This window comes from Humulus lupulus, chromosome 6 (assembly GCF_963169125.1).
Source record: "Humulus lupulus chromosome 6, drHumLupu1.1, whole genome shotgun sequence".
In the NCBI taxonomy this organism is placed as follows: domain Eukaryota; kingdom Viridiplantae; phylum Streptophyta; class Magnoliopsida; order Rosales; family Cannabaceae; genus Humulus; species Humulus lupulus.
In genome coordinates, this window is record NC_084798.1 from 3,759,975 (window position 1) to 3,832,063 (window position 72,089).

Genomic DNA, 72,089 nt, shown 5'->3' on the forward strand with positions numbered 1-72,089 from the left:
AGACTAAACAAGCTTATGCCCATGAGATTAGTGGGGTCCTACCAGCTAAATAGGCATATGCCCACAATCTTTTTGGGGTCTTGTTAGTCAAATAGGGCATAAGCCCAAGCCTACAACAAACACATGCACAACATATTCATAACATACTCATATCATATCACAACATAACACATAAGATAACATAAACATAAACATATAGATTCTAGCCTATTTTCCTTACCAAAGTTACCGAGATTATGGACTGAGTTGGGACTGTTGGAACACTCCTAAAACCATAAGAAAGAGTAAGTCTAAAGAAAGGAGATGAAATGAAAGAGATGGAAAGACTAAACCATAGAAAACATACTTACCGACTTATATGCTTAAAATCTTGGATTCCCTAACCAAAATAAGAATAAGGTTAGGGGACTGAGTAGAAGGTTTTGAGAAAGGAAATAACATAAAATACAGAAAGGAACTAGAGTTTTGGGTTTACCTCAAAGATTACAAGATCACTCTAACCTCCATCGAAATACTATAGAACTCACTTCCCAAAGTGTTTGATAAGCTTATGATGTTTAAGCTTATAGTTTTTCCCCAAACCAAGTGTTTACACTCTCACACTCACTTAACACTAGCAGCTTCTGAACTTAGAGCAAATGGTGAATAATGGCTGGGTACTAGGTCCTATTTATAGAGTTTGGGAATGAAAATATCTTGATTTCATTTGAATAAAAATAATGGCTTTTTAGGTGAAAATCATTTGAATAATCGTTCAGCAGAGGCTGAAGACTCGTTCAAAAGATGCTGGACTGTTGAAGGAGTTTGAATGGCTGAAAGGAAATGAATTCAAAAGAGTTTGAATCCATGCTGAAGGAGGCGATATATTGCCCCCTGTAGGCGATATATCGCCTGGGCCAGTATGCCCGAGGCGACCGTGCATCGTCTCGTGTTTTCCGTATCTACGTGCTGCGATATATCGCCCCCTATAGCTGCGATATATCGGCACACGCTGAATATTTAAACACGAAATTACACATTTTTAGCTAAGTTTGAATGGAGTAAACAGCCTTGACTAAGCCCTCAACGTACTAAAAGCTGCTGACTGACCCTATAACATTCAAACTTTACTCCTTATTATATTTAATCCTAAAAAATCTTTAATCCTTAATCACCATTCATAACATGTGCTTAAAATCCTATTGGTTGATATCTAAACCTTATAGTATAAAATATATAATCCTTAATATCAGTCACATTAATCAAACCTTAGGTTAACTTAATATTCTTAAACTATAGATTAAACTTAGAAAATCTATAAGTACTACTATGAGTGTCCAAATAATTCCCGGTCTGAACCAAAAATCCATAGTAACAAAGATAATGCTATAAATACTATCATACTACTATCTATCTTAGCTAAGTAAAGTTCTTGGACTCTACACCCAGCCAGTCTTCAGGACCCATAAACCTAGGACGCTCTGATACCAAGTTGTAACGCCCTGGATAGCCAAGACCGTTACACTGTGTGTTTATAAAGTGCCAGACTTGCTAACCAAGTCGTTAAAGTAAAACGTGTTACTGAAACAGTAGAGGAACTAGGGTTAAAAGTGTTTTGGTCTCAAAAGTTACATTTTCATTACTAAACATTGTTTCATTACATGGGATCCCGAAAATGACAGTTTCAAAGGTCATTTACAAAATTTACAAGGTTTAAATACATTAGCGGCCGTACTAAGGCAAAATGAGCAGTTAGGTAGTCTCTGTCCTGACACACTACTCGACCATGGTGATCGAACGGCTGGCTATGTACATTACACCTCGGAGCTCTCCACCTCAGGCTTGGTCCAGCTTGCCCTTGCCCTTACCTGCACCACGAAGCACCCGTGAGCCAAGGCCCAGCAAGAAAACACAGCAATGACAGAGCATTAACAATTAGCAATCAAGTCATTTACTCATATAGCATCTCATAAATTCCAAGTATATCATCATTCAAGCATACCACATACTAAGGATTTCATCTCATAAAACATAATGCACAGACGATAACCAGGGCTAGCGCCCACAGGCTGCTCCCTCTGTTATCCTAATGTTTCTGGCTCCCAGTGGCCAATTCGCGCCCCGTGCGCTAAAATTATGAACGGTACTCTTAGACCGCTTATACGTGTCCCTTGGCATAATACCAACGATGACACAATACAACTCTCGGGAGCACTTAGTCCCATTCACAACCATATATTCGGGTGCGGTTTTCTTACCTTTAGCTTTCAAATGAGTTAGTTACGGGCGATACTCCTTGAGCGCGATCCGATCCTCAAGCCCTAGCTCAGTACCTAGTCACAACCATGAAGGAAGACACCATTAACAACCTTAAATGAGTTCCCAAGCCAAGTTCTAGTACTCGGAACATTGAACTTCACCAAATATAGTAAAAGACTCAACCCCGAGCACCTTAGGTTAAATTTCCAAGCCTAAAATCTCAAAATCCCAAAATCCCTTAAGCGCCCCGGCATAGGCCACCCATGCCGCGGCATGGCCCCCAAACAGAGCCATCCCAGGCACGAAAACAGGTAAGGGCCGCGGCATTGCTTGGACCATGCCGCGGCCCGCCCTTCTTTCTCAGCATGCAACACCCCTTGAAGGGCCGCGGCTCACCAAGAACCATGCCGCGGCCCGACCCTTCGAACCCAGAAAAAATCACCATTTTCAATCTCCAAACCTCACCTAAAGCTATCCCAAAGCCCCCAAACCAAAACCAATTAATAATAACAACATAAGAATGATTTAGACAACACAATCCAACCAAAAATCCAGCCTAAGACTCACCAAAACCCCAATTCCAACTTCTGAAATTTCAACCCATAGAACTCAAAACCAGCCATGATAACTCTCAAATTCAACCATCAAACTGTAATTTAAACCTTACCTCAGTTGTAGAATCGATTTTCCAAGAATCCCCTGACCTATCTTCAAAGTCCCTAGCCTCAATTTCCACCTTGAATGTCAAAACCATAACCATTTAAAACTCAGTCATTTCTTTAAGTTCCTAACCCCAAAAACGAAAATTCAGAACTTACCTTAGCTCTATCTCAGACCTTGATCAGTTCCTGAGCTAATCCTCCAGATTACTTCCTTCAATTCCCAAAGACACAGCTCAATCCCAGCAGTTCCCTCTCAAACTCAGTAGTTTTTCCTTTGTTTTTCTGTGTTTTTCCTTCCTTTGGTTTCCTTTGAGCGTGTAAGTGAGCTGAGAGAAGTATACTTAGTCGGTTTGTGTTTTCTTCTAAAGACTTCCTTAAGTCTAACTTATCCTTTAAGTTAACCCCAAGGCTCGGGGTGCCGGAAACGTCCCCGAGGCCAAAACGGTAAAATCCCCCAATAATCCCGCCTAGACATCCTAACCTCAGATATATCTCCAATTATTTATTTTTATCACCCGATAGTCTAAATCACTACCCGATACCCAACATACCCCTGACTTGTCCAAAGTCAATTATAATGCCCCGTTGTGACTTTTCCTGCTACCTAACCCTAGGATCGCCTCGAGTCGCCGGCTGCAGAATTATCCACATCATAATGTGGTTCTCACGTATATCTCAAACATATATATATATCATATCATCATATAATATAATCAATTATCATACAAGCATCATTAAACATATAATTACTCATTAAATCACAATTACTCCAGTAATGCCCTCCTGGCACACTAATCAAGGCCCTTAAGCCTTATTAGTGAATTTGGGTCGTTACATTTTATGTGCTAATTGTTGCTTAATTCTTGAATTTTTAATTGATTTATTAAGTTTTTAAGTAATTTTTAATTTATTAGGTTTATTTTAAATTTATAGATTTTTGTGTATTTTTATAGTTATTTTTTTGTAAAATATTGTAGTTAATTGTTTGAATTATTGTTATTTAATTTGAGGTAAAAAAATGTTGTATTATTGAACTTAAATGTGAAATATAAATTAAGTTATAATTAATATTTTCAAAGAATTAAATTGATTTATTTTATAGTTGAAAATATTTTATTATGATTTATTTTATATTTATTTTGTAGGGAATTTATGGCACTTTTGCTCTTGAAAAGAAGAGAAAAGAAAAGAAATGTGGTAGTTTTGAAAGAAAATAACAAGAGAAAATGACATTTTTCTTAGGCCCAAGGAGGCCTGCCCAAATCCGGCCCATTTGCCTCCAGCTGAAGCAACTTCCTCGGCCCAGCCGAACTAACTCCCACGTGCACCAGCCGGCCCACCAGAAGCCCCTGTCAGGCCCATGCCTTCAATCCCCTTCCCAGCCTCACCCAGGCCCAATTTCTCCTCCTTCCCAGCAAGCACCCTCCAACGCCTCACTTCAGCTCAACCATACCACACGTTTCCCTCCAGCTGCCAACACAAAGCAGCCCAAAGACCCCAGCAGCTCCACGTGCCAACGCCAGCCGACTTCAGCTTCCTCTCCACAGGCCCGACCAACCCATTCTCCTCCCCATGCCCAATTCGACCCAAAGCTCCAGCAAGCCCAAGCCGTGCCCCCACCTGCCTCCATCCATGTCACCAGCTGCCAACACCAACCAAAGCCACCAATTTTTGAGCCCAACAAATACACTTTTGTACCCTTGTCCCCTTTGCCAAAAATACCACTTTTTACCCAAACTTTTCTACACATTTTACCCCAAAACATCATCATTACACTCTATAATTTATCCTTATTTGCCATATTATTATTAATTTAATCAATTTAATTAATTTAAATTGATTATTTTAATACTCATTTTTTGGCTATAAATAAGGGATTTGAGTGCTTATTTTAGGAGGAGTTTTACACTACACATTCTACACTTTCAAGACCTCTCCATTTTCTTCTTCTTCTTTGTTGTAAATTTTCTATGTGTTTTTAGAAGAAAAATTTGGGGGTTCATCCTCCAAATTTTCCTATTTATGTTTGTAATTTTTAGTTTGTATTTGCTATTCTAGTTATGAGTTTCTAATCTTTTTAAGATTATTAAGGTGATGACGAAACAATATGTAACTAGATAATGTTTATTTTGTATGTTGATTTCCCATTTTGTGCAATAAAGTTTATGGATTTTCTTCTTCAAATATTTTCTTTCATCTTAAATATCTTGTATTTTAGATTGTTAGAACATATTTACATTTTGTTCTTCATTAGTGCAAAAACATAATATTCTTTGTGTAAGATGTGTCATTAAATTGTACACATCCAATGCTTAGAACAAAAATATTATGTTTTACCTTATAAATAATGTTCATTGATTTATTTATTATTTCATTAGATTGATTTACACTAAATGCTTTGAAATTATAATTTTTAAAAGTGAAGATAGATCCTATATTTTTATAAAAACTTGTGCTTAAATAGAATATCTAATTTGAATAAGTGATGGTTTGATTAATTTCTACTACTACTAAAACTTGGGAATCAATGTACTTTTAAATATTATTGAACTTATATTTTGTGGATTTTATTATCTTAATAATCTTTCTTTTACTATCTTGTTTACAATTATTAATTTAGTTATTTATATTGTCTTTCTTTATTATTATCTTTTATTTTATTGTTACAAATTCTCATCAATCTTTGGAGCTAGGTTATAATTTATTAATTTTGGTTTAAAATAGTTTTCTTTTCGATTTTAGACAATTCATTTTGGTTCGACATCCTTGCTTACACGATCACTATTCTATATGAACGATTTGTGCGCTTACGATTTATAAATAGTTAAAACATACCCGTTTTGGGTCCATCAAGTTTTTGGTAGTTCTAATCCTTAATAATCTTATTTTACCATCTTGTTTACAATTATTAATTTAGTAATATATATTGTCTTTAATTTCTATATTATTGTCTTTTATTTTATTTTTATTATTCAAAAATATCTTCAATCTTTGGAGCTAAGTTAGAATTTGTTAATTTTGGTTTAAAATAGTTTTCTTTTCGATTTTAGACAACTCTTTTGGGTTCGATCTCGTGCTTACACGAACACTATATTCCATATACGATTCGTGCACTTGCGAGTATAAATTTTTAAAACATACCCGTTTTGGGTCCATCACCTACTGCTTGATTTTAGCCTCCAAAAAGCTAGGGCCGTACTTCCAAGCTCACCCAATCCCAGTTCTAACCGACCAGCCCCTACGCCAGGTTCTACAGAAGCCAGAAGCCGCTAGTCGATTGTTGAAATGGGCAGTTGAACTTGGACAGTTTGAAATTTCTTACTTGCCACAAACAGCGATAAAAGGACAAGCTCTAGCCAATTTTGTCGCAGAGCTCACTGGGCTTCCGGATGGTGAACAGGCAGAAGAGCGTGAGCCTCACAACCAAACTTCCGCTTGGAAGTTGTTTACAGACGGTTCTTCTAATGAACATCACGCTGGAGCCGGAGTGATTTTGATAACGCCTGAAGGGCATCGATTCCACTGCGCGATTAGATTCGACTTCACTGCGTCCAACAACGAAGCAAAGTATGAAGCACTGCTCGCTGGGTTACGATTAGCCAGAAACATGAACATAAAATCGCTTGAAATATATAGTGACTCCCAGTTGGTGGTTAATCAAATTACTGGAGAATATCAAGCTCGAGGTTTGAAGATGGTTGCTTACTTGAATAAAGCAAAGGATTTGTTGGCACAGTTTGAAAGATATACTCTCCAGCAAGTACCTCGCGACCAGAATTCGAACACTGATACTTTGATCAAGTGATAACTCTACAAAATACAGTCATTTTACCACTTTTTATGTGCTAATTGTTGCTTAATTCTTGAGTTTTTAATTGATTTATTGAGTTTTAAAGTAATTTTGAATTTATTGGGTTTATTTTGATTTTATATATTTTTGTGTATTTTTATAGTTATATTATTGTAAAATGTTATAGTTTAATTATTTAAAATTAATATTGTTAAGTTAGGAGTAAAAAGATGCAATTTTGAGTTTAAATGTTTAAGTAAATTAAATTTTAATTAAAATTTTCATGGAAATTATATGGTATATTTTATTAGTGAAAATATTTAATTTTAATTTAGTTTATAATTTATTTTGTAGGGAATTTATTGTATTTTTGTGGTTGAAAAGTAAGGAAAAGAAAGAAATAAAAAATGGCAAAATTGAAAGAGAAGAGTAAAAGTGTCAAAACTGCACCACCAAAGCTGCCCATGGGCCCAGGCCCAATCTCTCCTCCAGCTTCAATTTTCCTGCCCAACCGGGTGCCAACTTGAAGCTCCAACCATCAGCCACGTCTCCTTCAGCTTGCCTTCACATGCCCCAGCCGAAGCACCAAGTCTGCAGCTGCCACCTCACGCCCCAGATGCATGCTTCCTTCAGCACCACCATTTTCTCTCCAATGCACTGCCTCACCAAAGCCCACAGTGGGCCTGCCAATCCAGCCGGCCCAATCCCACCACTTTTCCCAGCCGCCTGGTTCCCTGCCACAACCCACCTAGCCACTTTTCTTTGTTCCCTTGTCCCATAATACCCAAAAATGCCAACTTTTTACCCATTTTTCTACACATTTTTCATCACAATATCATCATTACACCCTATAATTTACCTCTACATACCATATTTATTTTATTTAATTAATCTAATCAATTTAATTAATTTAAATTGATTATTTTAATAATCTCATTTTGGCTATAAATATGGACTTTCAAGACCATTTTAGGGGGCTTAATTTTTTGTTACAATCTTGTTTTCCCCCATTTTCTCTCTACCATTCTCTCTTCCATTTTGGGTTTTTCAAGAGCATTTTGCAAGTATGTATGTCATTTATTTTGTAATTTCTACTCTAGTTATGTGCTTCTAATCTTTTTCATAAGATTATTAAGATCATGATAAAGCAACTTGTAACTAGGTAATATTTATGTTGTATATTGATTTCCCTTGTATTGCAACAAAGTTTATGGATTTTTCTTCTTCATATATGTCTTTCATCTTTAATATCTCATATTTTGGATTGTTAGATAATATGCACTTTGTTCTTCATTTTGCAAAAACATAATATTCTTTGTGTAAGATGTGTCATTAAATTGTACACATCCATGCTTAGAACAAAAATATTATGTTTTGCCTTATAAATAATGTTCATTGATTTATTTGTTATTTCATTAGATTGATTTACACTAAATGCTTTGAAATTATAATTTTGAAAAGTGAAGAAAAATCCTATCTTTTTAGAAGTAATTTGTGCTTAAAATTATAAATATATTTGGAAAATGATAGTTTGAATTATTTTAACTATCACTAAAACTTGGGAATCAATATACTAATAAATATTATTAAACTTACATTTTGTGGATTCTAGTATCTCAATAATCTTTTCTTTTAACACTTATTGTCAAATCATTATTGGTTTATTTTTATTCTCTTAAATAGCTTTATTTTTCAATCTTTTATTTTATGTTCATAATATTAAAACTCATCAATCTTTGGAGCTAGGTTAGAATTTATTACTTTTGATTTAAAATAGTTTTCTTTTTTATTTTAGACAACTCTTTTGGGTTCGATCTCGTGCTTACACGAACACTATATTCCATATACGATTCGTGTACTTGCGAGTATAAATTTTTAAAACATACCCGTTTTGGGTCCATCACCAAGTTAGCGAGTGCCAAGGATGCTAACACCTTGAATATAGTACCTGTTGAACGGCTATCCACACCAAGCATCAAAGCAGAAGAAACCTCTCTAGTGATTCAGATGGTGGATACATGGATGGCACCTTTCATTGAGTACTTGACGCATGGTGTGTTGCCGACAGACGGAAACAAAGCCAGGACTCTTCATCGGCAGGCTGCTAGGTTTATCCTGGTCGACGGAATTCTATACCGAAGAGGATACTCTATGCCACTCCTCAAGTGTATTTCAAAAGAAAAGGCCAAAGAATTAATGAGAGAGGTCCATGAAGGTTTTTGTGGGGACCATGCTAGGGGGCAAAGTTTATCGAAAAAGATCCTAAGACATGGATACTTCTGGCCAACAATGAATGAAGACTCGATGGAATTTGTTCGAAAATGCGTCAAATGTTAGAGATTCTCCAAGATTCCGCGAGCAGCCCCTAATGAGCTAAAGCAGATGCAAAGTCCATGGCCATTCGTAGTATGAGGTATAGACCTAATTGGATCTTTGCCCACAGGGAAAGGCGGCGTCAAATACGTCATGGTGGTTGTTGATTACTTCACGAAGTGGGCCGAAGCTGAGCCACTTGCAACCATAACGACCAAGAAAGTACTGGACTTTGTGGTCAAAAACATAGTGTGTCGCTATGGATTACCAAGAAAAATTGTCTCAGACAACAACACGCAGTTTGATAGTGATATGTTCACGGATTTTTGCCAGTGGCATGGAATTATCAAAAGCTTTTCTTTAGTTGCTTACCCGCAGGCAAAAGGGCAAGTCGGTGCTGTCAATAAAACACTAAAGGATACTTTAAAGAAAAGGCTTGAGGAACCAAAGAGGGCATTGCCAGAGCAGTTGCCTGAAGTCCTCTGGTCATACAGAACATCCCATCGAATAGCAACGGGCCATACTCCATTTTCCCTAGCTTATGGATATGAGGCTATGTTGCCTGTTGAATTGGATCTGCCATCACATCGACGAATAGCATACAATCAAGACGCTAACAGTCAGCTATTGATGGAATCTCTAGACTCGATCGATGAGAAGCGTGAACAAGCCCAAGGAGGAGTAGCAGCATACCAGCAAAAGGTCGCCCGATATTTCAACTCTAAAGTACGTGAAAGGAAATTTAATGTAGGAGATCTGGTACTTAGAAGAGTCTTCCTTAACACCCACGACCAAGCTGTTGGAGTACTCAAACCTAACTAGGAATGAGCCTACCAAATCGAAGAAGTCCTCAATCCAGGCACTTATAAACTTGCTCGCTTAAATGGAGATCTCGTTCCTCATTATTGGAATGGAGAACATCTACGCAAGTATTATCAATGAATAGTTCTTCTTAAAGAATTGGCTTGTATTAAATTTACTTTTTATAAGTTTATGAACAAGGGTTAGTCATTCTTGTGACTGGTCGCTTATAAGTGTAAGATCATATTCTTGATCACTCGTACAAACATGATTGTAAATTTATTACGAGAAATAAAAGGGACTGTGCACAGCCAGTCAATCTTGCCAAACTATTGTATTTATTACAAGTATTTGCTCATTACGTGTGTTGTTTTGCTGTATTATCATTCTAAAATCTCTATTACGAGCAGAAATGTTCGAACATGTTTTTCTTCAAGGCAAGTGACCGAGGACCTAAAGCTCCTCAATCACTTAGGGGCATATAAGGTATCTAGTAAGCAAAACATATCAACATGTATGTAAACACACGAGCAAAATAAGTGAAAGCATGCTATGGTACTTAGAGTATTTTTCAAAAAAAATTTATTTTGTGAAATCAAACCAAAGTACTATGCTAAGTTTGGTTATGTGAGCATATGTTATAATATAATGCAAATATTATAATATAAAAAATGAAATCCTTTACACCGCGAGCAGTTACTGCTCGGATGTAATTGTCTATTAAAAGGAAAAAGCTGCCTGTGTAGCAATAAAAATAAAAATTGTCTTGACCACAGGATAAAATTAAACAAAAATAAGAAAAATTAGGAAGCAACAGGAGGGTCCTGAGGTGTTGGCTGATCGAAAGAGGCCCCAACTTCCACTTCCGCGCCTTCAATGCCCGTAGCCAAGGAGATTTCGGGGGAGGCTGGGATTTTCACTCTCTCATCTTCCTCTAAGTGAGCAAGGCATTGGGCTATTTGAGATCGCCTCAGGTGCTCAGAAAGATAGTTGAAATCAGCCTCGCGATTGTGCTTCCAAAACTCGTAAAAGCAGTTGAAGGTGGCACCCTTGTACCTCTCCAATTACTGGCATTAGTCTCCTCGAGCTCTTTGATTCTCCCCTCCAGCTCTTCAGTGTCCTTTCTGCTAGCAACCAGCTCAGCCTCAAGCTGTTTGGCTTCATGGAAGTTAAGTTTGGAAGACTCCTTAAACTTCTCTTTTTCGTCAATGGCTTTGGTCAGGGCAGCCTGGAATTGCTTCAGCTCTTCTGCTAGCTTGTTCTTCTGATCGAGCAGCTCAGCATTAGTCTTCTCGACTGCTTTCAGCTGCTCAGTATGTCTGTCCTTGGTTGCTTCAAGTTGCTCGGTATGTTTGGCTTCGTCCGCCTTGAGCTCCTCAGCATGTTTAGCCTCAGACGTTTGGAGTTGAGTGATCAAAGCCCCCGAACGGCGCCATCTGGCAGTCATAGTTAGCATTCCCTGCAACCAAAGAAGAAGATTAACTGATAATTGAAATTGACAAGATAAACGATCAAAGCTCAGCAAAAGATGATATCTTACACTGGCTATTTCATTCAGCGTGCGATTGATGATATGGTCAACTTCCATGGAGTCGGTACCAGTGATAGCCTCTTGGCTGCGGCGATGCCTCGGTAGTTTAGTCAACCTTTCCTTGGCTGAACTAAGCACGATACTCGTCAATGTTTGGGCAGGAGGCATTTGGCTGGTCGGTGCCTGAGGAGGTGTCTGATCGGGTGCTGGAGGAGAAGTCTGATCGGTTGGAGCTAGAGGAGATGTCTGGTCAAGGGGGGCCGGAGGTGGTGTGGTTTCCCGAGATGGAACCGCTGCTGGAGGATCCCTAGTCCGAGCATTTTTCGTTGGAGGAGCCTTGCTGCTCTCTCCACAGTGTCGCCTGCTCTCCTTCTTCTTGCTCGAAGGTACAGTAGGTACGTTGTAAAGCTTGAACAGATCTTCAGATGACATGGCTGCAAAAAAGAAATGAACAGTCAGATAATGTGGATGGAGGTATCTACTAAATCAAGAATATAATTTCAAAGAAATTATGAGTAAAATACCCGAGCTACAATTACTGGTCGCTATACTATTTACTGTACTACTGCTACACTCACTCTCTAGCTTGATGAAGTCTGAATTTAAAACAAGAGTATATTTAAAGTTGTCGTCCCCATCAAATAAATGATAGGGAATTGGCAAATTATCTAAGAGCGAAAGGTCAGTACCATTTTCATCTGAAGATTCATCAATGAGCGCAGGGTGTTCGGAAACCTTCTTTTTACCCTTTCCCGAAGGAGCAAGGGAAGCGGTTGCTCGCAGGGTGCTGGAGGGTTCCCTGATTGTCACCCCAGTTGTCCTCCTTCTCGGAGGTTGTGACACATCTTGGTGCTGCTCAAGAATTTCTCCACCAGTGGAATTCCCCGCAGTTGTCTCCCTCACGTCTTGGTGAGGGGCCAAAAGGCCAACTAGCCTTAGATTGGCCTCCGTGACCAGCTCTTTAGCACTTTTTTCTATGTCCTTCATGCTGGCCAGGGAAGCTACTCGTATCTCCATTTCTGGAGTAGGAGCTGGTCGGCGCCATGGACCTGAAGGGCACTGAAATCCTAAGGAATGCGTAGAAAAACTAAAAGAAAGTAAGCGATCAGAGAAACAAGAAATTACCTCCTTAGGTGAAAGCCAGATTATTAGCGACCAGGTCGGTTGTTAAAAAGTACTCCTGGAAGTACTTTCCTACGTTGGACTTGTAGGTAGTCTCACTCAGGAAAGTGCGAGTCGATTCCTGGTGATAGAAATGGAAGAACCCCGTGTTGTTGTGACCAGGGTTGGACTTGAGATCGAATAAGTAATTGTCCTCATGAGGAGTAGGTACATGCCACTTCTTGTGGCTGTACAAGATATAGAGAGCAGAAAGCACTCTATATCCATTTGGGGTGATTTGGAAAGGAGTGACCTCAAAATAGTTGGGCACCCCCTGGAAGAATGGATGAAGAGGCAAGGTTGCCCCTACCTCAATATGATATCTCGACCAGGCGATGTAGGCCCACCCAGAAAGGTTTACCCTCTAGTCGATGGAAGGTTTGTTTAGGGTAATCCCAGAAAGTCCATACTTTTTGAGATAATTCCCTATCATCCTAACTGTAATGTTGCTAGGAGGAGCAACGTACCATTCGACATCTGGTCGAAGGACGTCTCGGGGTTGGGCCTTTGTTTGGATTTATGGGTGAGTGTTTTCGGCTCGACCGCTGGTCGAAGGAATTTCAGCCCGAGGAGCAGGCTGATTTGCAGAAGGGTTGGTTGATTTCTTTTCTGGGCCGTGGATTTTACTCGACCCATGTTTTGCGGTCTGGTCGAAGGATTATCTGAAGGGTTGCGAGAGAAAGGAATTTCTCGGATTAGCAACAACGACTGTTCTTCGTCTTCAAGCAGTTGAGCCAGTAGGTCATCGTCAATTGGCCTCTCACCTCCCCACGGATTATGCATGAAAATCTGCGAACAGAGGAGGGGAGATGAGAATCTACGGCCCAAAAGACCAAGAAATGTATAAAGTTGGAATAACATTGCTCGCGTATAAAAGTTAAGCTTTTATACGACCAGCAGCATTCTAACAAAAATGCTACATTCTATGCGAATAGTTTGGAAGATGGATTAAAAAGCAGAAGTGAAAAGTTTTCCAGGAAAAACTTTTCGACTCTGAAGGGGCGGGAAAAACCCAGTTTTTCTACAAGCTTAAAAATTGAATTTTTACTTCGATTTTACGCCCTAAATCAATAATCCTAACTACCAAACTGATTCCTAACCCATGCAAAGTGTTATTTTCCTACCATATTAAACTCGGATCAACATACCCATTTACCCCGAAACAAATTTTTCAAGAACAGTCAAAAAACATCCAAGAACTCAGAATCTAAAATGAAGGAAAGACAGATATTGCATGGCACCCCAACGACTGAAAGGATTGAGAAACTTTCTTGGATAGAGGTTGGAGTAAATTTCTGAGACGCTAAGTCGATTTGGCTGGGCAGGAACTTTGTGGGTAGTCAAAGATTGTCTGAGCTTCTGAGTTTTTACACCTTGTTCTTCGGTGTTCTTGAGGATAAGGTAAAACGTAAAAAGTGAAAAATGATTCTAAGGGGTTATTTATATTAATCGAGGAGCAGTTACCAAGGTAATCATGAAGGGTAACTTTTCTATGCATGGGTAAGTGCAATAGCCGTCATACCACTTTTGGGAAACCGAAAAGATATGATTAGTTGCCTTTTTCGAGAAGGCATGGATGACTCTGACAGATTTGGTGGGGCATACGTAGGGTCGGTCACTTAAGTTTACTTTATGCTGGTCGCAGTAAAATAAACTTGGGGGGCAAATGTTTACCCTAAAAAATGGCTCATGATGACGCGACAGAAATGACCTACACGTGGAGACTTTAAATGAATGAGTATTGTTCGACTATCGACCAGATAATTATTGGTTCGTCAAGTCTCGCGATTAGGTGCGACCAGTCTGGTCGCATACTTTTATTTATTTCCTTTTGGATACGCAAATCTTGTAATAATTGCACTAATTATATTTTCCTGTATTACCTTGATGCGTGAATCCAATTGTAATTATGGCTCATAGGCCCATGTAACCCCCTTGAGCCTATAAATAAGAAGAAGAGGGCTCAAGGGAGGGACTTTTGACTTTGGAACTTTTGATCTGGGTATTCAGATAAAAGAGTATAGTGTGATTATCCACCGAGATTGTAATCCTCTCAAGACTTGTGAAACTCGTGAACCCTAGTTCATTGATCACAATATTGGGATTCAATATCAATAAGAACACTAAGTGGACGTAGGTCATTACCATCCAATTGGAGCCGAACCACTATAAATCGTTTGTGTTATTTGTTTTCCATTTGATTCTCTTCTTGTTTTCATTTCATTTCCTGTCGTTATTTTGACTCCGTGTCGTTGGCCAAATCAAGGGTCAACAAAAATATATAAAAATTTAAACGGGGCCCCGTCGAGGCGGGGAGTGCTATCCCCGCCCCGCCCCATTTAACATTCAGGGATTGAAAATCATCCCCGCCCCGTTCCCCATTTAGACAGGGATTCCCCGCCCCATTAGGGGCGGGTCTCCGCGGGGCCCCGTCTCCATGGGAAAAATGTGCATCACTAAATATATGTATTATATGTGTTTTTTGTTCGCATTTTTACAATACATATATAAAGTATAATATATTGGAAATTTTATTACACTTAAATATAAAAGTATTATGTTGATTTCTAAGACTTTAAGTGTGTCAAAAGGTACACGTAATAACACCTCATTAGACAAGTTTCTCAAATTTGTGACATAAATACTTATGTAGTACGTTTTGTTACACTTTGATGCCTAAGTAACAATTTTGGCGGAAAAAATTCCTATCATTACTTTTTTTGTTCAAACGTTAGTTCCTAGGACGTTAAGTATATGTAATAACCAAAGTTATTATTTTCTCCTTAATTTTGACTATATGTTAGTTTTTATAGTTTATAGTTTAGTTTAGGTGGTGAAAATTAAAAAGATTGCTTTAAGATTAAATTATTTATTTTAAGGATATGATCTTATGATTTAAAAAATAATTATAATTTGGATAGTTATAATTATTTTAGTTAGTACTTATAAGAATTTAGCATATGATTTAAATTAGTGTATAGTTTTAAGCTTTTAATTAAATTAGAATATAGTTTTAATGCACATATTATTTGGTGGTCTAAGGATTATACATGTGGTATTAAATTAAGTCTCAATTATTTAAAATGTTGTGTAGGACCGACTTTCCCTATGGTATTATTAGGTGGATTTTTTTTATGAATTAATTAAATTAAATGTTAAAACTAAATTGAAGACCTAGCTTAGTCACAGGCGTGTGAAGCATATTTAGGCTAGGATTTAGACTAAATTTTGAATTTACATAAGTGTCACACTAAGCTTAAATCAAGTTACCAAGTTGAAAATTTGTTGAACCATTTGGAAGATGTAAGATCGGTTATGGGCATGTAGGCTATTAAGGTGGGTAAGTTGAGATTTTGACTCATTTTTTAATCAATTAAGGCTATGTGGCATGTTGAGAGAGTTTGAAGCACTTTGAATGAGCAATTTCGGGGACGAAACAACCTAAGAGAGAAAATAGTTTGAATTTTGAAAAGTAGTTGAACTAGTTGGAGACAATCAAGGAAAAAGGTTAAGGTGTAGAGCCTATAACAAGAGCCATTATTATTTCACTTTTTCACACTCAAAAAACTCTCAAGCTTCTTTTATTTTTTCGAAATCCTATAGTCTCCAAAAGCTCTCTTCTTTTTGCCCACAAAACACCTTATAGCTGAAATCTTATAGCTTTTATAAGTGTTCAGAAAATTTATTTTTTCTATTTTCTTATGAAACCTCAAACACTTGAGCCAATATAAACCCTACATAGCCCACACATTAAGCCCCTTTAAATAACTTATAGCTTAAATATTCCAAGTATTAAATATATTTTTTATATATAAATTATAATATATATATATTGGCTAACAAATTATTTGTATAAATAAGTATACATATTAAAAATTTATTTTATAAAATAGAATTCTGTTGTGGATGGTCAATGACATCCTATTATTCAAGAAAGATGGCATTTCATAGGAGAAATTTTCAAATCTTAAATTTAGCATGCAATTCAATTTTATATTTTAGTCCTATTATATAAAAAAAAAATTACTACCATGCATTCTGTCAATAAAAATTTTATATAGTTTTTCTTTAGTATTTTAACCATCGTATATATATATATATAAATATATATTTAAAGCACAAAAGCTTTATATGATTTTTTTTTACAGATAAATATATATTTTTTTAATTATTTAATTTTTGTTTCTAGTGAGAAAAAGATTGCTTATGCCATTATTGTTGTTAATGAAATACTTTATTTATTTGCTTTAGTAGGGATGTAAACGGGGCAGGGCAGAGTCGGGATGGCTTCCCCACCTCGGTCCTCTCTCGAGGTCAGGGCCTTATCGAATACTCATTCATTAAAAAAACTATTATTTTTCTAAATTTGATCAAATAAATTAAAATATTAACTTTTTAATATAAAATAGTAATAAAAAATGAAATTATATCATTAGGAAATATATTTTGTATATAAATTTGTTATACCCAGATTTCGAGCTATGTTAAATATGACCTCGAAAATTAGATTCGCAAACAAGTGGACTCATAAGGTTGGAAGTATGCTCCAGGATTAAATATCGAGCCTGCAGGACATAGACGACCTCGAATAGGGTGACCTCGGAGTGTTCATGATCTCGAAAGGTAGCTCCGGAGACGCATTCATCTTCAGGGATGACCTCGGATCAGGGGTCCCGAGCTCGACGCACATACGATCTCGAAAGTCATGTGACCTCGGGAGATGTCTCTAGCTCGAAAGATGACGGGAAACCTGGGAAGCTAAAGCCTTAGAGATACATGATAACCACCTTGAATATCTATAAGGGTTGTAAATACGAGATGTAATCCTCATTTATTACTGTAAATCCCCTAGAATCGTGGGATATTATTTGGTCAGTTATACGTCCCCTGGTCTTCAGGGGACGTTTCCTTTTTTATCTGATTATAGGCATTTAAAGCCATTAATTTTATTCACAAAAAGAGTAACTACCCAAAATATGTCGGATAGTATTCTGCAACCTTCTCTATAAATAGAGGGGTCATGCACCATTGTAAAGGACCGAAATTCTGAACCTGGAGAGAAGACTCTGGAGAATTCATTCCTGAAGAATTTTCAGAGATAATCTTGAGTTTAATAACAGAGACTCGTGGACTAGGCAGATTTAACTGCTGAACCACGTAAAAATCGTGTGTTTGTATTGTCTTATTTCAATTGGCCATTATCAGTTATTGTTTATGTGCTCTTCTTTCACTGTTTGACGAAAAGCGGCGTCAACAGTTTGGTGCTTTCATTGAGAGCCTTAAGCATTCATCCCTGAAAAAGTCATGGCCACTAACAATCAGAACACACCTGAGGAAAATTACCCAAGACGTCTTGGAAAACAACCAATGGAGAACCCGGATGTTGAGGAGAGAAGTGGGTCTTCCGATTCTCGGGGACCACCTCCTCCACCAAGAGATGAGGATATGTACTACAATCCTGAGCGATACGTTCCTATTGTGGAACTTGAAAACCGACAACTGAAGCAGTTGTTGGCAGAGGCCAACAAATGGAATGAGGAGTTGACAAGGATAGCCGCAGAGGCGCAGGTGGCTCAGCCCCCGCCTCCGCGCGAAAACCAAGTCCCTCCTCCAAGGGACGTGCATGTTCCTCCCCGGAGGCCCCGCGGGCGCCCGCGAAAGGATGCTGCCACAAGGAGGCCTACTCAACCTCCGGCACCAGCAGAGCCATCCGCTCCACCTAGGCCCCAGAGGAGTACTCGAGCTCGGGCCCTGGCTAACCCGCCTGTGGAAGTGCCTGCAGGAGCTGAGAATAACCGAACCCCTGCAGAGGCTCGGACTCAGGTACCTGGGAGCGCACCGAATGCGACTAACCCATCTCGGGCAAATTCTGGACCCTCTAGGCCGCGACAAGGGTGGCAGCCACCATCGCCTATACGGTTCCCTCCGTCACCCATAAGATATCCTTCGCCCCCACACAGAAACGCTCAACCTGTTTGAAATCAGGATCAAGGGCGTGCGGGGGAAAGACAAGGAAACAGGGAGACTTTTCAGGAGCGGAGAGGCGCTCCATCTGAGAGAAGTCTAACGTCTCCCACTGCGGAGACGAGGCGACGTGGAAAGAATCCATCGCGAAATAACCGAGCAATGAGTTTCACCAGTGATGAGTCCGGAGAGTCCAGGTCCGTCAGTAAACACGACCGAGGTCGTAAGAATACTGGAAGTCGCAAGAATCGTCCCGACCTGCGAAATCATCTGAATCAGAGTCAGGGGGTGGAGATCAAACAAATCCGGACCTGAGGGATCGCTTGAATAGGCGTAGAGATCCCTCGCGGAGACGCGAGCCTGGAATTACAATCAATGACAGTCAATTCCAGACAGCACCTCCTACTGACCCAGTCCATGAAAGAATCGATCAGCTCGAAAGAGCCTTTAGGCTTTTAAAGAATGAACGAGGAAATGGTCGATATGAGGACTCTGATGAGGAGCTCGAGCCGTTTGCTCCCCATATTTCTGACACTCAATTTCCTCAAGGGTTTCGGATTCCTCACGTCCCTACGTTTGAAGGAAAGACCGACCCGTGTAGTCACCTGAGCACGTTCAACACAATCATGAGAGCCAGTAACGTGGGTTACGAGCTCAGGTGCATGTTATTTCCAACATCATTGGCAGGACCTGCCAAAAGTTGGTTCGAAAAGTATAAGAGACACTCAATAACCTCATGGGAGCAGTTGTCTAAAGACTTTAAGAAGCAGTTCAGAGCAATGGTAGGGGTCAGACCAGAAGCATCCACCTTAACTAACGTCCGACAGCAACCGGGCGAAACATTGAAGAGTTACTTAACAAGATTTAATCAGGAAGTAGCCCGAGCTCGGGATGTGGATGACAGTGGACACCTCATGGCTATCCGAGCTGGCGTATTACCGGGAAATGCCCTTTGGGACGACATGCAAGGGAAATCGGTAAGGTCAATAACCGAGTTTAACAGACGAGCGCAGAGGTTTGTCAATGTAGAGGAAGCGAGGTCGACGCTCAAAGCGACCTCCCAGTCCGAAACTACAACGATAAACGTCAACTCTACCTCAACCTCAGCGGACCCAGCAACACCAAAGCCTGCCTCGGAGAACCCCTCCAAGAGGAAAAAGAACGAAGGAAGTAACCCCGAAGCTGAGGGAGGAAAGAAAAAGAAAAGGGAGAGGTATTTCTCCGTGTATAAGGTATACACCGAGCTCAATGAGTCTCGGGAGAACATATATCTGGCTAATGAAAACCAGGTCCCCTTTAGGCGTCCGGACCCGATGAGAAATCAAAAATCCAAGAGGGATTCCAGTAAATATTGTCGGTTCCACAGAGACACCGGACATACAACCGATGAATGTCAACAACTAAAGGACGAGATTGAAGGGTTGATCTCGAGAGGTTACTTCCGGCACTATGTCAAAAACCAGAATACTGGTCAGGCGGCCACGAGCCAGAGAGTAGCCGCGCCTCCGACCACACAAAACAATAACTCCCGATCTCGGGAAGAAGATAGGCCCCCGCCGATAGATGGAGAGGATGTAATAACCATCTCGGGAGGGCCTCATCTCGCAGGAGGGGGCAGGAATGCCCAAAAGAGGTATGTTAACGAGTTGAAGACAGGGGACGGGTCTCCTTATGAACCCGAACCTAGGGCACCAAAAATCCAGAGGATTGAAACACAACCGATAACCTTCACCGAGGAAGACGCCTCCCATGTCCAGTTCCCTCATCATGATCTGCTGATCATTACTCTTCAACTGGCCAATAAAAGGGTCCACCGAGTTCTCATAGATAATGGGAGCTCAGTCAACATCCTTTATAAAGCAACCCTCGAGAAGATGGGACTCTCCCTTCACGACCTGAAAGCATGTGCAACTACTTTGTACGGCTTTTCAGGAGAAGGAACTGTCTGCATGGGATCTATTGAGCTCCCCATAACCTTGGGAGACTATCCAGTCTCGGTGACCAAGATAATGGAGTTCGTAGTAGTAGACTTACCATCTGCCTACAATGTGCTGCTCGGGAGACCCGCCCTGGTCGGGCTGGGGGCAGTTTCATCAGTAAGGCATCTGGCCCTTAAGTTCCCGACCCCTAGCGGAGTCGGGACGTTGAAAGGAGACCAATTGGCAGGGAGGGAATGCTATAGCATCTCCTTGAGGGGAAAGAAACAAACGAATGCTCAAGCACTCGTCATCGTACGAAACAAAGACGGAACGGTCTTAGAGATTGACGAAGAGATCGATCCGAGGATTGAGGAGAAATTTGACCTCGAACCTTTAGAGGAGCTCGAAGAAATTCGACTCGAGGAAGCTGATCCCTCGAAGAAGGTGAAGGTCGGAAAACATCTCCAAGACGAGGCAAAATAGCAAATAATTTGTTTTTTGAAGAAAAACAAGGATGTCTTCGCATGGTCGCACTCAGACATGGTGGGGATAAGCCCGAATGTAGCAAGCCACGCACTAAACATAGACAAAAGCTTTCCTCCGAAGCAACAAAAGCGAAGACAGTTGGACGAAGACAGAAAGAAGGCGTTAAAGGAGGAGGTTGACAGGTTAAAGGCAAACCGATTCATTAGGGATGCCTTTTACCCTGACTGGGTAGCTAATCCGGTGTTGGTCCCAAAGCCCAATGGGATGTGGAGAACCTGTATTGACTACTCAGATCTCAACAAAGCTTGCCCAAAAGACTGTTTTCCGTTACCAAGGATTGACCAGCTCGTAGATGCCACGGCGGGGCATGGCCTGATGTCATTCATGGATGCCTATTCTGGATATAACCAGATTCCCATGCATGCCCCCGACCAAGAACACACGAGCTTCATCATGGATAAAGGGCTATATTGCTATAATGTCATGCCATTCAGGCTCAAGAATGCTGGAGCCACATACCAGCGGCTCGTAAACATGATGTTTTCAGAACAAATAGGGAACAACATGGAGGTTTATGTTGATGACATGCTTGTAAAGTCTCAACTCAACAAGAACCATGTTGATGACCTCGAAGAGTGCTTTGGCGTGCTCAGGAAATACAACATGAAGCTAAACCCTCAGAAGTGCACTTTCGGGGTATCTTCAGGAAAATTTCTGGGCTTTATTGTGAACTCTCGTGGAATCGAGGCTAACCCCGACAAGATCAAGGCCCTGATTGACATGCCCTCACCTCGAAGGCACAAAGATGTCCAAAGTCTGACTGGCAGGATGGCAGCCCTAAGCAGATTCATCTCGAAATCTACAGATCGTGGTCTTCCATTTTTCAACTTACTGAGAGGAGGTAAGAAGTTTGAATGGACAGAGGAATGCGAGCTGGCCTTTCAGGAGCTCAAAAAGCACCTAGCAGAACCACCCATCCTGTCAAAACCCGAAACGGGAGAAGTATTGTACCTATACCTTTCAACTACCGAACACGCGATAAGTGCAGTGCTCATCCGAGAAGAAGAGAGGGTGCAAAGACCGGTTTATTACATCAGTAAAAGATTACTGGGGGCAGAGTCAAGATATCCATTGATGGAGAAACTCACGCTCAGTCTAATTCATTCATCCCGTAAGCTCCGCCCCTACTTTCAGGCACATCCCATCCATGTACTGACTAATCAACCACTTAGGCAAGTCTTGTTTAAACCAGAAGCTTCAGGTCGACTTCTTAAATGGGCTGTTGAGCTCGGACAGTTCGAGATCACCTACCACCCGAGAACGACCATTAAGGCACAGGCATTGGCGGACTTTATAGTGGAATGTACTGGCATAGCCAACGACGAGGTAATAACCACGGCCCACGAGCTGTGGAAACTTTACGTCGACGGCTCGTCAAATGAAAATGGAGCGGGGGCAGGGGTCATTTTAGTTACCCCCGCGGGAAGCAGATTTCATTCCGCTCTAAGATTTGATTTCAAAGCGTCGAATAATGAGGCCGAATACGAGGCTTTACTCGCGGGACTTCGTATAGCTAAGGAGCTCAAAGCTAAAGCAATACATTGCTACAGTGACTCCCAGCTAGTGGTTAACCAAATCTTGGATGAATACCAGGCTCGCGGAACGAGAATGGCAGCTTATTTGGAGAAGGCAAAATCAGCGTTAGAGTGTTTCGAATTCTATACAATCGAACAGGTTCCCCGCGAGCAGAACTCAAATGCAGATGCCTTAGCTCGACTCGCCACGTCCGCCGAAAATGAAGAGCTGAATGTTGTACCCATAGAACACCTATCAGCGCCTAGCATTAACGAGCTAGAAGAGGAAGATGTGTGTATGATCGAGACAGAGCCGACCTGGATGACTCCAATAGTTGATTATCTCGAAAACGGAGTTCTTCCAAAAGATCGGAACCAAGCTCGAAAGTTGATGTATCAACTTCCCCGTTACACAATCTTGGATGGAAGGCTGTACCGAAGGGGATATTCCATGCCGTTACTCAGGTGCGTAACCTCTCCCGAAGCTAAGAAAATCATTGAAGAAATTCATGAAGGGTTCTGCGGAGATCACACTGGGGGGCACAGCCTGTCCAAGAAGATCATACGCCAGGGATATTTCTGGCCAACCATTAAAGCGGATTCTTTCGAGTATGTGAAGAAATGCGACAAATGCCAGAGATTCGCCACGATACCTCGAGCCCCACCATCCGAGCTGACCATGTTGACATCCCCATGGCCTTTCGCGGTATGGGGCATCGACCTCATAGGATCTCTCCCGACTGGCAAAGGAGGAGTGAAATATGCTGTAGTCGCCGTGGATTACTTCACAAAATGGACGGAGGCTGAACCGTTGGCAACTATAACCTCAAAGAAGATCCTTGATTTCGTTGTAAAGAGCATCGTGTGCCGATACGGAGTGCCGAGGAAGATCGTATCCGACAACGGAACCTAGTTCGATTGCGACCTATTCACCAAGTTTTGTGAAAAGAACGGTATAATAAAGAGTTTTTCATCAGTGGCTCACCCTCAAGCGAATGGCCAGGTCAAAGCTGTGAACAAAACTCTAAAGAGTTCTCTAAAGAAAAAGTTGGAGGAAGCAAAGGGATGGTGGCCCGAAGAATTGCCCCAAGTCCTTTGGGGATCCAGGACCACGGCTCGAACCTCAACAGGACATACCCCGTTCTCTCTAGCATACGGCTGCGAGGCAATGTTGCCCATAGAAGTCGAAATCCCAACGATCCGAACTCAGATTTACGACCAAAGTTCAAACCACACTCAGTTCGAGGAAACCTTAGACTTGATTGAAGAAAAAAGAGAAGAGGCTCAGCTGAGAAATGCTGCCTACCAGCAACGAACTATCAGATATTTCAACAAAAGGGTTCGAGATCGAAAATTCGGAATGGGAGATCTGGTGTTAAGACGCGTATTCTTGGCAACTCGAGATCCGGCAGCTGGAGTGCTCGGGCCGAACTAGGAAGGACCATACCAGATAGAGTCAGTCATCCGACCTAGTGTGTACAATCTTGCGAGATTGGATGGGAGCCTAGTACCGCGAGCATGGAATGGCAAACACCTTAGACCTTACTATCAGTAGTGTAGGAAAAGTGTTGCCAATAACCATGAGTTTCTATTTGTATTAATTTGTTTGTTTTTGAATTTCATCAAATAACAAGGTCCATTTCGTTCAAATATGTTATTTCTTTTTATTTTTGCAATCTCTCTTAATTTAATAACCTATGGTCACACTCATAGGATATTAAGGGGGCATTATTGGTACATATACCATCAGCTTAAAAAATAAAATAACATATAAAAAAATATATATATAAAGTATTTGGATATAACCAAATACGCGAGCTTAGATAGTTCGGACACAACCGAATTATCAAAAACATATAAAGTATTTGGATATAACCAAATACGCGAGCTGAGATAGTTCGGACATAACCGAATTATCAAAAACCGAAAACGTTTAGAGTTAACCAGATGTGCAAACTTAACAGGTTTGGAACAAACTAGCCAAAAAACTAATCAATAATAAGTAGGAACCTAAACCTATTTCGAGATAAGTCGAGATCGAGGCTGGAATATCTTAAAGAAAATAGTTTCGAACTCTTAACCTCGAAGCAAAAACTGAGGATGAGGAAAAGTGACTAAACAAAAAAGATATAACCAAATCATTCACATTACATACCATACAAGTACTTTCGGGTTCATGGTTAAAGTAATATCCGACCTTGACAAATAACGAGGTCGGAAGCGGATAATTTGAACAAACTATGCATGAATGCATCGAGTTTCGAGCCTAAATCCAAACTATGTTTGTATGAATAAATAAACATAACTGATTCATCAATATAAAATGTGCAAAATATTTCGAGCCAAGAAATGTAAAACATTTATAAGTCAATATGTAAAGAAATTGTATCAGCCCCGTGGGCATAAATTAAAATAATTATAAGGAACAAGGGGACGCAGCCCTAATAATGCTTTCCCCAAGATCAGGTTCAAGATGGAAGAGTCTCCTTGGCCTTCTCAGCCTCAGCAGCACCGGAGTCATCAGGACGAATAGCATGACTATCCTTCTGAGCAGCCTCTCGAGCAGCTACACTTGCCTCAAGACGGGCGTTCCACCGCTCAACATATGTGGCCTCGAGAGGGCCCAGGAAGCTGGTATCGAGGTCAGCATTATCAGCCCAAAGTTTGTACATAGCTTGGTCGACCGCTTTCTCCTTCTGCTCCTTATACTCGTCCAAAAGGCGCGCCTTCTCGCTCTCCATGAAGTCGAAGGTGACAGATTTCTCCTCTTCGAGCTTGGCATTGGCCTTCTTGGCATTGGCCTTCTCGAGACGAGTCTTCGCCTGCTCAAGCTCGGTATTCGCCCTCTCCAGCTCCTCGAGACGAGTCTTCATTTTTACAAGTTCAGACTTTGAGTCCTTGAGTTCGTTAGCCATCTTAAGCTCGAGATCCTTCGACTTTTGGGCCAGAGACATGCTCATGTGCACCTCGTTGGTCAGCTTATGGTTTAGCTGTGCTGAGACGACAAGGGCCTGAAATACAAAGGACGAATTAGATCGCGAGCTGAGGTACAAACATTTAAAGGAGAGTTACGAAGGTTACCGCGGCAGTAAGCTCGATACTCTTGTCGTAAAGAGTATTGCAGTCCGAGGCCTTGTGCACGAGGTCCCAATGGTCGGCGCCGAAGCCTGAAAAGCTCTGACCCACCCGAGAGAGGACATCCGAGCTGAGCATAGCCCCTTGGGTCCCAGCAGTGCCATCAAGCACGAACTCCTCGATATGAGGTCGGGCCATCGGCAGTTGAACCTTGGAGACAGAGGGTTTCTTCGGGGGCCGACCGACTGTTATTTGAGTATCGGTCGGAGGAAGCGAGAGGGGGACGGTCGAGCCAGATGCATCAACATGGACAGTCGGCTCCGTGGTTGTGCTCGCAGTAGTCTGGGTCGTGGGGGTCGTCTCGTGGCGTCTGGGTACCTTGGATGGTCGGTCGGACCTCCGTGGTATTCTCGGACGTTTGCTCTTCTGGGCTCCAGCTCCCCCATCGCTAAAAAGCACAGCGTCGAGGTCGGGATTCATGGCACCTACGCAGTTCCAATCTTAGTTAGACAATGATAATAAGTTTGGAAAGAGAGAAGAAAACCAGGTAAAGAAATAACCTAACTGGAACACTCCCCCGAGCTCGAACTTGGGGACCATGAAATTCCCTCGTCTTCGGAGGAGGCGGGGGGAGTGCCTTCCCTATATGTGGGCGATAACCTCGAAAGGTCCCTATAATCGTTGGTCCCATACTGAACAGCTATCCCGTTCCACACCTCGTCCGTGGTATACATGGTGTCGTATTTCCCGAGCCCACTATCAAACCTATGGACACAGTCATCTACCCAACTCCATATGTAGAAGTGGTATCTATCCTGTGGGCACGAGACTAACCTATTGGGCCTGTGTTTTAGTAAGGTGGGGGACCACATTCTCGAGGTAGGGAGGACTTTACCTTCATCCGAATCCGAGCTCGAGGCTTCATCATTAGCCTCATTCCCAGACAGCGGACTCCTCTGGCGAACTGGAAGTGGTGGCCTCGTTTCTCTCCTCGGAGGAAGGGCGCCTGTGGGTAGGGGCACCTGCTCCCAGTGTTCATATTTTTTATTGGACCAGTCAAAGGTGGACTGGCCCTCCCCCAAAAGTCCGCACTTTCGGAGCTTATCCTCGTGTATAAGGTATAAGAGAGACCTCCTGCCACGAGGGAGTTGGAGCAGGGTCTCTCTATGCTCCTTCATTGTCTCGTCAGGAGTGGGACGCTGAAAATTGGCTGAAAGATAACATATTTCTACTAAGTACGGATCTAAGAGCTAAAGTCACGAGCACAGAAATAAAGATAACAAGAATACTTACGAATCCGCCTGAACGAGTAGTGTCGAGACGGGGACAGACCGTCTGTCCAGAAGAAGGCCCTTTTGAAATCAGGCGGATGATTGGGAAGATCTTCAAAGACCTTCTTCTCCTTGGGATAGCTCGAGAGGTAATAAAAGCCATCCCCTCCCCGAGCTCGGGAGGGGTTACTTTTCAGACAAAAGAGATACAAGATCTCTTGAGGCGAAGGTCCTTTCCACCCCATCTCGTGGTATAAGGACCTCAGGGCAGACAGTACCTTGTAAGAGTTGGAACGGGGCCAACCCAACGAAATCCGTGAAGTCCTTGAAAAAAGACTTCAAGGGCAACAGTGCTCCTGCCCTCATGTGCTCCTGGCTCCACGCCGCGTACTTCAACCTGGCGTCGGGGCCCCCAGGGGTGAAACAGCTTCGCTCATGGTCGACCGGAGCTCGACACTTCAAGGAGCCTGACAGGCTAAGGTCGTGGAAAGCCAGGATGTCAGTTATCTGACTAGTTGTGGCAACCGAACTCCAATAGTGCTCGGCCTCAAACATTTCTCTCCTCGGCTGCGAGGAAGAAGGTTCCCCCATTAGTGAAAATTGGAGCTCTCCTGGATGGTATGCGACGGTGACCTTCAGTGCAGGGTCGAGGGGAATCGGCCTAGGTCCTGAATTGGGTTCCGGATAGAGGGCCTCCCGAAGAACTCTCCTCTTTCCCTCTATGACCTCGTCTATCTGTCGGCGATAATGAGCTCGGATATCCTCCTGCTCGCGCGCAAGCTCGTATTCTCTTATCCGACGTTGGTTCCGGGCGAACAGCGATTCTGGGCTTGGAGATTTTGACTCGTAAGGGATTGCCAACAATGACCCCCACCGTCTTTCCAGATTCTGTGACATCTAGTGAGAAAGAAAAAATGGTGAGGGCCATGCATGCAAGAGTTTCGAGCTCGAAGTTACGAGCTCGAGGTTAAGGAACAAAACAAGCTATGTATTAAGGCCCTTATTGAAGAGTCAGGACGTGCGTTCCACGGGAAAGGAAGGAGAGTGGAAATTTTTTTGAAAATTCTGAAAATCAAGGGAAAAAAGAGTGGCGATTAACCAGAAAAGGCAGTCTTGGGTTTCGTGCATTTATCAGAGACAAGGTTCTTTACCCGAAAACTTAGTGTACAAGAAACGTCGCCTAAAAAAAATTTCAAAACCCAGAAAATAGGAACCTCACTCAAACATGAAAACTAGGTATAAGCCAGTGATGTAAATCCAGTATGGAAGTCTAAAAAGCATAAGAGCCTGTCGGATCAAAACCTCCTATCATATTATGCTAAGGATGTAAACTAGTACACAGCAAGAACAGCATGAATAAAACTAACAAAATGGAAAACAAAGATGGCATACTTACACAATAATGGCGATTGCAGAGAGATTGTCGATCGAAGAAGAGGTTGCAAATAAGAACTCACGGACTCGAACAAACAAGGGTTTCTTTGTTTCTTTGGCTGAGAAAACATGCACAGAATAGAAACTTTATAGAGAGGTCTCTGGTTTCGTTTTTCTTCTTTTCTTGCTTTTGGTGAACGAAGGTAAAAAAGAAGGGGAAGAGTGGGGTCTCGTATATATAGATGGAAAAAGGGGGATTAATCTGGGGCGTTGAATGAAATCCTTGCTAGATCGGACGGATGGGGATCAATGACAAGATGGCGCCGAAAAGGTGGCAGACGGATGATCGTGAGCATGTTTCCAAGGTACTCAAGTACCAAAAATGAGCAATACCCAGCTGACGCGTGTCCATTTTCAAAAGTGTATGATGATACAGTTCTCAAAGAAAGTAGTTCAAAAGTTTCCTTCTCTTAGGATTCGAACAAATACTTTTGAGGGGGCAAGATGTTATACCCAGATTTCGAGCTATGTTAAATATGACCTCGAAAATTGGATTCGCAAACAAGTGGACTCATAAGGTTGGAAGTATGCTCCAGGATTAAATATCGAGCCTGCAGGACATAGACAACCTCGAATAGGGTGACCTCGGAGTGTTCATGATCTCGAAAGGTAGCTCCGGAGACGCATTCATCTTCAGGGATGACCTCGGATCAGGGGTCCCGAGCTCGACGCACATACGATCTCGAAAGCCATGTGACCTCGGGAGATGTCTCTAGCTCGAAAGATGACGGGAAACCTGGGAAGCTAAAGCCTTAGAGATACATGATAACCACCTTGAATATCTATAAGGGTTGTAAATACGAGATGTAATCCTCATTTATTACTGTAAATCCCCTAGAATCGTGGGATATTATTTGGTCAGTTATACGTCCCCTGGTCTTCAGGGGACGTTTCCTTTTTTATCTGATTATAGGCATTTAAAGCCATTAATTTTATTCACAAAAAGAGTAACTACCCAAAATATGTCGGATAGTATTCTGCAACCTTCTCTATAAATAGAGGGGTCATGCACCATTGTAAAGGACCGAAATTCTGAACCTGGAGAGAAGACTCTGGAGAATTCATTCCTGAAGAATTTTCAGAGATAATCTTGAGTTTAATAACAGAGACTCGTGGACTAGGCAGATTTAACTGCTGAACCACATAAAAATCGTGTGTTTGTATTGTCTTATTTCAATTAGCCATTATTAGTTATTGTTTATGTGCTCTTCTTTCACTGTTTGACGAAAAGCGGCGTCAACAAAATTATTATATTATTGTTGATGCATATTTATGTCAACTAAAAATAAGATCAATTAAGCTAATATTTTTCAGAATATAAAATATGAACAACGACATTTTACGTGGTTTAGTAGTTAAAATCTACCTACATCCACGAGTCACTTTTATTGATTAGTCTCAGTCAAAGATTAGAAAGCAATTTTATAGAGTTTCTATACAATAATTATGCGTAAAAATATATGAATACAATCCAGTCTATTTATAGAACTAGTATGGGATTTCCTTCCCACGATTTTAGGGGGAAGTTACAAAATATCTTCCTTTCAAATTTAAAATACAAAAGAAGTAGTTGTACCAAAATATCCAAACAAGTTCCTATCCACGATTTTAGGGGGAAGTTACAAAATATCTTCCTTTCAAATTTAAAATACAAAATAAGGAGTTGTACCAAAATATCTAAACAAGTTCCTATAAAAGTGGAACTGTTATTTAAACATTTGAGTCTTAATCCTTTCTGATGCCTTTTTGATGCGCTTTCGAGCTGTTCTTTTTTACCATTCGAGCTGAAATTATAATGGTTTTTTATCCGAACTGAGATGCATATGTTCTTCGAGCTAACTCAACTAACCATTTACGAGCCAATTCCTTACTTAGCTCGGTAACCCTCCTGTTATTCTCTCGAGCATTAACAACATATTTTTACACAAATGATAAGTGTTAACTTGGGCTCTGAGCTTTTAATTCATCTACCCGAGAAAATATTATGTACCTTGAAATCTGGGTATAACATTTGCCCCTCAAAAGTGCTGCTCGAATGTCATAGGAGATACTTATGAATTTCCTTTATTGGGATACGTGCCCACCTTCCCTACTCAAGTAATATGTAATGACCCAACTACTCTAGACTTTTGGACCATTAACGAGACTATACATACTAATCCTTAATAAAACTTACATTGTGAAAATACCATAACTTTATTAGGAAACTTGTAAAAAGAAGAGTTACTTACATAAAATGTCAAGTAGGATATGGGATCCCATTGTTTTAAAAACAAAACATAATGTAAAATAAAAAGGAGTTACATAGCAAGTGCGGAAAAATACATGTAAAACCATAAAAAGAAGACTACATCCTCGAAAATCGAACTCTCGACTCCTTGAATCCATTCATCACTGATACACAATCCCCAAGCATCCACGAACCTTACCGCCACTATAGCTATTTCCCTGCACATATAAACAAAAAGGAATGAGCCTAATGCCCAGCAAGGAAAATCTACCACATAGTTCATATACATAAATTTCATAAGAAACATAAGAACATAACATAACATTACACTTATATCATACACATACTATAATGGTCATTATTACTTGGGGTCCCATAGATTAAACAAGTCATATGCCCATTAGATTAGTGGGGTCCTACTAGCTAAGCAGGTCATATGCCCATAATCTATTTGGGGCTTGTTAGTCATATGGGTCATATGCCCAAGCCTACAAGCATACATATCATAACACTTATCATAACATAAGAAACATAAGATAACATATAAAACATATAACATATGAATTTCTATCCTATTTTCCTTACCAAATAACCGGGATATGGGGACAGCGTTGGGACCTTGGAACACTCCTAATAATCATTATGAAAGGGTGAGACTATTGAAGAAAAAGAGAAATGAAAGGAATGGAAGGACTAAACCATTGAGAAAAATACTTACCAAAAACTTATGTGCAAGTTCTTAGATTTCCTAACCAAAATAAGAATTAGGTTATAATAGGTAGAAGACTATGAGAACTTTTAAAGAAAAGGTACAGAAATGAACTAGAGTTTTGGTTACCTTGAAGACTTGTAAGATCAATCTAAACCTCGAACTGAAATACTATAAAACCTTACTTCCCCAAGTGTTTGATAAGCTTGTGATGATCAAGCTTATGATTCCCAACCCAAGTGTTTACACTCTCACACTCACCTAGCAACTTGCAGCCTTTAAACTTAGAGCAAAAGATGAATAATGGCTGGGTACTAGGTCCTATTTATAGAGTTTAGGAATGAAAGGATCTTAATTTAACTTGAATAAAAATAATGGCTTTTTAGGTGAAAATAAATTGAATAATCGTTCAGCAGAGGCTGAAGACTCATTCAAAAAGGTGCTGGACTTATCAAAAGGTTGAATGGCTGAATGGAAAACAAATTCAAAAACTTTCAAAATAAGCTGAAGGAGGCGATATATCACCCCCTGTAGGCGATATATCGCCTGGGCCAGTATGCCCGAGGCAATCGTGCATCATTTCGTGTTTTCCGTATCTACGTGTTGCGATATATCGCCCCCTATAGCTGCGATATATCGGCATTCACTGATTATTTAAACACGAAATTACACATTTTTAGCTTAATTCAAATTGAGTAAACAGCCTTGACTAAGCCCTTAAACGTATTCAAAGCTGCTGACTGACCTTAGAGCATTCAAACTTTACCCTTATTAAATTTAATCCTCAAAATACTTAATCCTTAATCACCCATACATAACATGTGCTTAAAATCCTATTGGTTCTTATCTAAACCTTATAGTATAATAAATATTGTCCTTAATATCAGTCATATTAATCAAACCTTAGGTTAAAATTAATATTCTTAAACTATAGGTTAAACTTAGAAAATCTACAAGTACTACTATGAGTGTCCAAATAATTCCTGGTCTGAACCAAAAATCCACAGTTATAAAGATAATACTATAAATACTATAATACTACTATCTAACTAGCTAAGTAAAGTTCTTGGACTCTACATAATACATTTGTTGTTTTTTAACAGGGTAATTCTAATACTCAAGTATTGGTTCCTGCCATTGTCCCATAAAATTATCTTGCTTCCATTTGAAATTAATTTTAAATCGTAGGATTAATCATCACTTCTCTTGTCGCAATTTACGTTTGTGGTGTTTCTTAATTCCTCTGTTATGCTCACACCACAATTTCCACATCGTTAATTCCTTCGTGTAAGTTTTCTTCTACTTTAAAGAGATTTTTTTTATTATTTTAAGAAAACTAGTTTATATGCATTTGTGTTCTTGCTTTGTTCTTAAAGAAATCTAGCAAAAAGGGTAGGTTTGATCTTATTGAAAATAAGATTCACTAGGGAAAGTAGTTATTGCAATTTTTGTTGCCTGGGTTTCGTAAAGGATAAGTAATAGGGTGTTTTTTTTACATACGAAAACCATGAAAATTCATTTTGGGTAACTGCACTATTTTTCTAGAAAATCGTGCACTATTACTATTTGTAAAAAAATGTAAAATTTAGCTCTTTATTTTTACGTTGTTTTTTTTATGTTAGGTGAAGTAACTTGTTACATGATAGATTACCTTTCACATATTTATATATATAGTATGTATATATTCCAAATCTGAATGTTCCCATCTAGGTAACTTGTTACCTATATTATAAGTAATCGATTACCATCAAGATAACTTACTACTATCTTAGGGATAATTAGTTACATATATTATAAGGAGCCAGTTACCATCAAGATAACTTGTTAGCATGTGAGGGGTAACTAGTTACATGTAATATAAGTAACCAGTTACCATCATGATAACTTGTTAGCATCTTAGGGGTGACCAATTACCTATAATATAGTAACCCTGTTACCACATATTTAATTTTAGCCTTATATATCCTAGCTACATAGCTAGATAATATCGCACAAACTCATACATGATGTTTGCTAAGAATTCATTAACAATCTCTCTACCGGAGGGTGTTGTACATATGTCAATAAAACACAAAAATATAGCTCAACATTCAAATGAGTTCATTACTTAATGAAGAAGTCGACTTACCATTGACAGGTCATCGTATAATCTTTTGATCAATCTATGTGTATTTTTTCTAAAAATGTACATTCATGCTTCATGAGATTAATGCTGATGATATTAAATAATTTTGCTCTTACACAAAATTTTAATGCCATTGGTTGGGGATCCAACAAGGCCCTTGATGAGAAATCTTGTAAAGCCCATACAACTTCATCTTCACATCATTACCAACAGCTAAAACTATATTTACATTACTAGAAGCCTCAACTAACCAATTGATGCATTGAATAACCTCTCCAACTTAGCTTTTACTCCCACCTATTAAAAAATAATAATAAGGAAAAGATGAAGGAATAAAAGAAAAAATAAAATGAAAGGATAACAGAAAAAGATAAAGAAAACCCTAACCTAGATATAAAAAGAAGTACAGTACAAAAAAATGCAAAGAATGATTTTTTTTTGTTTTTACATAAACTAAAAAAAATAATGGGTGAAAAAAAAGATGAAGAAAAAAAAGGTGAAAAAATAAGGGTTTGATTGGTTCGCGATTAGAAAACTGTATTTTTGAAAAGTAGGATCTGAAATGAAAATCTGAATTTAGTGACTGAAAACATGTTTCTGAAAATGTGATTGATTCAATGTCAGTAAGCTGTTTTTGAGTTTTAAAAAACGGAATCTGTGATTGGGATTAAATTTGAAAATATAACAGAAACTGAATACGTGATTGGTTTAGCTGAAAGTAAAATTTAATTATATTGATAAATTAAAATTTAATAATAGTGCATTAATTAAATTCATAACAATATTGCATTGTCATTAACTTTGATTTTTTTTTATAAATTAAAGTTATATTTTTTTAGGGCATGATTGATTAGTGATTTAAAAATTGTATTTTGAAAAAGTATAATTCTGAAAAAAGAATATAGATTTAGTGTCTGAAAATATGTTTATGAAAATGTGAATGAATGTATTGTTCGTTAACTATTTTTTAGTTTTATAAAATTGAATAATTTTTTTGTAGAAAATCTAAAAATTGAATATGTAATATATATTTTTTATTTTTGGTATAATAATAATTGAAGTGAAAATATTTTTTTTTATTTATTTGTTGTAATTTTTATTTGAACAATGAATTTTTTTAGCAAATATATTGTAAATTATAATTAAATTATATTCTGTTATATGATTTTATAATTAATTATTTTACTAAATTTATATAGATAAAAATTTTAAAAAGTAGATTGACTTGTAAAAAGGACAAAAGAAAAAAAACCAAGACTGTAAGAAAAATAAAAGAAAATTAGCAAGAAAAAAAATATTTTTTTAAAAAGTAAAATTATACTGAAAACATGAAATTTTCGTTTTCAAAATCCTTCATTAGAATTGAAGTTGTTTTTGGAATTAGTTTCCAAAAATGATTAACCAATCAAGTTTTATTTGTAGGTCCCACAATTTTTAATTTTTGAAAACATAAAATCACATTTGAATCCTATACCAATCATGCCCTAAGGGTTTATACATTTTTGGACCCTGACTTTTTTTCGATTACCAGTTTGGACCCTATTTTTTAAAAAATTCATTTTTTGATCCTATATTTTGTAAAATGGTTCAAATAAACCCTTAAACTCAATTTTGATGAAGAAAAAATTACATATAACAACACAATTTTTAAGCATAATGATTTTATTTTTGTTATGAATTATTAGTTTTGTTAATTATTTGTGATTTCAGTTGATAAAACTTTAATCAAAATTGGGTTGAAGATTCTATTTGAACTATTTTACAAAATATAGGGTCCAAAAAATAATTTGTCAAAACACAGGGTCCAAACAAATAATGAGATAAAACACAGAGTCAAAAAAAGTATAAACCCAAAAAATAATTCTAAAGAAATTAAAATAAAAGAATATGTACAATAAAAAAAGAAAATAAATTGTAAACATTTCAAGGCAAATAATGAAATAAAAATTAAAATATAAAATTAAATAATTATGTAATAATAATAAGCACACTTAAAAAAAGTAATTCTAAAAATATATATATAAAAAACAAACAAATAAGGATAAAAATAAAAATAAAAAATTACAAAACTAGCTTCCCAATTTTAAAAAACTTAATTAAGAATAAAATATAACATAAACATAAATTTATACCAAAATATGAGAAAACAAAACTTATAAACATAAGATTTTAAGAAGAAAAAAAAAGCTATAAAATAAGAATTTTTTAAAACTCTCATATTTTTGTAAAAATTTGAAGAAAAACTATAAATTATGTAATTTTCACTTTTTTGGTAAGAGGAAAAAGAGAGAGAAAAGAAAAATTTGGTGAGAAAAGTAAAAAGAAAGAAAAAAAAAATGTTTGGTTGGAAAGAAAAAATGAGTGGAAAAAAATTGGTGGGTCCTATACACTATACACGACTTTTCTCTCTAATGGAGAGAAAGGTAGGTAGAAATTGAAGTGTTGCTATTTAACACCTTAAAATGTCCAACACAACATAAGGTGATACTTTATAGTTGGTTAGCAAATGTATAAAACCCGATATTAGATTGTACTAATAGCAGCATGCCACCTTTTTGTGGTATTAGACACCAATAATACCTCTTAGCAATTCTCATGGAAACTCGGTAAATATTTTTTCTCGAAATAATAAGATGCTTAATTACTAATATATCATTTACTCATTTAATTTTATTACAATCAAAAGAATATAAATTTCATTGTAATTTTTTTTTAACTTCCTTTCATGTGAAAATAAACTTTATTTTCCATCCTAATTTCTTTCCTCTCTACTAATATCAAATAATATCCGAACATTTTATTGGGCTCAGTATGAGAACCCAAAACTCTAGGCCCAACCCAGACTTTCACATTGGGCCCAACCCAAAACTCTAGGCCCAACCCAAACTTTCACATTGGGTTCAACTCACATAAAAAGCTTTGGCTATCAAATATTAACTCCTCAAAAATTCTAGAGAGTTCTAAGACCGAAGATAAACGACAAGAAGAGAAAGCCTCAGAAACGATCGGACGGCTCAGATTAATTCTGATTCTAGAAGGTTCAAGATCAATGCTTCACAACATTTATTCATATAATTATTATTTATTTATTATATTTATCACTGTAATACCCACTCTCTCTGAACAAAAAAACCTAACCTTCACCAAAACTCTCTCTACTACACTCTTATCCAAAACCCACCACCACCAGCCTCCTCCATCGTCATCTTCTTCCTAAACCCTAAAGCCCCCACCGCTCCTCTCTCTGCCGTTTTCCCTGTAAGTGTAATGAGCTGTAATGGATGAAAGTATGAAGCTTTTTTAGCTTTTGCGTTTGTATACGTTTATGGGGTTTATTGGTTTTGGGATAGAAATGAAATGAGTAATGAAATTTGAGTGAATTCGAGCTGAACTTTATCTGGGTTTTTGTTCTTGTGTTGTTTTATATTGATTATTATTTGTATGGGGTATATTGGTTTTGGGTTTTGGGATAGAAATGAAATTGAATGAACTTGTGTTGAAATGAAATGACACATATTGGATTGAAATGAATTTCGGGGAATTCAAGTGAAACTTTATCTGGGTTTTTGTTGTTGTTGTTGTTGTTGTTGCCGTTCTTGTTTTATATGTTGATATGTACTGAGTTTACCGATTATTTTTGGTAGCCGTTAAAGAGAGTAGATGGCGTCTACGTTCGCAGCCATGTCATCTGCTGGCTCCTTGGCTGCCCCGAGTGGTCGAGTGTTGGATAACAAGTTCCAGAAGCTTTCCTCTTCTTCCTCCATTTCTTCATGCTCTTTTGCTAGAAGGCAGAATGTCGTTAGAAGAACCCCTTCTCCAAGGATTTCTGCCATGGCCAAAGAGTTGCATTTCAACAAGGATGGTTCAGCCATTAAGAAATTACAAGTGGGTTTTTTTTAAGAAATCTCTTTCGTGTATATTGTTTTTTTTTTCTTTCTTTTTTATCTGGTTTGTTGTGTTTTGATTTACCTCATGTTTTTTCTGGTGTTTAATTGTGTCAGACGGGTGTTAACAAGCTCGCGGATCTTGTTGGTGTTACTCTTGGTCCTAAAGGAAGAAATGTTGTCCTAGAAAGCAAGTATGGCTCCCCCAAAATTGTTAACGATGGTGTCACCGTCGCCAAAGAGGTAATTGGTTTATCACTCTTCTTATCTCTATTTGATAAAGTTAACAATTCAAGTGCAACTCTTTTGTGCATTATTGTTAATTTTAACATGGTTTCTATGTTCCCAACTTTAAAGGTTGAGTTGGAGGACCCTGTGGAGAACATTGGAGCTAAACTAGTGAGGCAGGCAGCAGCTAAGACTAATGACTTGGCTGGTGATGGAACAACCACATCGGTTGTTCTTGCCCAAGGTCTTATTGCTGAAGGAGTCAAGGTTTGTTCTTTTCTATTCATCTGTATGATTATGTTGTGTGGAGAGATGAAATGGCTTGCTGAGTAGGTTCTAACTATTGTGGAGTGGGTTTGTATTTTTCAGGTGGTAGCTGCTGGAGCAAACCCTGTTTTGATCACAAGAGGTATTGAGAAGACCACAAAGGCTCTGGTGGCTGAACTCAAGTTAATGTCTAAAGAGGTGAGTGAATTGTTTTAATATGTTAGTCAATTCTGTTCAGTTGTTCAAGTACTTAACATTTGGTGATTCCAGGTTGAGGACAGTGAACTCGCAGATGTGGCTGCAGTTAGTGCGGGAAACAACAATGAGGTCGGAAGCATGATTGCCGAAGCCATGAGTAAGGTTGGCAGGAAGGGTGTGGTGACCCTTGAGGAAGGGAAAAGTGCTGAAAACAGTCTCTATGTTGTTGAAGGAATGCAATTTGACCGAGGTTACATTTCGCCCTACTTCGTTACTGACAGTGAAAAGATGTCAGTAGAATATGAAAACTGCAAGGTATATATAGTATTGAACTCCAGCTTGTAACTAATAACGACCACAACTTTATTTCCTTTTTAAGCACATACTGATTAAGGGCCATATTTGTGCAGTTGCTTCTTGTTGACAAGAAAATTACTAATGCAAGGGATCTTATCAATGTTTTGGAGGAAGCCATCAGGGGTGGATACCCAATTGTGATTATTTCAGAGGACATTGAACAAGAAGCATTGGCTACTCTTGTTGTGAACAAGCTCAGAGGGGCTTTGAAGATTGCTGCACTTAAAGCTCCTGGTTTCGGAGAGCGCAAGAGCCAATACCTTGACGATATTGCCATTTTAACCGGAGGTTAATTAACTTCTAATTGTCATGTTAGTTTCTTCCCTATGCATAGCGAAGCTTAAGATAGTCGACTTTTTCTAATATTGTGCAGGAACTGTGATCAGAGAAGAGGTGGGACTTAGCTTAGACAAAGTAGGCAAGGAGGTCTTAGGTCATGCTTCAAAGGTGGTGCTTACTAAGGACACCACCACAATCGTCGGTGACGGAAGTACCCAGGACGCAGTTAACAAGCGGGTTGCACAGATTAAGAATCTTATTGAGGTACAAGTTTTGCATGGACATCACAGTACATACTTGAATGTGTTATGAAACTTGTCTGTGTGCAAGCTTTGTTAGTTTCTGTAGCCTAATTTGGTTATATTTTCTTGCAGGCTGCAGAGCAGGACTATGAAAGGGAGAAGCTCAGTGAGAGAATTGCAAAATTGTCCGGTGGTGTTGCTGTGATACAGGTAAACACTAGGGCATTTTAAGGGTGTTATTGGCAATGTTATTTCATGGTGTTAATGTGAACTAATCGCTCGAATATTTTCAAGGTTGGTGCACAAACCGAAACAGAGCTCAAAGAAAAGAAGTTGAGAGTTGAGGATGCCCTTAATGCAACAAAGGTAATTTCTCTCGAACTATTTATTTTCCGTATTCATTGTCAGTCAAGACAGACAGACAGCTTAAAAATTTGTTCTATATTTTCAGGCAGCTGTTGAGGAAGGTATTGTAGTAGGTGGTGGATGCACCTTGTTGAGATTGGCATCAAAGGTGGATGCAATTAGAGACAGCCTTGAAAATGATGAGGAAAAGGTTAGTCTTTTCAGACTAGGAAGGACTTCAAAGTGTTATTGTGAATTTTTTGTGTTGAAACTCATCCTTGTATACATTTCAGGTTGGAGCCGATATTGTCAAGAGAGCTCTCAGCTACCCATTGAAATTAATTGCCAAGAATGCCGGAGTTAACGGTAGCGTGGTCAGTGAGAAGGTATGCATACATCCTCAAACGAATGATATCGAAGTTTTAATCTCTTCTCTAGTAGCATTATGGATGATAAATATAAGTATTGTACTCTTTCTCCAGGTGCTCGCCAGTGACAATTTCAAATACGGATACAACGCGGCCACTGGAAAGTACGAAGATTTAATGGCTGCTGGAATTATTGACCCAACCAAGGTTGGTTTGCATACTGTGATAGCTCTGCTAGCTGTGATGAAAATTCTGTTGTGAATTGAGACAAAGTTCTTAGCTTTCTTTTTTGATTGATTGTTCAGGTGGTAAGGTGTTGTTTAGAACATGCCTCGTCTGTGGCCAAAACATTTTTGATGTCAGACTGTGTGGTTGTGGAGATAAAGGAGCCAGAACCAGCAATGCCTGCTGGCAACCCCATGGACAATTCAGGTTTGTTGCATTTCAATTCAGGTTTTGATTGAATTAGTATTTAGAAATAATTTTATAAACTCAAAAATCATTGTCCTGCTAAAAATACTAAAAACCCATTTTCAATCATATATACTTCATGATTTGAATGCTTAAAAACATGCATATTTGTATTTAGTTTTTGAAAATACTGTGTGGGATTTCATATTTTTTAGCTTAGAATTTGTTTTATTTTTATCTAAATAGTAATTAACCAATTTAATTTCCAAGAACTCGTAATCTTAATTTTCAATCAATATTTTTGTGATATTTAGTTTCTAATATTTGGATTTTCATGACAGGTTATGGCTACTGAGAAAAGAAAAATTGAGTCCATCTTGGGAGAAAGGAAGGAGATAAAAGAACAAATAAAATCACTCTCAAATGGAAAGCCAACTCAAACTCAACTCAACTCAACCTAAAATTCTTGATTGATTAAGATAAATTTGTAGTTGTCTTGTGTGTGGAGTAATCTTTGCTTTACATCTTATTTTGTATACCAAGAAAATTTGTGGTGAAGAGAAGAGAGAGTAGCTTAGCTTAGCTTTTACATCGTCTGGATTTTGCGGCAAAAATTTGTAGAATTTATTTTGGCCATAAAACAATTAAACATTTTTGTAGTCAACAATAATCTTTTCTTTGTTTGTTGCTTGTTTGTTCTGTTATTAACTATCATTTTATTGACTCACTAGCAGCAAATTAAATTTGGAACATGTTCAAACCCTACTGAAATTAAAAAATTATAAATATGTAAATGAGATCAAAGGAACATTGTTTTTAGGGTAGGTTGGTATCTGTGTTTTTGCAGATTGTAGAGTATCTTTTTGGTACTCGTGTTTATAATAATATTCATTTGGTACACTAGTATTTTGAAATCGTACATATTGGTATTTAGTATTTTAAAATTATACTATAAATTCAAATTTACTTAATAAAATTTTATCAATTTAATATAAGATCTAAATTTAAATATAATTACTTAATTACATATAACTAATAACAGTTTGATAATATTGATAAAATTTTATCTATCATATATCTAAGTTTAGAGTATTAAATATATATATATTTTTAAAATACAGGTACTATATTAATATTATTGAAAATTATATTAGTATTATTGAAAATTATATTAACATTACTAAAAACAAATAGTATTAAAATGATATTTTACAAAAATATAAGGTACTAAATGAGTAAATTCTCTCGTTTTTATCAAAGTATTATTGTAATAATATCAAGTAATTTTGAAATTTAGTGATGAGGGTTTACTAACCTATACTTTAAATTAAGGACAATCGTCCAACACCAACATTTGAACTCTCAAAATGATCTATAAAACATCACAAGCCCACAATAATGTTCAATTCATAGTCCAAAGGTATTTCAAAGACCTTGGGTCAATATGATCAAGCTTAGAACTAACTAGCACTCATGTGGACCAAGTCTATGATCTAAAGTTTATGTACTTCACACTCATCCATGACTAGAATATGAGCTTTAAGAGCATCTTCAATCTTGACACTAAATTTGGTGTCACACCAACATCAAATTTAGTGTCAAAAATTATTTTCACTCCAACCGCGACACTAAAAATTACACACAAAAAATATTTTTTATTATTATATTATTTTTTAAATAAATTGAATATTCTTTTTATTATTATATTAATTTATCAAAATCATCACAATAATTTTCCACATTATTGAATTGTTGTCTTTGTATCTCATAAGGTTCATTTCTATGTTATTGATTTCCGTTTGATTTTGGCGTGTTTAATTTTAATTTTTCAATGCATGTTTAAGTTTGTAATATTTTTATTGTGTAACATTGACTATGATTTAAGTTTATAATGTTTTATTGTATAATTTTGAGTATGTTTCGTATGCATTATTATGATTAATATTAAAAAAAATTGTAATATGATTGTGAATGTTGAAAATGTGTACTATTGATTATAATGAGAATGTGATATTTAATGTGTTTAATTTTAATTTTTTAATATGTCTTTAAATTTGTAATGTTTGTATTGTGTAATATTAAAAAAAAATACAAATATTTAATAATGTTTTATTTAAATTATAATTAAAAAAATAATTTGTGGTATATACAAGTTAATCTCCACATAATAAACTAAATTCTAAATTATATATAATAAAAGAAAAAAAAAAAGATAATGTCGTGTGCTACAGTACACGACATATATGTTGTGTACTGTAGCTAACACTAGGGGTGTGTACGGTGTGGTTTGGGCAGTTTGACCACTTTTTAATATACCACGCCACAAGTGCGGTTTAGTAGCTAGAACACACCGTGCGGTGCGATTTTATTGCACCAAACCGACCAAACCAAACCATTTTTTGCGGTGTGGTTTGGGTGGTTTTCCACGGTGTAAGTGTTTTAAAAAATATGTATGAGATAGAGAGATGATAGGGAGGAGGCGCGAATGAGATGAGAGAGGAATGAGTTGTTATCGTGTATGATATGTTAGAGAATAAGGTTATACCCTAATTTAAGTTTGACTCTTAATTTAAGTGGGCTCCTAGTTTTAGATTGGGTTACTAAAAAATAGTATATATGTAAAGTTTAATTTCTTTTAACATATTTGTAAGTATATGGTGCGGTGTGGTGCAAACCAAAATTTCACACCGCCAAACAGCGCACCGCACCGCACCGCGCGGTTTAGCTAAGATACAAACTATACCGAACTATTCCACTTTTGACACCGCGGTTTGCGGTGTAGTGTGGTGTGATGCGGTCGGTCGCCGCGGTTTGTCGGTTTAAATGCTCACCCCTAGCTAACACAGCAAAATACAATAGTTTATAAAGTTACATTGGAGAGATATGTGCACTAAATATAGCATTTTGTTGTTACATAGGAGATGCTCTAAGACTAACGCCACGTGGCACAATGTAGTCTACTCTTCCAACTTTGTAGTAGCCTTGCTTCGAAATAGGAGTTAGATAATTTCTCTAGTAGCCACGATTGGAAGAGCAACAACTTTCTTGGGAGGCCTAATATAGGTCATCTCTCAAATTGAGAGGAGAATCGAACGTTTTTCATGTTGTTACTATACTAAAGTCACATTATGACTTTCTAGGATTCTTTAGATCCATCTCTTTTTTTCTACACTTTGGAAATATATATGTGTATTTACTTTATTTCTTTATCACATTTGATTTACAAATTTACTAATTTGAATTCAGCACTACAATTCCCAAACATACTTTTAATTTAATTAATTTTAGCCTTATATTTGCTAAAATATACTAAGGATAGTCGATCTCAAGAGAAAAAATAATAAAAAAATACCACATAGTAAAAGAAAGTCTCCAATGGTATCATCCAACATTATAAATATTATAATTTATTATGAGATATAACATTCCCATATAAATAATTTATTCATTAAATTATAATCCTATTTTTTTCTTAAATATGTAAAAGTTTAATCCACTTCTTTATAAAAGGATTCCATTACTTAGAAGTAAAAATTTATTAGCTCATAATATAAATAATACCACTTCCAAAATCAACTTGGTGTAATTCTATAGGTTATACTTTCTTTTCTCATGAGTTGACTGGGATCATAGGAACAATATCTTGGATTTTTACTTCAATGAAAGACTTTCAGATTCCTCTCTATTATAACAAAGTTATCTATAAATTACAACTACATTTCTCTCAACATGTCATCTTATTTTAGTCCTCCTTTTCTTGAATCTGTAATACTGCATCAAAGTTGAATTGTTCACCTTCCTTGAACATGGATAATAAATCCTCAAAGCTTTGCTCGACTCTCAACTCCTTGCTGACTTTTAAACCTTCCTGCAGTAATAAATAGACAGAGAATTAAAACTGACCCTTCTGTTATTTACCCATGTCAAAAGGTCAGATGTAATCAAAACCAGGTTCAAAGTCAAAGGAGTACCTTTTCTACATATTCATTAACAGTAGAATTAATCACTTTCTTGATTACTTGCTTGAAAACTTTAGAAGGTCCAATGACTTCCAATAGTACATCTTTGGGTATCTGATATGGGAGACAATAAATTTACGAATCATTTTCAAGTCCTTGCGCCCAACATGAGAAATTGATGTCCCGAAAAATTAGACAATAAAGACTTAGAAACTAAATTACACTCGAAGGAAATTGTCCAAGAAAGTTAAGCAAGTTGATATCATTGATTAAAAACAAAAACTAAAACTAAGTTAAACAAGTTGATTGCAGCAGCAGAAGATTTGGAGAAAGAAGACTTACATTAGGTGTCTTCCCTGGTAGCCCAGACGATTACAATTGCCAAAGAGTAACAAACAAAATGTCAGACCCTTTTGAAATGGGAAAGAAAAGAAGTTCTACAATGACAAAGTTAACTTTTTTATTGTACATTAAACATCATTAAATATAAGTACAAAAGATTAATCAGAATCTCACCTCCTTTAACTCTCCTAAACCCTGGGATTGGCTGAGCTTGAGCAACCATCTTGTCAAAAACTTCATCAAAAATTGCTTGAGTTTTGGTACCAGAAACCTCTATGCTTATCTGCTTACACATTTTGGTGGTAATTAGACATATATAACCAACCATACAGGCAAGTTAAAATATCTTCCTTTTCTCAAAAAAATTGTAAACACACCTTTAATTCTCCAGGCTCAGTATTATCAGTAGTAGTAACTGATATATCATTGAATTGAGAAGAAGAAACCTCAACATCTTTGGCACCTATGTTAACAGAACAGAACATCAATAGTTTTGCTTAAAATTTTGATACCTACTTGGGATAAAGAGAAATAAAATAAATCTGTACCTGATAAAACGGCAGAAATGGAAGGAAAACATTTGTGACTTCTCCTGTAACATAAAAGGGAAGTTGTTAGAGACAAATAAAGTGTGTGGATACATTCAATAATATATAAAAGCATGGGTTACTCCACTCATCACCAATTGGCTTTGAGATGGAATCTCATGCTTCTTACCATGCACTCCATTCTACTTCTAGACCACTTTCCACATTCTAACATGGTATCAAGAGCCAAAGAAAACTCTAACAAGTATGTATCCGATCCAAATCCAAAACCGGTTAAAAAATAGAGCCAAAAGAGTTACTTGTGATTCGGGAATAGTGAGCCAAATAGAGTCAAAGAGTCACTTGTGATTGAGTCGTCCAAGATTGATGAGCAAAAATAGCCACCATCTCGAATCTCATATGGAAAGTGTGTGGGTATATTCAACAATACATAAGAGCATGGGTTATTCCACTCATCACCAATTGGTTTTGAGATGGAACCTCATGCTTCTTACTATGCACTCTATTCTACTTCTAGACCACTTTCCACATTCTTTCCACATTCTAACAGAAGTATCAAGGAAAACCATATAAATGTTGTTAGTGCTCTTTGACTAGAGATTTAGAAAAAAGGTCTTGCCTGGGGTATGATTGTCCAGCAAAATTTCCAAGTCTTACTTCATCATGATTTGAGGAGGAAGTACATACTCTTCTGCAAGTGAGACTCGGAACATTTACCGTTTGTCGAGTGTGAGTTATTATCTGCAAAATATCAAGCTTTATAATGTTTTATAACATAAAACATAGATTCTGAATACTGAATTCTAAAGAGATGCAGATAAATCTATTATCTTTGAAAAGATTATAATGAACTTTACCTTAGGATTAAAACCCAAGAAGAGAGTGTTAACGGCTAAATCCATTGTCTCCTTCTTCTTCTTCTTTACTTTGCAGAGCAAACTCCACTGCCTTAAGAGTCTTTAGACAAATGCAGTCTCTACAATTACAAACATGTAGTTTTCTATAAGTAAAAACGACACATAGTTTTTTATGTAGTGTCAAGACTTGGATTATGTACTGCCCATTAATTAGTTAAATACAAATTTCATAGTGGATCAACCTATCAATCCATATCACAATCTGCTTCAAGGTGCTATCAAGATGTTGTTTTGTATTCATCCATGCCATAAATCAATGTAACAACATACTGGTTTCTTAACAAAATCAATTGAAAACTAACTAATGTGTAGAATGAAAGCATTCCTATCCACTACCCTGGATGTATATTCAATAGTCTTTTCAGATGACAAATATCTTTTGCTAAAATTAAGGTAAGGTGCACCAGAAAGACAATAAATACCACCTTCTAGCTGCAGTTAAAGGGGAAGAATATATGAATGTATAGTATATGATGTCAAGTTCTTACAATAAATGTATGTACATAGCCATAATCATGACCTGGTAGAGAACACACTGAGATTACTCATACTTGTATATACCAAGTTTAATAAGAAGTGAGTACCTCTTTCATACATAAATAGATGGCAAAATTTTCAAAAGCAGAGAACATGCAGATAGATCCATGGATATACATAATATGGGGCATCTTTCTGCACAAAATTGAAGTAACTTACTACTTGAACAAGTAACATTTGCCTTCTTCTTCTTCTTCTTCTTCTTCCTGTCTGTATACCAAAAAGTCATAGAGAAGGAAAATCAAATGAACTAAAATGGTAAAAATGAAAGCTTTCTTCAACAAAAATAAAAACAGCATGAATCTCAAACAAGAATGCCCAAATAAGTCATAAGTACCTGGACGGACACCACCGCTGCTCTCTCCCTCGGACGCCGCTGCTGCTCTCTCCCTCGGATGCCGCTGCTGCTCTCTCCCGGACGAGCTCGACGGACACCGGTGAGAATGAGTGAAAAGAAGAAGCTGAAATGAGATAGGGTGGCTTGGCTTTTACTATTATTATTTTTTTTATTTATTTATTAAGGTTGAGTTTTTTAAAAAATTTCTTTTTGAATTTTTTAAATATAAAAATAGAAATATTATTTTTATTTTTAAAAAATAAAAATATGTAAAAATTAAAAATAATAAGCGTTTTTGATCAAAGGTGTTGATTTGACAAATAAAAATAAATAAATAATAATTGAAAACAGTTTGAGAGTCAACAAATTCTATTTTTAAAATTTAATAAATTTTAATTAAAATTTTTAAAAATAAAAGTACTTTTTAATTAATTAAATAAAAAATTATTTTTTAAGTGTTAACAGTACCTAAATATATAAATCAATATTAGATATCAGGCCGTGTTTTAAAAAGTTTTTAAAAATACCAATAATTTTGAAACATTAGATATTTTTGAAGAAAATAAGCTTAATGTAGTATTTTTGAAAACTCAGTTGATTCTTCATTTATTTAAAAACTGGGCTCACAGCCCAAACCTAATATATATGAATTCGTGAGTGGGCTCACAGCCCAAACCTAATATTTTTAGTTATTTTTAGCCAATGGCAGCCACTAACTTTGTAAGGATTTTCAATTTTATTTTGCAGTGTTTTAACTTATTAGTATAGTATAATATTTTAATTTTTATGCATTCTACCTTATTTTATTCATAATTTCATTTTTATTATTTTAAGTAAATGAACCTAAATAGAGACTCTTCATTCCACTTAACCATACTCTATCACAGTTGTAATTAAATCACCAATACTGGACGTTGATGACTTTAATCTATTTACTTACATATATCTTTTGTTATGCAATAAAAGCTTTTAAAAAATTATAATATAAAGGCTTTTTAATTTATTTAGAAAAGGAATACATATAATATATTATATCTACATAGATGTTGTTATTTTTTATTTAAACATAGCATTATAATATATATATATATACTTAGAACGTTTTTACTAACAAAATTATTATGTTTTTAGTACTTAAGTACCAAAAAACATTTTTGTCAGCAAAAGTTTATTCCGTACATATTCTGTTACAGTTGTTTATTTTGTCGTTAAGTCTACTACGTGATGTCAAATTTGCTTATACATAGTTATTTTTGCTACAAATATCTCATAACATGAGGACTTTTGCCGCACATATTTTTTAAATTAGGTACTTTTACCACAAATTTTCATGTAATTTGGTATTTTTGCCAACATGTCACAAACGTACAAATCATTACAACAGACAGTTGTAACAAAACATGAACGGAAGGTACTTTCGTCGGCAAAAAAATAATTCAAGTACCTAAGTGCTACAAATATAATAATTTGAGTACTTTCGCCGCAAATATCTCTAATATATATATATAAGGTTGCTCTATTTACGACATCCTATTCCAATGGTGCGTAGTGGTGAGGCTCTTTCTGGTTGGGTGCATCCTCTTTGGGATGGCGTCTCCGATGGGTGGCTTCTCTCTGGTTTGTCATCTCTAGTGGCGTGCGGTGTTAGGTTGAGTCGTCAAGCTAGTGAAGGGTGGAGGTAGGGGCAGTTCTCTACCATGAAGGCAGCCAGTGATTGTTTTGGTTTGTGGTATAGATGTAGTGTTGCAATAGGGTTTATCAAGGTTTTTTGTCTTGTTTTTGTTGTTCCATTTGATTAGTTTATGTTATTGGGTTTGTTTTTGTAATAATATTGTTGTCTTGACATTGGCTTTTGCCTTTTTTTTTTTTATGATCTTTCCCTTTGTTCATATTGCATTTGGGTGGTGTTGCCAATGCAACTATGAGCATAACTATTATGCACATGTTTATAAGTCATGTTTGTCCTTATTAAGAGACGACGGTAGAGCACTCACAATGGGCAAGTTAAAATAGTTAAAATTATAAAATTTAGCTCAAAATCATCAAAGACACACTTTATTGGATGAGCTAAATCACTCGACTATTTTAGCTCGCTATAATTTTAACTTCACATATAGCTAAGACTTACTTCTCCTTCAAATATTTTTTATTTTTATTTTAGTCTTTTTTTATTATTTCTCTTTCTAAATTAATTATTTGTTTATTTTTTATCTCTTTTTTCTATTATTTTAATTAATAAAGATATTTAAATAATGAGAAAATATAGAAGCTGATGCATGGTGTAATGTAAAAATTTGAGGTAAAATAGAGAAAATAGAGTTTTAGTGAGGTAATTTGAATGATAGAGTAGAGAAGCTTATTATATTTGAATGATTTACTCTATATTACAAAATACATCACCAAAACATATTTTTTTATAATTTACCTCAAATTTTTACATTATAACATACATCAACTTCTCTATTTTTTCTCTACATTATTTAAATATTATATTTTTAAAAATATTTTATTCATTTTAAGAATTAAAATAATTAAATATAATAATATCATACTCATATATATATACAAAAGTTTATGAAAAAATAATAAAATACTTATAGCTTGACGAATAGTATTTCACTACATATAGAGAAATACTATTAATTTAGGTAAAAAAAATATAAGTTTACATCACCAATTTGAAGACTATTTAACTATTTTTTCTCTATATTATAAATAATAAAAAATTTTACCTCTTCCGTTGGAAGTGCTCTTAGTTCTTAGGTTGTTTTGCTCTATTATTTGAGTTATCTCTTTTGTGAAATTTGTGTAACTCTTTGAGCTTTGTTTAACCTGTAGGACTTTGATCCAATTTAAGCAAAATGACCTAATTTTTAATGTTATTTTGCACTATACACAGTTATTTTGCAAATAATTATTAAAACTAAGTCAGAATACAAAATCACTAAAAAAAAAAAAAAAAGAAGCAATTTTCACTACTTTAGTACATTATTGTAATATGAGTGTACAATTTGAATATGTGTTTAGCATTGTTGTTATGAAAAATAAAAATATTGAGTAAATACTTGATAATTATTACGAAATAATTTAGTTTGAATCATATTTTTTTTAACTAAATAATTTTAAAATTAATTATATTATTAAAATTTAAGAAAAAAATCAAATATAATTAGAATTTGAATTAGCCACACGATTCGGTCAGATTTTTTTTTTGGAGGCCATAGACTTCGTTAAATAAATAAATAATAATTATACATCGATTGAATCAGTTTTTGGATAAATTTTAGGAGACGAAAATATCTTGTTTTAAGGATCTTCTGTTAGTAAATTTTGGTTAAAGGGTTTACTGAGTCAATTACTTCGTAAGTATTGAATACCAATATTTAAATTAATTAGTTTATTAATATATATATATATAAATTTATATATTCTTAGATCGTTAAGTGCTCTAATTATAATTAGAAAAACAAAATCATTTTTTTTTGTAGTTAGCATCTTTGGATTCTAATGGTTATTGTATATATTGGTGAATGCATAGACTTTAGAAAAACTTACTGGTTTTTTTTTTTTTAAATTTTAATTCCAAAAATTACCTAAATATTTTATTTTTACATTATAAAAAAATACAAAATTTCAAAAATAATATACCTGAAATAAAAGAGTTCACAAAATCTCAAACCTAATTTTAAAAGTAACAATGCAAAATATGAACAAATGCCATAACTAAAATATGTTATTGCTATAGAAGCTTGTACAATAACACGGGAGATGTTCAACACCGATTCGTATAGTACTGTTCGGGGGTCAATAAGTTAATTTATGTGGGTGTTTATTTGCTCGGATGTCCTCCTAAAATTTTCCATATAAGATAACTTTAATAACATACCTCATATTTAGATCATATTATTTAAAACTTTATTTAAAAGTTGCTATGTAGTATACTAAAAGTAAATTTTACTAATAAGTTATATGGTAATTTGTTATACTTTATTGTAACTTAGTTTCTAAAATTGACTTGAAAGTAACGTAAAATTATCTTAAATAATATAACTAAAACTCATAAGAAAACAGATTTTCCACAAATAAATGTTGCAAGTAACCAAAATGTATATGAAATAATATGGTCTATAAATGAAACATTTTATGTTTTTTATGAAAAAGTAACCAATCGGTATCTTATCAATGTCGTAAGTAACCAAAATATTATTTTTGAAAACTCAGAAAATAAAAAAAATTCAGAATTCTGTGAACTTTTCCAATGTAGGTATATTATTTTTTATGACATGGCAAAACATTTTTGTAAATAAAACGTGTTAAGTTATTTTTGTAATTATTCTATATTATACCTATATAATTTTAAAAAATAATTGTAGAGATATAAAAAAATATTATTTGGAGATAAAAGTACCTGAACATTTTTGTAACGAACAATATATTAATACTACATCTTTACTATTTTTGTGTCAAACAAAAAATTATTTTAAAAAAATAGTACTTTAAGTGCACTTATTAAAAAAAATTGATATTATTACCGTCAAAATAAAAGAATTGGTATTTAAGTACAACTATTAAATTGGTACTATTAACTACCATTAAAATAAAAGAATTATAGTATTTAAATACAATAATCAGCAAAGATTTAGTATTATTGCCGCCAAAATCTCTTAAAATAACAAGTTGTGACTAAAACTACATTAATAATAATTTGTTACTAATTTTTTTGTTGTGATTAAGATTGACATTTATTCACACAAAAAAATGACAAAAAAGTTGTAACTAAATGATAACTTTTATTGTAGTGTGTAGTTATTGGTAAAAACACAATTAAAACTAAGTTAAACAAGCATAAGATTTGGTTAGCTGGATTTCTTCCTGTTTTCTGTAGTGTTAGTCGGAACGATTGGTTAGCTGGATTTCTTTTGTTTCCTTTGGAGTGTTGTAGGGTGTACCTATTGCTACATCCTTTCTACACGCTTTGATTTGATTGTTATTGTTTCGGGTTTGGTGAGCTTCTTGTGTGGAAGTGCCTTTTCATTGTATTATGGGCTAACAAGCAAATTAGCCCTCAAATCATACATTATTTAGATAAATATCTCTCTTTAAAAAATAATCAATAAATGGTCCATTCCAACAAATTAATACAATGAAATTTCATATGTGTCATTCCCTCTTTACCGGAAAAAATTGAGGAAAGTAGATTGAGATTCAATTACCGGCGACCACAGAAGGAAACAATCTACTTCTCCCTTTCCTTCTCGTTGTTTTTTATTTTTTGCTGATAAATTTTTTGGTAATATCACTCTCATTCACGTTGTTTTGCTGAGAAATATAATAGAAATGATACGATAGGGGTAATTTAGTAAATTAATGATCTAAAAGGTCATTTTTCTACAATTTTTAAAATGGGGACATTGGGCTTCAAATGCACTTAATTTGGGCCATTTGTTATAAATTCTCTTGTATTATTCCTTTCGTTTAGTAAAGGTTTCGTGTGCTCTTGCTTAATGCAAGACTCACTTCAGCCAAAAAAGAAAAAAAAACAGGCATAAGATTTGGAGAAAAATATGTAGATCTTACAATCAAAAAACATATTTTTCTTAGTTACTAAATTAGTTATGTAGATCTTTTTTTCATAAAAATATGTTTTTTTAGTTATGAATAGTCTGAAAATAATGTTTACATAAAAAATCTATATTATTATTGTAAATATTTTTCTCAATAATGTGTTAGTGAAAATATCTTTGTATTTAGATGGACTTATAATATGTCGAACTCAAGATTGATAGATTGTTAGTTTTAATTAGACCCCACATAGACTTTGTTTAAAATGTTGTGCTTAAATAAATAAATAAATATATATTGAATCGATTGAATAGGTTTAATAACCAAAATACAAAATACATTGTTTTCAATTATTTTTTATTTTGTGTGTTGTTATGAAAAATAAAAATATTGAGTAAATACTTGATAATTATTACGAATTAATTTAGCTTGAATCATATTTTGTTAACTAAATAATTTTAAAATTAATTATATTATTATTATTATTAAAATTTAAGAAAAAATCAAATATAATTAGAATTTGAATTTACTACACGAATGGGTCAAAAAAAATTTGGAGGCCATAGATTCGTTAAATAAATAAAAAAATAATAATTATACATCGATTGAATCAATTTTTGGATAAATTTTAGGAGAGGAAAATACCTTGTTTTAAGGATCTTCTGTTAGTAAATTTTTGGTTAAAGGGTTTACTGAGTCAATTACTTCATAACTTATAAATTTATAACTGATAGTATGTATTGAATGCCAATATTTAAATTAATTAGTTTATTAATACATATATATAAATTTATATATTCTTAGATCGTTAAGTGCTCTAATTATAATTAGAAAAACAAAATCATTTTTTAAGTTAGCATCTTTGGATTCTGATGGTTATTGTATATATTGGTGAATGCATAGACTTTAGGAAGATTTACTGGTTTTTTTTGTTTTTTTTATTTTAATTCCAAAAACTACTTAAATATTTTATTTATACATCATAGAAAAATATCATATTTCAAAAATAATATACCTAAAATAAAAGAGTTCACGAAATCTCAGACCTAATTTTAAAAGTAATAATGAAAATCGCTCATTCTTTAGTGAGATTATATGAACAAATGCCATAACTAAAATATGTTATTGCTATGGGAGATTGTACAACAACAGGGGAGATGTTCGGTATCGATTCGTATAGTACTGTTCGGGGGTCAATAAGTTAATTTATGTGGATGTTTATTTGCTCGGATGTCCTCCGAAAATTTTCCATATAAGATAACTTTTAATAAAATACTTCATATTTAGATCATATTATTAAAATTATATTAAAAAAAATATTTAAAAGTTGATATGTAGTATACTTAAAGTAAATTTTACTGATAAGCTATATCGTAACTTGTTATACTTTTTTGTAACTTAGTTTTTAAAATTGACTTGAAAGTAACATAAAATTATCTTAAATAATATAACTAAAACTCATAAGAAAGTAGATTTTTCACAAATAAGTTTTGTAAGTAACCAAAATGTATATGAAATAATATGGTCTAAAAATGAAACATTTTATGTTTTTTATGGAAAAGTAACCAATTGGTATCTAATCAATATCGTAAGTAACCAAAATGTTATTTTTGTAAACCTAGAAAATGGAAAAATTTAGAATTTGTGAACTTTTCCAATTTGGGTATATTATTTTTATGACATGGCAAGACATTTTTGTAAATAAAATGTGTTAAGTTATTTTTGTAATTATTCTATATTATACCTATATAATTTTAAAAAATAATTCTAGAGATATAAAAAAATATTATTTGGAGATAAAAATAACCGAACATTTTTGTAACGAACAATATATTAATACTACATCTTTACTATTATTGTGTCAAACAAAAAATTATTTTAAAAAAATAGTACTTTAAGTGCACTTATTAAAAAAATTGATATTATTACCGTCAAAATAAAAGAATTAGTATTTAAGTACAACTATTAAATTGGTACTATTAACTACCATTAAAATAAAAAGAATTAGTATTTAAATACAATCATCAGCAAAAATTTATTATTATTGCCGCCAAAATCTCTTATAATAACAAGTTGTAACTAAAAATTACATTAATAACAATTTGTTACTAATTTTTTTGTTATGATTAAGATTGACATTTATTCACACACAAAAAAAAATGACAAAAAAGTTGTCTAAATGATAACTTTTATTGTAGTGTGTAGTTATTGGTAAAAACACAATTAAAACTGAGTTAAACAAGCATAAGATTGGAGAAAGAATACTAACCTTCTATGGTATTACAATCAAAAAACATATTTTTCTTAGTTACTAAATTAGTTATGTAGATCTTTTTTACATAAAAATTTGTTTTTTAGTTATGAATAGTCTGAAAATAATGTTTACATAAAAAATCTATATTATTATTGTAAATATTTTTCTCAATAATGTGTTAGTGAAAAATATCTTTCTATTTAGATGGACTTAATATGTCGAACTCAAGATTGATAGATTTGTGGCATACATTTTGGTAACAACTTATGTGATATTAAACTCTGGATTTATAACCTTTGTTAGTTTTAATTAGATCCCACATGGACTTTGTTTAAAATGTTGTGATTAAATAAATAAATAAATATATATTGAATCGATTGAATAGGTTTAATAATCAAAATACATTGTTTTCAATAATTTTTTCTTTTGTTTGTTCTTATACCTAAATTTCGAGATGGAATAATTTACCTGAAAATGTAAATAATTAATTAAGTTAATTAAGTTTGGTTGTATATGTATTAATATTACTGATATATCACTCAACTATTTCAGCTCGAAATGGAGGGTTAGCTCGAACAGACCAAACCATTGCAAGAAGGTCCGCTCGTAAGGTTGATAGCTGTTAACTTGGACAACCATTCAAGTGTCAGCTCGAAGATAATAACAGTATAATCAAAAGCGTGTTAAATATGAATATTAATATTGTTATATAATTTCCCCTAAAATCGTGGGGAAGAATATATGAACTCAATTTATAAATACATGCGCTTGTTCATTTGTAATTTATTAACGCAGACAAATTAATAAGAGCGACTCGTCTATGTTCTTATTTTCTATTCTAAATTTTATATGCTTAATTGCTCTTGTTTTTAGTTGACAAAAAACTGCGTCAAACCGTTGTACTTTATTTTTAATTTATTCCCATTAACTAATTATGTATTCTTATAAAATTGAAGATAATAGCAAATGATATATAAACAACACATTATTATATTTTTTTCGGAAAAAAATTGACATTATCAAATATATTTTTGTTGAAAAACAATAATATATTATAAGATATATCAAATATATTTTTGTCGAAAAACAATAATATATTATAAGATATATTAACTACAACTACGCCATTACATTTAACAAACACTCTCCAAATGTCAAAACAATACTACTTGAATTCTATTATATAAATTAATTTAGTTTGAATCACACATAATTGATAGTTATTAAAATTTTAAAAAAATCAAATATAATTTCATTTTGAATCACACATAATTGATAGTTATTAAAATTTAAAAAAAATCAAATATAATTTCATTTTGAAATATATACCTTTACCACACCTAAAATCTTCCTTAAAAATCTGGTGGTGGTTAGATAAATAAATATTTTTTTCCACTAATTCCTATAAAAAAAACATTCACTAATGTAACAAAAAAAATGTTAATTACATTCGCCAATCATCAATTAATCCATGGTCTGCCATTTTCTATATTGCTATATTTACTTGAAAACAAAAAATAATAAATACACATGTAGATTAATTTTGCTTTATATTATTATTATGAGTTTATATTTTTTTGGGCTATCTATTTTGTTTTATTACTTGTTTACACTTTGTATTTTGATAAATTATTTTTTAGACTTTATGTTTTGTAAAATTGTTAAAATAGAACCATAAACCCGGTTTTGGTTAATGTTTCTCAACTAAAATAACAAATAATTTACTAAACTAACAATTCAGAACAAAAATAAAATCATTCTGCTTAAAAACTGTGTTGTTAAATTCAATTTTTTATTCATCAAAATTGAGTTTATGGTTCCATTTTAATTATTTTACAAAATATAGGGTCTAAAAAATAATTTATCAAAATACAGAATCCAAACAAATAATGAGACAAAACACAAGATCCAACAAAATATCAACCCTATTATTATATACTCTAAATATGATTAACCTTTCTAGTAACAAATAATATACATGATTTATACAAATAATATGATTAATTTTGCTGTCTTTCGGTGAAGCTAGCTATCATCCATTAATTTTTTTTTTTGTTAACAAAAATTAAAATAAATAAAAAGAAAAAATATGTTAATAATGAAAGAGAGAAAGACAAGGCACTTTGTTTAATTGGTATATGTGTTTCTTAGACATCATCATATTTTGTGTGTAATCACTAAACATATTTATTTTTTAGTCATTAATTTATAAGGATATATATATATGTTTTTTCTAATAATAATATAAAAGTGTGGGATGTAATCATACTAATTAGTATACAAACAAAACTATGTCTATATATATATAAACAGTTCAACATTTTTATCTTCTTTAATATTATTTTTTAATTAGTAACAAAAAAAGTGTTTATATTTGTTTAATTGCTTAATTAAGTAGTGTGCTTTTATATGTACTCTTTTATATTTTAGGTAATAAATAATTGTATGTACTCTTTTATATGTACTCATATAAATAAATATGTGTTAGACAATTTTTTATTCCCACACCAAAATTGACTAAAAGTAACATTTAATTACAACTCAATTTTACAAATATTTTATATGTAACATTAATTTACATTGATCTTAGTTAAAAATTAAAGTGATAGTGGTGCATCATCTAGCTATTACTTTAATTTTAATTAAATTAAGGAGATTATAAGAATATTTAGGTGAATATTAATAAGCATTAAATAAAAAAAATAAAAGTGGTGTAATTATAAAGTTGCTCTGAAATTTGGAAATCAACAATAATATCATTATAACTATTTTTCCAATTAGTTTCAAACTTTTAAGTTTATAACTTGTTATATTGACCTCACATTAAAATCAATATTTATCCATGTTCAATTATTATAAAATGAAGAAAATACTAAAGGGTGCTAATAATGGTAATTTGTAAAAAAAAAAAAAGATATATGATATTCTATAGGCATTAAATAATAGTGATATTAACCCCATGATTTTTTCAGTTAAAAATATATTATTAGAATTTTTTATTTTTTTTTTTAAAAGTATGGAATGTGAAAGGAATAAGATGCTCAAAAGTTACTATTTTTTCCCACATTTTTCTCATAAAAATAAAATTATAATTAAAAAAAATAGTGTAGTTGTACTCTCAATTAATAATAGGCATTAAAATCTGGTGCATGTTAATTTTGGCACAATTAATACTCCTCAACTTTATGAACAAATAGCAACTTTATTTATTGCTTTTTTTTTTTTCTTCAAATCCTTGAACTTATATATTAATTTAATTTAATAAAAGCACTCCTATAAATTTCATTTCTTGGGTATGCATCACAAAATTAATCATAGATTGTTCTATTATAATTATCCCTAATTCTTTTATAATTTATATATATTTTTGCTCCTCTTGAAAAATAAATATCTAATAAAAATATATTTGCATTTTTTTAATAAAGTTGATATATGAAAATGATTCTATTTTATGTTAATATGCACAAATTTTTCATGTTGTATTTGTTTTATGTTAAATTTTACTCACAAGTACAAATATTTATATATATATATAAATATAAAAATCTATATATATACTTTTCAAGTACCACATCAACAATAAAAATAACATTTAGCTAAATTTGCACATACAATAATAATAAATAATATATCAATTGGTATTGTAGTAAAATAAAACAAAAATTAATTATTAAAAAAAAAGTGAAAGTGAATAATACAATTAATAAATTTTGTAAGGACCAAACATAAATAAAAATAATAATAAAAATTTATTTAGATATAACTGTAATCCTCATAGGGTGCCTAAGTTATGCTTTTTCCAACTTCCAACCATTAAAATGGGTCACCCTATTATTCCTATTCCTATTATTAATATTATATTTTATATTAACTTTATTATTCACCTCATTTAACCAACATTTACTATTAATATTATATCGTATAATTTTTTAATGAAAGATATCAAAATAATTAATTTTTACTGATTTTTTTTTTCTTCTTTGTTGGTTGCCTTTTTGTTGGGGTAATAAAGGAAAATCTCTTAAGGTGCGAAATACAAATCAATCAATAAGATTACCACAAAATCAGATCATAATTTAGGTAAGAGCATGTGACAAATTCAATTAAAAGTTTAATTAATTATTAATTTTTTTTTTAAATTTTTTTACAAGGAAAATAAAACCATAGTAACAAATGGTTGTTCCTTGTATTGTATACCAAAAGCTAATTTTTATCTACATTAAATAATTATAGCATAAAAAGTGATTAATTATTATTGCTTATATATATATAAGAATCAAATCATCACACTCTCACTAATAGATAATCTCTAATATCATTATTATAATAATATATAATATATAATACATACTATATATTTTATAATTATATTAATATAAATTCAAATTTGCAAGATAAATAGTGGAAAATTCTTGGCAATTTATCTCGAAGGCCTTTTTATAAAATATATATATATAAATTAATTTGTAAAGTGCACATTCTATTTTTACCAATTAGTCCTATAACTATAATTAATATTATATTTTGTCTCATTTTTAAATTAAATGGGCGTGTCTAGATATTTTCTTTAAACGACAAATTAGTTTGTTTAAATTAATATTTTTTTTAGGAGTTTTTTTTAGTACACGATTACAACCTAAGAATTACCTTTATACCACTACACAAGTATTTTAACATTTTTACTCTAGCAAACTTTTCTTTTTTAAAAAAAAAATATGACTTGGTCACAACGAGGAGCTCCGAGCAACGTAAAAACTCCATGGATGTTGGCGACTAGTTTTGAAAGTAATACCACAATAATAACTCGATCCAAAAGAGGGAAAAGAATATTCAATTTCGTAGAAATATGAAATAAAAAAACTAGTAAGAAAACTAAACCCAAAATTTCAGTTTTGAAAGTAATACTACAATAATAACTCGATCCAAAAGAGGGAAAAGAATATTCAATTTCGTAGAAATATGAAACAAAAAAATTAGTAAGAAAACTAAACCCAAAATTTCAGTTTCCTAAAATTGAATCATCTAAACCTTCTAAATAAGTTTGTTAATCTATCAGAGGAAATGAAATAAGTGTGTTATAAGTACTTTGGAGTCTTCTGGAAACTTTCAGAGAATAGTTGCCTAGAGTTTTCTCTCAAGATCTCAAGATTTTCGGCCCTTTACAAATGGAGTTTCCTTCTCTATAGAGAAGATTTCAGAATTCGTTCCCACATATTTCAGGAAGATATTCTGCGAATCAAGTGATATAATGCCAATTGGTTAACAAATTACATAATATCCCTTAAACATAGGGATTCTACAACAATAAATACATTCACATGTAACCGACTAGCTTAGATACTGATTCCATTACATCTCCGAGACTATTTGTCTACCACGAGCTCGTCATCTTATTTCTCCTATGCTCACAACAAGTAACTATTAACGAAGTTATCACGTTTGAGCTTATAGTTCTCGAGCTCGAACCTTCTTGTCTGAAGGCAATAAATGCATCAGGAAATATATACAATACATATATTTCCCTTAAAAAAATAACTAAGTCTATGGCTTTCACATGCTACTAAGTCTGTTGGCTTTCAATATTTTATTGTCTAATTTCTCGAGTCATCTTTGTATGTTATTTAGTTAGACAATAAGATTAAATTATAATATTTTACCGTTTTTCAAATTGAGGAGTAATAAAATCAATTTCCCACAAAAAAATCTAAACAATATATTATTATGAATTTGAAAAATCTACATATAATTCTACATTAATATAATATATTGTGAATAATATAAATAATAAAGTAAAAAACATTATAATGAACTCATAAAAGTATTCTTATGTATACACAGTTTAGAGAAAGATAATTTTGTTAATTCTTAAAAAAAATATACAAAAAAAAGTTGATCATTAACTTTTTTTTTTAAAATTAGTTAATTATAAATTTTTAAATTTAAATTCAATTATACTTTGTTCAAATTTAAATTTAAATTAGTGTTGATATATTTATTTAAAAATTAGTTGGTTTTAATTTAATTTTTATTTTAAAATAAAAAAAAATCAAACAAGATTTTCATTTGTTTCGAGCTAACACCTTACCTTGAGTTTCGAGATCAAGATTTTCATTCTCGAAATCGGGATGTAACAAATTTGTACAATAATTTTATTTTGATAATTTTTTTCTCCACAAACTAATAAATAACATCCCTCAACACCTTGTAGGAAATTTCAGATACTCTGAAAATTCTCAACAATTTTTCTTAAATGTTTTTTTGGTAAAAAATTACATAAAAAAATATATTTTGCAAAGTAACATAGTCTATTTTCAAAAATTAAACCTATAACTATATTTAATATTATATTTTGTTATATTTTCTTTAAGGTTTCAACACCGAACTATAAACCGACCAAACGAAGGTTAGTTTGCGCCGCAACGGTTTTCGATTCCGTCGGTGTCAGTAAATTCGGTTTTAATCGGTCGGTTTGAACAATTTTTTTCAATTTTTTGTACAACCCTAATATATATATATCAATATGTATATTTTTAATTTCGATCACTGTTGTTATTAATTTTTTTTTTAAATATCTAACTTAAATTTTTTTTTTTTAAAAGTATATTATTATGAATTTGAAAAATTTACACATATAATTGTTAATAATATAAAAAATGTTAATACATTTTTGGACTTTGTGTTTTATCTCATTACCTGGTTGGACCTTATATTTTGACAAATTACTTTTTGGACCTTGTGGTTTGTTAAATGGTTCAAATAGACCTCTAAATCCAATTTTGATCAAAGTTCTTTGAACTAAAATCACAAATAATTCACCAAACTAACAACTCAAAACAAAAGTACAATAATTCTGTTAAACAACTATGTTGTTATATTCAATTTTTTGTTCAATAAAATTTAGTTTAGAATTATATTTGAACTATTTTACAAAATAATTTGTCAAAACACAAAATACGAACAGATGATGAGACAACAAGTTCCAAAAAAGTATAAAACATGTTTTTTTATAAAATAATAATAATAATAAGGTAGTATTAAAAATAGATATACCTAGTCTCAAAAGGTGCCTATATAACCTTACTATTATATATAAATAATAAAATAAAAAATTATAATAAACACAATAAAGAGAAAGATAAACAGAATATTATTAGATGTACGGAGACATTTGATATTTCAGTTCTAATTTATACATAATTATTTTATTTTACTAATTCAAATTATGGTTAACATAATTTTGTTTGAAAGTGGTTGGTTTTAATTTAATTTTCAATTTAAAAATAAATTAATAAAAATTCTAAACTATTAAATATTTTTTTTTTAATTTTAAAAAAATAATGTTAATAATAAATAAATAATGGGAAATGTATTAGTAAATACAGATTAGACCAAGTATGGCTGTATAAATGTTATTATAATTTTTATTTGCATATAGAAAGTGAACAAGTATTAATATAAAGAGATACCAAGTATCATAACAAAAATATTAAATGTGGGATATAGCCATTTGCATTTTAAAAAAAAAATGAAACAATTATTTACACATTTTATAACTATGGTGTTTTAGGAAAATAGTTTCTCATTTTTTTTATGGTCAATTTGTACAATAATTTTATTTTGATATTTTTTTTCTCCACACCTTGTTGGAAATTTTAGATACTCTTGAAAATTCTCGACAATTTCCCTAAAAGTTTTTTTGCAAATTTTTTTACAAAAGAAATCTATTTTGCAAAGTGAGATAGTCTATTTTCACCAACTAAAGAGTCCTAGACTCTTTTATATTCTTAATTCATGAACAATTTTTGATGCGTTTTTTGTTATCGTCGTGTATATTGTAATTATTTAGAGCATCATGCAAAATTTTAGAAAATTCTGAATAATTTACAGTGCCAAAAACTAGTTTAAAAATAGATTATTGCATGCCCGACTAATTTTGTTTATGCGTGAAAAATAACATGTTTGAACCTAATTTTCGACACTGTTAAATTATTAGGAATTTTCTAAAAATTTGCAGGATGCTATAAATAACTGCAATATATACCATCATAAAAAAAAATCACACCGAAAATTGAAATACAAAAGAATTTCACCAATAAAGCTCTTTTTGAAGCCCCTACAATAAAATCTTCTATATATATATTTAAATTTATTTGTTTCAATTAATGTTTTTATTAAAAAATATAGCGTTAATAATATAAAAAATAAAATAAAAAGGCAATAGTATAGTATCAAAGCTTATGTAACTTTACCATTGTATATATAAATAAAAAAATTATAATATACGATAAATTTATATATATATATATATATTAACAATTATTTTATCAATTCAATAGTTAATTATTATATTATGGATATAACTATACAATTTCAAATTTAAATTCGGTTGAGATATTTTTTTAAATTAGTTGGTTATACTTTAATTTTCAGTTTAAATTTAAATTTAAATTATGGTTGAGATATTTTTGTTTGAAAGTAGTTAGTTTTAATTTAATTTTCAATTTAAAAAAAATTAATAAAATATCAATGCTAATAATAAATAAATAAATAAAGGGAAACGTAATAGTAAATAGAGATTAGACCAAGTATGTTATTATAATTTTATATATAATTTTTATTTGCAGATAGAAATTGAACAAGTATTAATATAAAGAGATATCAAGTATTATAACAAAAATATTAAATGTGGGATATAGCCATTTGCATTTAAAAAAAAATGAAACAATTAATTACACATTTTATAACTATGGTGTTTTATGAAAATAGTTTCTCATTTTTTTTTATGGTCAATTTGTACAATAATTTTATTTTGATATTTTTTTCTCCACACCTTGTTGGAAATTTTAGATACTCTAAAAATTCTCGACAATTTTCCCTAAAAGTTTTTTTGCAAATTTTTTTACAAAAAAAAATCTATTTTGCAAAGTGAGATAGTCTATTTTCACCAACTAAACCTATAACTATAATTAATATTATATATATAGGAAATTTTTATGGTAGGGACTTTAAAAAGAGTCCTAGAGCTCTTTTGTGTTCTCAGTTCGTGAATAGTTTTTGACGCGATTTTTTTATTGTCGTGTATATTGTAGTTATTTAGAGCGTCCTGCAAATTTTTAGAAAACTCCAAATAATTTAGAGTACCGAAAACTAGTTTAAAAATAAGTTGTTGCACGCACAACTAATTTTTTTTATGCGTGTAAAAAATAAACCTAGTTTTCGGCATTGTTAAATTATTCAGAATTTTTTAAAAATTTGCAGGAGGTTATAAATAACTACAATATATACAATTATAAAAAAAAATCACACCAAAAATTATTCACGAGTCAAAAATACAAAAAAATTTCACCAATAAAACTCTTTTTAAAGTCCCTAAAATAAAATCCTCCATATATATATATATATATTTAAATTTGTTTGTTTCAATTAATGTTTTTATTAAAAATATAGCGTTATAATATAAAAAATAAAATAAAAAGGAAAAAGTATAGTATCAAGCGCTTATGTAACATTACTTATTGTATATATAAATAAAAAAATTATAATATACGATAAATTTTTATATATATACAATTATTTTATCAATTCAATACTTAATAATTAAATTATGGATTTAACTATACAATTTCAAATTTAAATTTAGTTGAGATATTTTTTTTAAATTAGTTGGTTATACTTTAATTTTCAGTTTAAAATAAAAGATTAACAAAATATCTAAAGGTTAAAAAAATCTTCTTTGTTTTTAATTTTAAAAAAATTATGTTGATAATAAATAAATGAATAATGGGAAACAAATTTTAATAAAATAATGTTAAATAAATAATGGGAAACAAATTATACCAAGTATCGCGTGTAAAAGTTATTATTTTTTTATATAATAAAAAACATTATATTATATTATATTATAAAGAAACCATTTTTATCAGAATAGGAAACAAAGAAAGCATTTTTATTTTATATATAAGGAGAGAGAGAGAAAGTGAACATTAAATGTGGAGACCCATTTGGCTATTTCCGTTTCCATGCATGTAAATGTAAAGAGAAGCCAAAGTTTTTGGTATTTCTTGTTTCCTGACCCTCTCTCTCGCTTTCTCTCTCTATATCTATATATATATATATCGTGTGCTCTCTTTGGTGTGTGCTCTTTCTCTTTTACATATATATATGTGTATGTATATCTCTCTTTGGTGTGTTCTCTTTCTTTTTTATATATATATATATAGATGTATGTATATGTGTATACATATTTCATATTTTTCCTAAAAAAAAAAAAACTCATCTTCTTCTTCACGCCGCCTCACTGCCTCCTCACTCCACCTACAACTCTTTCTTTTCTTTTTTCTCTTTTTGTTGAAGAGTCCCAATTCTGATTTTACCCAAACACCCTTTTTCTCCGAATTCTCTATTTTGTTTTTGGTTTCTGAATTTTGTTGTTTTGTTCTTTCAGCCGTGAGTGGTGGTGGCCGCCGTTGATGATTTGGGTGTGTTTTCTCCACTGGTACGTTTCTTCTTCCACGTGGGTTTTTCGATTCTTTTCTTTGGGTTTTCTGCATTGTTGTGTCTGTAGCTGAATTTGAATTTGTGTTCTTGTTTGTGAATATGTGAATGATCCTTTTTGTTTGTGATTCTCAATTGGGTTCTCGATGATCGTTCTGATAAAGGGTTTGTTTGATCACATTTTGATCAAACTACTCATCGATTTATCTATTGATTAAAATAATATGTTCTCTTGTTGAGATTTTTGACGATGATGATGATGATGATCATGGTAAGAGTTTTATGGCTTTTGGTTTTTTTGGGATTTGATCAACCCTACTGTGTTGACTGATGCTGTTTGGATGAGTTTCTTCTTCTACATTGTTGATCAATACATTGATTTTTGTATATATCTATTTATATATATGTGTGTGTATATTTATAATGAATTCTCTGTTGATCATTTGTTTTATTTGGGGTTTAGAAGAATGGGTTCTTTCTCACTACATTGTGGATGTTCTATTCAATATTCAATTTCTTGGTCACTACGAATATAAAGTTCATTGTTTTTATGCTGTTTTTAATGGTTTGAGTGTGGTTTGGTTTCTTGTAATTTTGTGTTTTTTTCTTTCTTTTGGGAGTTTTAAGAAAACCCTTTTTGATGAATGATTTTTGTTGCAGATCTGAACTGTCTATTGGAGTGAAAGTTGCTCTGTTTTTCAGAGTCTAATTTTTGCAAAAATGGAGGAAACAAGAACTGATGAGTCCGAAATCGATCTCCTCCTTTGTGAGATACCCAAAGCCACTTCTGGGAATCCACATTCTGATGAGTCTGCTCGTAGGATGGTGTATCTGAATGAAAGTTTGTCATCTGCTCGATTGAACTCGTACAGAGAGAATTCGATCGGAAAACTGCAAAACAATGGGAGGTTGAACAAGTATGAACAATTACCTTCCAATTGGGTTCAATCAGATGAGCTGAATCTCCCTGATGATCAATCCTTGACATCCGCATTTGCGGGGATGAGTTTTAATGAAGGAGTGGCTGTGCCTGCTGTATCAGCTGCTGGTATTCATCAACCTTTGGTTTCGAAACCTATGCAATGCTATGCCTCTTCATTGCATGGAATGATCCATAACAACAACCTGAAGAAACAAAATTCGGATGTGGATTCAAGGATGATGTATGTTTCCTCCTACCGAACATCAAACAATGTGCCTTGTGATTTCTATGACTATGGGTTTGATGTGACAAAACATGGCCATGAAAGTACAAATTTTTCGAGGTTTTCTCCTCAGGAACCCAGAAGAGGCCTCCAAGTTGCGAATTACCAGCCAATGGAGAATTTTCCTACTGCTGTTCCACTGGATCATTCGGTGACTGGTTTTCCATACCTCTCTAATCTGCCTGTTTCTGGGATGCAGTTTCCTATAATGACTGATCAACAACCGCAATTCTATTTGGATCCACTTTCAAGTCTACCTTACCATCGTCAACAACAGTACCATAGGTTTCTGCGCTTGCAGCAGCAGTACAATATGCAAGAAAATGGTAACATTCCAAACAGGTATTGTGGTAGAAACCCAAGGCAAACACATTATGAAGTTGCATTCCCTCACCAATGTGAGCCATTGAAACCGTCGGATCCATTTTGGGAAAACTTTTTGAGCAGAACTTCAAACCATTTAAATCATTCCTTCTCTCCCATTGGATTCAATGCAACTAAAGCTTGGGACAAAACGAGTGCCCCTGAGAGGATTCTAGCCAGATCACATGGACTAAGGTTTGGCTCAGTTGGAGGAAATGACTTGCTTTCTCAACTTGGTCAAAATGGAAGGCCTCTACAAAATGGTCACTTGTCTCATAACTTATCTAATCATGACTGCTGCAACTTGAACAACATGCTTCTGTGTCCTGATACAGACTATAAAAGTTGTCTTAATGCGAAGCTTTTGCCTCAGAAATATACATCACTGGATGAAGCCAGTGGTAGAATTTATCTCATGGCTAAAGACCAGCATGGTTGCCGATTCTTGCAAAGAAAATTCTCTGAAAAGAAAAAACATGAGGTCGACATGATTTTTGAAGAGATCGTAGATCATGTTGTTGAGCTGATGACAGACCCTTTTGGGAATTACCTCGTTCAGAAGCTGCTCGAGGTTTGTGACGAGGACCAGCGGCTGCAGACGCTTCATTGCATGACTTGCCAACCAGGGGAACTTGTTAGAATTTCGTGTGATATGCACGGGTTGGCCTCTCACTCTATCTTACTATATGTCTGCATTTTAGCACAATTATATTTTTTAGTATACTGAAGATGTTGATATCATGTTTTTTCTCCACCACAGGACTAGAGCTGTTCAAAAGGTTATTGAAACCCTTCAGACCCCAGAGCAGTTCTCCATGGTTGTTTCCGCACTGAAGTTTGATACATTGACACTTATGAAAGACACGAATGGAAACCATGTCGCTCAACGGTGCTTGCAGTATTTAAGTCATGAGTATAGTGAAGTAAGGGTTATTTGTTTCTAGAACTGATGCTTTTAATTTTTATGATAATTAAGGGAAGCTTGTAGCTGATAATGGTTTCTTTTGCAGTTTTTGTTTGAAGCTGCACTTTTAAATTGCGTTGATCTTGCATCAGACCGCCATGGCTGTTGTGTGCTTCAAAAATGCCTTGCTTATTCTAATGGTGACCGAAGGCGCCATCTGATCTGTGAGATTGTTGCCAATGCTCTAGTCCTTTCACAGGATCCTTATGGGTAATTCCATTCTTCTTTTTCTTTCTTTTTTCTATAATCATTTATATCAAACTTCTTTTTTATCTGCAAACAATGTTGTGCTTTGTAAATTAAGCTATAATTTCACTTCAGGAACTATGTTGTGCAATACATCTATGAGCTTGGCCTTCAATGGGCAAAACTACATTTACTAGATCTGTTGGAAGGTAGCTTCGGTGATCTTTCTATGCAGAAGCACAGCAGTAATGTGGTTGAGAAAAGCCTGAAATTTTGTGACGAAGAGGGCCGCACTCGCATTATTCAGGAGCTTATCGATAATCCCAAGCTCGATCAAATCATGCAGGATCCTTATGGAAACTATGTTGTTCAAGTAGCAATAGAACTGGCAAAGGTACTAAATGGGAACCGCGAACTCGGTAGTGCTTGCTTAGTAGTGTCCATGGTAGCATAGCAACTGTTGTTGTCTTTCCTAAGTGTGCCTGCATATAATTATAATGAAAATGTTATCTTTTGTATCAAAGATTTGTAATCAAAACCATAAATCCTTGTGAACTTGTTGAGCAGGGAAGCCTTCATGCTAAGCTGGTGGACGCCATAAAGCCCCACGTTGCTGCACTCCGAACCAGTCCATACGGGAAGAAAGTCCTCTCGAACCTGAACTTCAAGAAATAATTTCCGGGTTGGTAAACCTCTCCTTTGCCTGTTGTTTTCGCCATTCGATTCTTTTTCGCGTTGCACAACTCATGTTTCTTCTTCTTCTTCTTCTTCTTCGTGTCCAGGCGAATGCTGTAAAACTTGGCCTTTTTGTAGCTGGTGAATAGAAGAGTGGACTTGTATTGTTGTTTTTTGTTTGTTGTTTTAAATTTAATACAAGACTTATGGATTTAGCTGAAATGTATATGCTATGGTTATCCACTGTCCTTAGTCATTTATTTGCTTTAAATCTTTAGATGTTTTTACATGTGTAGTTCCAAATTGGAGATTATGCTCCTAATCAAACACTTAATTTTTTAATCATAAGGAAATAATTAGGCAAACTTAGAAAATTAAAAAGTGATGGGAGAGCTTTTGCTTATCAATTATTTATTTTAAATCTTTTAAATAATTACTATGTTTATTATTGATCGTATAGTGTTCGTATTTGTGTTGGCGATTGATTTGGTTTTGGCGCTAATCCATACACCTAATTTTAATCGTAAAGAAATATAATTTTTGATATTTTGAATGTTAAGTGATGGAAATCTTATGTTCTTGAGAAAAAAATTTCTTTTTTCATTTCAATTTGATACTAATTGATGTTGTCAATCAATGAAATCAAGTTAATTAGTAAAGATTTAATTAATAATTTAAATAATAAACTGCTACAATCAATCTTTCGGTCTAGATAAACTTTTCGTCTTTGGAGTTATTTTTCTGGTCATGGTTTAGCATCCTTTTGCGGTCTTTATTTAATAAATTATTTCCTACAATCAACCTTTGAAGAGGTGAAAAGAGTGTCCTACTAAAAAAAAATTCCTTTTTTCATTTCAATTTGATACTAATTGATGTTGTCAATCAATGAAATCAAGTTAACTAGTAAAGATTCAATTAATAATTTAAATAATAAATTGCTACAATTAACCTTTTGGTCTAGATAAACTATTCGTCTAAGCATCCGAGTTATTTTTCTAGTCGTGGCCCATGAGTTGGTTTATCATCCTTTTGCGAACTTTATTTAATAAATTATTGAGCTTCTTGGCAAAATGACCTATTTTTTTAAGTCATTTTGCACTCTAGCATAGTTTTGATAATTCTTTGCAAAATGACCTCTCATAATTTAGACAGGTAGTCGAAAATTTAGACAGGTGGTCGAAAAATTTAGACAGCTAGTCGAAAATTTTGACAGGTGGTCGAAAAATTTAGACAACTGGTTGAATTTTAGACAGAGGCCATTTTGCAAAAAAATATCAACAGTAGGCCAGAGTGCAAAATCACTAAAAAAAAAAAAACCAATTTTGACCAATTTCCCTAAATTATTTTCCTACAATTAACTCTAAATAAACTATTCGTCTTTGCGTCCGAGTTATTTTTCTGGTCGTGGCTTATGATTTGGTTTAGCATCCTTTTGCGGTTTTTATTTAATAAATTCTTTTCTTACAAAAAATAATATAAAATAAATAATTAATAAATGTGTTTAACAAAATTTTATTAAGTTTAAATGTATTAATACTATAATAGAACAATATAATGTAATAGCTACTTTAAAAAAAATCCACATTGAAAAGATAAATATTCTACACAAAAAATTTATACTAATTACTTAAAGGTTAATTGTGGTGTTGGTTTTAATCCAAACACTTAATTTTAATAATTGCTATTTAGATAAAAAAAAAATGAAGAGAGTGAGTTTTGCTTTTAAAATTTAATTTTTTTATTTATATTTTGTATTTAATATAGTGTAACGATTATTTAAAATTCACCTATTCCGGTGTAGATGAATAATTTTCAGTTTTAGATTCGATTAAAATTGAACAAAGTTTGAAAATTAGTCTGAGAAGTAATTGGGATAAAGAACTTAAAATTAGCAACTGCCAAATGAATTAAGAAAATAAAAGTATATATATATATTTTTTCTTATTTTGGAATAAAAAACAAAAACCATTAAAGAAATAGAATAGAATGAGACCAATCAAGTCTAAGTCAAAGTATTTGATGTTGACTACTAAATGGCTCTTTTCTCTATTTTAGAGAAAGACTAAAAAAGTAAGAGAATGGTAGTACATCAGCTGCTGTATTTTAAAGAGCCAAATAAAGATTGCTACTATTTATCCTTTAATAATATATAAATAATATTTTATTCTTTCATGAATATTTTAATAATATAAACATAATATTTTATTTGTATGTTATATATATATATTCAAAAATAAATTATTTAAAGAATATAAAGAAAAAAAATAGAGAAGTTCATGTATTAAATAACGAGAAAAAATGATAAAAAAAAGAAAAAAGAATAAAAAATATTTAATTTTAGAAAGAGAAAGAGAAAAATAATTAATAAATATACATATACATCATCTGCTAAAATCATCTTTATAATTCTTTCTTAAAAATCTCATAAATCTTTAAATTTTTAGAGAATGGGTCAAAAAAAGCATCATGCTCCACCTCCAATTTTTTTTTTTTATTTGAATAACTTTCTTTAATTATATTTATATTAAGTGAAACTATAGTTATGATTAATTTATTTAAATTGTAATTATTAGTTTTTCTTCTCTTTATATATATAAACTCTAATATATATATTTTCTCTCTTCCATAAATTTTTGCATAAAAAAATCTTTCACTATCTCTAGTTATCATAGTTAAATAAATATTTGAAATAAATATTAATGTAAATATTAACATATATAATAATATTATTAATAGTTAGATAAATATTTGAAATCAAGAAAAAATAGAATATTTAAATGTTGTTTGGAAAATATGTTTTAGCTTATTTTATAAATTTGGATTAATTAAAAATAAAATATAATTATATTTGATATTATGCATAGATAAATATTGTAAGTATTAAAAGATATATAAATATTGTTGTCAGTGATAGAAAATATTTAAGAAGAATAAAATTGTTAAAATAATAATATTTAAATGATATGTAGAAAAAAAATAAAAAAATTAATGTATAATGTAATATAAAAATTGAAGGGAAAATTGAAAAAAATTATATTTTTGTGAGATATTTTAAAAAATAAAGTGTAATATTCTTGGTCAGCAATCAAAACACTAATAGATATTGGAAATTGAAAGATAACACTACACAGATACCAATTTTGGATATTTTGTCCATGACAAAGACTTTTCATAGTATACACAAACAAAATTGAAGATACCCCACTAAAATTAAATATATATTTAGAATACTTTTATATACATTTTTATTTTTCTTTCTCTATTTTGTTTTTTGTTTCTACATAAATCCTTCAAAGATTTTACATTTGAAAATATCTTTTAAAACCTATAATTTTCAATTAATATAAAATTACCCATTTGTAAATACATTTGAAAAAAAATTACATCCACATACTTTATTATACTAAAAAATAACATAATTTTTTTTATTGACAATCTAATTGTATATTAATAAATTAGTCAGGATTTGTATGGTAATTTATTAAAAAATATAAATGTTCAAAAAAGAATTAATTAATTAGAAGAGGATGTGTAGAGAAAGAAAAAACAAACAGTGTCAATGATTAATTTAACTATCCAATGTTTATTTGGATATATATAATTAATATATAGTTTGGATTCAAATATTTTATTACAATAACTAATTATTCATTAACTTTTTTCTCTAAAAAAAATATACTTTTTTAAAACTTTTTCTAACAAGTCAAAATTTGAAAATTAAAAACTCGCCCTTTAACTTTTACACAAATAAAATATAGAGGAAGTGTACATTATTTTATCATTTTGTGTTTTGAGTCTCATTTAAAAAAAATTAAAAATGAAACTATTAAAAATAATTAATTAAAAGAGGTAAGGAATAAAATACACCCTTAAAGTAACAGAGT

General features: G+C 33.4%; 4 protein-coding genes across 6 annotated transcripts; 2 read left to right on the forward strand and 2 right to left on the reverse strand.

Annotated features, from left to right (window-relative positions):
- Window positions 1-10,774: 10,774 nt before the first annotated feature.
- Window positions 10,775-12,352, reverse strand: LOC133783657 (uncharacterized). Its single transcript, XM_062223305.1, has 3 exons — window positions 12,208-12,352; window positions 11,345-11,769; window positions 10,775-11,263 (listed from the first exon to the last, which is right to left on the reverse strand). Exons 1-3 carry the CDS (start codon window positions 12,350-12,352, stop codon window positions 10,775-10,777), a joined length of 1,059 nt encoding a protein of 352 aa, XP_062079289.1.
- A 24,030-nt stretch (window positions 12,353-36,382) lies between these two features.
- On the forward strand, window positions 36,383-40,545 carry LOC133781441 (chaperonin 60 subunit beta 2, chloroplastic). The gene is made up of 15 exons (XM_062220420.1): window positions 36,383-36,541; window positions 36,928-37,168; window positions 37,285-37,410; window positions 37,525-37,662; window positions 37,765-37,860; window positions 37,933-38,175; window positions 38,271-38,505; window positions 38,591-38,760; window positions 38,871-38,948; window positions 39,033-39,104; window positions 39,190-39,294; window positions 39,377-39,469; window positions 39,566-39,658; window positions 39,757-39,883; window positions 40,204-40,545. Exons 2-15 carry the CDS (start codon window positions 36,944-36,946, stop codon window positions 40,215-40,217), a joined length of 1,815 nt encoding a protein of 604 aa, XP_062076404.1. The 5' UTR covers window positions 36,383-36,541; window positions 36,928-36,943; the 3' UTR covers window positions 40,218-40,545.
- Window positions 40,546-43,430: 2,885 nt separating this feature from the next.
- LOC133781442 (uncharacterized) lies at window positions 43,431-46,661 on the reverse strand. The gene is made up of 10 exons (XM_062220421.1): window positions 46,503-46,661; window positions 46,325-46,375; window positions 45,569-45,687; window positions 45,331-45,452; window positions 44,712-44,755; window positions 44,541-44,626; window positions 44,338-44,446; window positions 44,164-44,177; window positions 43,834-43,935; window positions 43,431-43,730 (listed from the first exon to the last, which is right to left on the reverse strand). The coding sequence occupies exons 3-10, from the start codon at window positions 45,611-45,613 to the stop codon at window positions 43,605-43,607; spliced, it is 648 nt and encodes a 215-aa protein (XP_062076405.1). The 5' UTR covers window positions 45,614-45,687; window positions 46,325-46,375; window positions 46,503-46,661; the 3' UTR covers window positions 43,431-43,604.
- A 17,644-nt stretch (window positions 46,662-64,305) lies between these two features.
- Window positions 64,306-68,449, forward strand: LOC133781443 (pumilio homolog 12). 3 transcript variants are annotated; one of them, XM_062220424.1, is made up of 8 exons: window positions 64,306-64,372; window positions 64,763-64,813; window positions 65,473-67,040; window positions 67,141-67,303; window positions 67,391-67,554; window positions 67,666-67,924; window positions 68,098-68,212; window positions 68,313-68,449. In XM_062220424.1, exons 3-7 carry the CDS (start codon window positions 65,533-65,535, stop codon window positions 68,203-68,205), a joined length of 2,202 nt encoding a protein of 733 aa, XP_062076408.1. In that variant the 5' UTR covers window positions 64,306-64,372; window positions 64,763-64,813; window positions 65,473-65,532; the 3' UTR covers window positions 68,206-68,212; window positions 68,313-68,449. The 3 variants fall into 3 exon arrangements, with proteins under 3 accessions (XP_062076408.1, XP_062076406.1, XP_062076407.1); XM_062220422.1 differs by lacking the exon at window positions 64,306-64,372 and adding an exon at window positions 64,379-64,449; XM_062220423.1 differs by lacking the exon at window positions 64,306-64,372 and adding an exon at window positions 64,460-64,502.
- Window positions 68,450-72,089: the final 3,640 nt, after the last annotated feature.

What these genes read in the sequence shown, in the direction of transcription:
- LOC133783657 (XM_062223305.1), bottom strand. Translation starts at nt 12,352, where the DNA reads ATGGAGATACGAGTAGCTTCCCTGGCCAGCATGAAGGACATAGAAAAA. An exon ending in AACTGCGGGGAATTCCACTG is followed by an intron (nt 11,770 to 12,207) that starts GTGGAGAAATTC and finishes TCTTTTTTGCAG; the next exon opens with CCATGTCATCTGAAGATCTG. An exon ending in CGCTGAATGAAATAGCCAGT is followed by an intron (nt 11,264 to 11,344) that starts GTAAGATATCAT and finishes CTTTGGTTGCAG; the next exon opens with GGAATGCTAACTATGACTGC.
- LOC133781441 (XM_062220420.1), top strand. Translation starts at nt 36,944, where the DNA reads ATGGCGTCTACGTTCGCAGCCATGTCATCTGCTGGCTCCTTGGCTGCC. An exon ending in AGATTAAGAATCTTATTGAG is followed by an intron (nt 38,761 to 38,870) that starts GTACAAGTTTTG and finishes ATTTTCTTGCAG; the next exon opens with GCTGCAGAGCAGGACTATGA. An exon ending in GTAGCGTGGTCAGTGAGAAG is followed by an intron (nt 39,470 to 39,565) that starts GTATGCATACAT and finishes CTCTTTCTCCAG; the next exon opens with GTGCTCGCCAGTGACAATTT.
- LOC133781442 (XM_062220421.1), bottom strand. Translation starts at nt 45,613, where the DNA reads ATGGATTTAGCCGTTAACACTCTCTTCTTGGGTTTTAATCCTAAG. An exon ending in GCTGGACAATCATACCCCAG is followed by an intron (nt 44,756 to 45,330) that starts GCAAGACCTTTT and finishes TTTATGTTACAG; the next exon opens with GAGAAGTCACAAATGTTTTC. An exon ending in TTAATGAATATGTAGAAAAG is followed by an intron (nt 43,731 to 43,833) that starts GTACTCCTTTGA and finishes TTATTACTGCAG; the next exon opens with GAAGGTTTAAAAGTCAGCAA.
- LOC133781443 (XM_062220424.1), top strand. Translation starts at nt 65,533, where the DNA reads ATGGAGGAAACAAGAACTGATGAGTCCGAAATCGATCTCCTCCTTTGT. An exon ending in ATTTCGTGTGATATGCACGG is followed by an intron (nt 67,041 to 67,140) that starts GTTGGCCTCTCA and finishes TCTCCACCACAG; the next exon opens with GACTAGAGCTGTTCAAAAGG. An exon ending in TAAGTCATGAGTATAGTGAA is followed by an intron (nt 67,304 to 67,390) that starts GTAAGGGTTATT and finishes TTTCTTTTGCAG; the next exon opens with TTTTTGTTTGAAGCTGCACT.